The 71,613-nt window shown below is 46.5% G+C and overlaps 1 protein-coding gene and 1 long non-coding RNA gene across 2 annotated transcripts; one reads left to right on the plus strand and one right to left on the minus strand.

Moving 5' to 3' along the window:
• The first annotated feature begins 11,328 nt into the window (after positions 1-11,328).
• Positions 11,329-12,688, plus strand: LOC141975151 (uncharacterized). The gene is made up of 3 exons (XR_012635875.1): positions 11,329-11,417; positions 11,930-11,987; positions 12,623-12,688. It is a non-coding gene; the product is annotated as an uncharacterized LOC141975151 (long non-coding RNA).
• Positions 12,689-22,011: 9,323 nt separating this feature from the next.
• On the minus strand, positions 22,012-49,793 carry LOC141975064 (maestro heat-like repeat-containing protein family member 2B). The gene is made up of 20 exons (XM_074935231.1): positions 49,706-49,793; positions 48,581-48,732; positions 47,896-48,039; positions 45,077-45,169; positions 44,533-44,602; positions 44,302-44,415; positions 43,482-43,555; positions 40,558-40,681; positions 38,996-39,105; positions 38,018-38,170; positions 36,691-36,845; positions 29,753-29,890; positions 29,421-29,532; positions 27,563-27,709; positions 26,199-26,381; positions 25,161-25,316; positions 24,529-24,663; positions 24,145-24,247; positions 22,972-23,037; positions 22,012-22,138 (listed from the first exon to the last, which is right to left on the minus strand). Exons 1-20 carry the CDS (start codon positions 49,761-49,763, stop codon positions 22,041-22,043), a joined length of 2,385 nt encoding a protein of 794 aa, XP_074791332.1. The 5' UTR covers positions 49,764-49,793; the 3' UTR covers positions 22,012-22,040.
• Positions 49,794-71,613: the final 21,820 nt, after the last annotated feature.

Below are 71,613 nucleotides of genomic sequence, written 5' to 3' on the forward strand. Positions count from 1 at the left end.
AATCATGAGATTTGCTTAAAAAATCACAAGATTTTAATATTTGTTTGCATTCTGGCATGGCTGTGTTTGGGAGGTGCGAGGTCTGGGGCTTCTCCTCCACGCCGAGGGTGGGCACTTTATCTAACGAAAGCGAAGATTCTTCGTTACTGATCCCATTCCAACTCACCCCCCCACCCACTGCTGGGCTCACCATGCAATGATGGGCGTTGGCAACGCTGGCCGTTTAAGGGTGAAAGTGTGACAAGGTGTTGGTCTACCCTGGCACTAGAAGGGCAGCAGGAAGAGCAGCAGCCCCACAATTGAGCTGCCTTGGAAATTTGGGGGTGTGTGTGGAACCCTTATGTTTTCACCCCTTGCAAAAAATTTTCAAAAGCCTAAAATGTACGTGTGTGTGTGTGTGTGTGTGTGGTTTTTTTCATCCCCTCCCACCCACTTTCCAGTGGCAAATGAGAAAAGGACAAAGGGCAGAGAAATGGGGGAGGGAGGGGTAATTTTTCGAAGGCTGTTTTTAAATTGCTCATCAAAAACGTGAAATGTTTAGAAAGAAGCCAATTTTTTCTACAACACTGTCAAGAAAAAGGCCAATTTACCAACAAAAAAGCTCAGGCTGTTGTTTAAAGAGGAGCAAAAGAAGCAGGGTTGAAATAGGTACAGAATATAATGAAAGGAGGGGGGTGCTCCTATTTGCCCCCCCTTCACCTGCCCCAGTGTTGCAAGAGCAATGGGACGCTCTGTGAAAGCAAATGTCAAGGGAAGTTACATAATTAGCCAGGGGAACTCACTGCAACTAGATGTCACTGACATTGCGAGCCTGGCTGGATTCAGACAAGGATGGTGGGGGGTCGGGGAACAAGGGTGTCAGGACAGAATTTAGAAAAGAGGGCACAAGGCCACTGCTGACTGTCAGGATGAGGGGGATATGCCCCCCTTCCCCCCCTCCCCCGACTGGTTATATCATCATTAGCCACTAGGAGGGGGTTCTTGCACCTTCCTCTGAAGTAGCTGGTGCTGGGGTGGCTGGCCCCATTGATCTGATTTGGGGAAGGAGGCAGCAGGGAGAGGGCGGGGTACTGGGCTAGATGGGTCCTGTGACGCTAGCAGACCAGGTGCCAGCTCATGCCCAGGCCCTTAGGCCTCACTGAACACTGACAAATGCAGAGCTTGACCCAGCCTGTGTGTTAGCCGTGTGAAAACAGCTGCTGATCAGCGTGTGTGGAGTGTTTCGACTTGTGGAATTGCTTGCAGGATTGATCTCTCCCATAACCTCTGTAGCCCGTGGTATAAAGTTAGAATGAATGTTTGCATCGTAAACCTCTGTAACTGCTCTACACCACTGAGTTTGCAAGGCAGCTTACGTCCACCTAACACTGCGTCTACACTAAAATTTGGCTCCCGCTGATGTAACTCACCTGCTTTGCCGACTTAATCATGCCACTTCCCCCAGTCAGCGTAGTTAGGTCAATGCAGTGTCAGTGTACGTACTGCGTTGCTTACATCGACTGTCCCACAATGCCCCACACTGACAGTACAATCGATACCACACACCACAGACACAAGGAGCCAGGTGTACGCACACACAAGCGCTGTAACTTGTGTTAACTTGTGTTAACTTGTGCACTCAGGGCGATTTGATTTTGTAGTGTAGCCATGGCCTGTGTAACTCCCCCAACAGGGGAGAAGCATGAATTAGTGTAAAGTGCTGGGCCTGCCCATTGAAACCAAACGAGCCATTGCAAAACATCCTTACTGATTGCCTCTGTTGTTAGATATTTCACTGCGTGTGTGTGTTCTCCCGGTGTGCTGCCCCAGCTCTGTGCAGACAGCCAGCACAGCAGACCTTGAGTGAACCGCCCAATGACCACAAGATCTGTTAAGGGACGAAGGCACCCGGCCAGGTTTATTGTTGACAAGGCATGGTAATAGCACCTGGCAGACTCTACGAGGATACTAAGACATGTATGCCTGTGACAATGGACGCAGCTCAGTGAATGGCAGGACTTTCCATTTCCCCTTTGGCTGGACCAACACATTCTCTCAGAGATACCCTGATACAAACAAGCTGCCCCTCTGACTTAGATACTGCCCTCTGACCTGGCTAGTTATTGTCCACTTTTTTGTACATGTTGGTTTGATTAAAACATTTGTATTTATTACGTTGCTATTTGACCTTATCTTTTAGGAGGGCTCAGTGTGTTCCTGTTATCCTTGGGGAATGTTTTTGTGCCATTCTTGACATTGTGGTTTTTGTACCACGCTTCTGGACTGTGTTTGTGTGAGTCCTTTGTGCCGAGCACTGTCCAGGACTGCGCGTTTCTGCACGATCAGCGCTGGGCTGGCCAGGTTCTGGGAACGTGCAAGTGGGCAGGGCCTGACGTTTGCTCACAGCAGGGAGAGGGGATACTGGGCTGGATGGGCCCTGTAGGAACCAGCCAGGCTGAGTTTCCTGCAGGGCAGAGGGAGGTGAGTGGGCCTCGTTAGATGCAGCCTGGGGGGCTGGCTGTGGTGAGGGGGGTCTCGGGCTTTGGGGGGGTTCTCTCCAACAGGCTGTCTCTGTGACTGATGCTGATCACACTACGCTGCCCCCTTCTTAAAGCCCAGCCCAGCCCAGCCCAGCCCAGCAGCTGGAGCCCACCCAGTAATTAGGAAATGAGATTTAATTTCAGGCAACGAAATGCCACGAAAGAGGCGGGTGAGCGGCTTTGGGCTGTGTGGTAAGATGATAAGCAGCATCACAAGGGCTGGTTGCATAATTGTGAACTTGGCTCAGGCCGGTCGCCTTCCCCACCCCCCACCCAGCCCTGGAGGTTGGGGGCCGACTCTGGGGAGGGCTGGGGGACGAGATGCTGGGTCTCTGCCCGGGAGAAGGGGTGTGCGCTGGGCATCATTCTGGGATCGCTCAGCCCCCAGCATGGCCAGGCCCAGGGCAGGGGGCACCGGGCTGCAGTCCATACCCACAAGGGATGGGCAGGTTGGGGACAGGGCTAGCTCAGCCTGGGTTTGGTGAACTCCGATCTTTAGACAATATTTCCTCTAGGGCCCATTGGATGCACCCGTGCTGCCTACAGGGGGCACTGCTGCTGCATGGGGGTATCACCCACCCGCACCTCCTGCCTCCCACTTCCCCACCCCAAATCACCCCCTGGCCCCTCAACCCATGCACTGTATACAGCTTGCAGTTACTGTAAACCTCTCCCCCTCCCTGCTACTCCCACTGCCTCCCCCCAGCCCTGCTGTAAGCCCCCCAAGTCACCCCGCTCTGCCCCAAACAATCTCCCCAAACAAGCAGGGTCTGCATGCAGGTCTCTGCAGGATGAGCTCTTCTGCAAGCCTGGTGCAGCTTCACCTGTCCCTGGGTCCCAGCTCCACCCTAGTCATGATCCCCCCAATCCAGGCCCAAAGGTCTTGGGGGCCCTGGCACAGCTGACACTGGGAGCTTATGCTCAAATAAATTGGTTAGTCTCTAAGGTGCCACAAGTACTTCTTTTCTTTTTCCTAACCCAAATGTATCCCATTGGCTACAGGGAGTTCCAAGCTGGGACAAGTTCATCTTGAAGTCTTTCTCCAGCAGGCGGATGGTTGCAGAATCTCTCCTGGGTTGCAGAATCGCTCCTAGCCAGGGCTGGCTTTGATGCAGCAGCCTGGGGACGGTGCCCCTTCCTAGCTGGGCAGGGCTCATGCCCTCCTTGCCTGGCCAGTCCCATCGGGCTCCCCTTGAATATGTCCAGGACGCGATGGCTGCAGCCCTGCAGCCGCTGTACAGCCATGGGCACAGTAGGCCTGTGTGTGGGTGTTCGTCTGGCTCCAGGGCTGGGGAGGGAGGAGGAGACCCGGGAAAGAGCAGCAGCAAGCCGTTCGCTGAGTAGACAGGACTGGGCTGGCAGCTTCAGGCGTGTTCCCAGCTCCGCGGAGAGGGACGTCAAGGCTGGCTGGACTGGGTCTGCGCTTCCCTCCGAGCCAGGCTCCGGGCAAAGCGTTGGTGACTGGGAGACCCAGCGTGTGTGTGATTACCCCAAACCTTCCTGCAGGCGCCGGGGGACTGGGTGGCACCTGGAAAGACCGTGGAGGTGTTTCCTTTGGGCCAGCTCCAGCCGGGCCAGGCTCCAAGCTCAGCGCTCCCCTGCCAGCCTCGTGAAGGGTCCTGGAGGAGCCAGAACACAGGGCAGGGGAGGAGAACGTAACCCTGCCGTGGGGCTGGAGCTGCTTGGCAGCCGAGGGCGGTGGGGGGCTGCATGGGGGCTCCCGCATGGGCACTGCTGCCCGCCAGGGGACGGACGGCTGGGCCTGCACAAGGGGGCCTGTGTTTATACCTGGCACAGACACAAGCGCTAGCGCCGCACAGCAGCTCGTGAGGATCTGACGGGCTCCATCCCCAGCCGCGCCCTGACGTGGCCCAGCTCTGTGCCTCAGTTTCCCCCTCTGTAGAACGGGAGGATAGCGACACCAACCCTCCAGCTGTCCCGCTGCAGGACTGGGCCCTTGGTGGCATGGTTCTGGAGGATAGATCCATGCAGCCAGGGAAGGCTGGCATCAAGCTGTCTGTGTTTTTCAAAGGCCCTCCAGCTCCCTCCCCTCCCCCTGCACTCTGGTGCGGATTACAGGGATCCCGGGGCGGTTGTTGATTGGGAACGCTTCCCAGCCGCTGCTCCAGGCCCAGAACACGGTGTGTTCGCTTTCAAACCTCGCACTACGTCTGTTAGCGTTAGCCTTTCACAAGGCCAAGACAAGAGCTGGGGACGCAGCCAGGGCTGGAGCTCTTCTCCATGTTCCCTTCCCGGGGTGCCAACCAGCCGGCTGCACCGTGCCACAGCCAGCAAGTTCCTTTCCCTTAACGCTCAGTGGAAACCCTTCCTGCTGCCCCTTGCCAGCCACGCCAGCGTCACACCCACAGACCCTGGTCGTCGGCGGGTGGGGATCAAACCTGGGGCCTCTGGAGCTTAGTGCATGAGCCTCTATTGCATGAGCTAAAAGCCCCCTGGCTGTTAGCGACGGCTGCAGAGCAGACTCATCTTCTCTCTCTCTCGAATGGTCTTGGTGCCACTCGATGGGACACAACACCACACCCAGAAGGCGCGTGGGTTACATCAGCTGGCGGAGGATTAACTTTATATCGAGCTTCAGATCCCCGTCTTGGGCTTTGATTGATTGGGGAGGGGAGTCCCCAGGCATGCTGGGGTGGCTGGGAGGAAATCGAAAGGAGCTGTTTGTGCTGAATTTCCCCCCGCCCCCCTCACCCCACATTCTCCATCACAAACTCCGGGGCAGCAGCAGCTTCCAGTACACTGGGCTCCCCACAGCTCCCATCAGGGCAGACCTCAGCTGGGGCAGTTTGTCCCAGCCCTGTCCAGGGGCACAGCACATTCTCCAGCCCCGTTCCTGGAGCTGTGGTCACTGACACGAGCAGCGGATCTGCCCCAGTGACTTCAGTGCAGCTGTGGGACTCAGTGCTGCAGAACAGGAGGCCCTAGGTCACTAGCAGCTGAAGCGCCAGGATGAGAACCTGGGCCCCAAAGCCGCCCTGTATGACGTCCCCAACCGCCGTCCAGAGGAGAGCGCTTGCCCTGGCTCTGGGACTAGGGTTTTTAATCCGCTCCGGGTGGCTCCGTTCCCCAGCGGCGCAGGCTCGTTCCTACCAGAGGGGTTTATTGCAATCTCTGTTTGCCTCCCGTTAACAGCAGGCGGGAGGGAGGGAGAAGCTAGGAATTGCACACCCGCCCCGCAAGGCAGGTCAGTCTTTCCCGGAGGCCTGGGGAGAGGCTCTGCTTTCACTTTGGCCTGTTCGCTCCATCTGACGCTGTTGTGGGCCGGATGTAAACCAAGCTGGCTGGGTTTCAGCCCAAAACTCATTGCAGGGCCTCTTGATGAGACACCAAGTCCCAGGGTTAAACAGGGCGCCCTGGGGCTCCCAGCTCCCTGCACAAACAGCAAAATCTCATACCCAGTGTGATAAAGTGGGACTATTCTTAATGTTTCCTCTGAATAGTGTGGGGGTGCCTCAGTTTCCCCTAGGCAGTTCTTAAGGATCTAGGTGGTGGGGTAAGGGTGTATGATCGTTGCAGAGCCCTAGAGGGCAGGTGTGTGCAGGGGTCTGGACACAGAGAATGGCCAACACCCTGTTTCCTGGCACCTGATGGCCTGGGCCCTTCCCCCCTGCGAGGTGAGAGCTAAAGGGTTGGAGATCAAAGGAATCAGGTGGCCTCCTGACCTGGGAAAGGGACAAAGCCCAGAGGAGGAGGGGCTGGAGGGAGTTTCAGTTTGGGGCTGGCTGGAGACATGGAGTGAAGGGCAGATGTGGTTGTCTGGCTCACTGCCCCCCAAAATGGACCCAGCTGAGGGGTCCGGTTCTCTGCACCTACAAGCTCTGTTTTAGACCATGTTCCTGTCGTCTAATAAACCTTCTGTTTTACTGCGGGAAGCAGCGCGGGGCGAGGGATGTGCTGGCCACGGCTTCCTGCAGCCCCCGTTGGCCTGCAGTGGGGAACCATGGCCAGTGGGATCCGCGATCGGCCAAACCTGCGGATGCGGCAGGTAAAAAAACTGGCCCGGCCCGCCAGGGGGCTTACCCTGGGGGGCTGCGTGCCAAACGTTGCCGACCCCGGTGCTGCAGCAATCTCCCGTACAGCAATGGCTGTTACAAGACAGCGTAATTTAGAACAACCCAGAGTCTAAAGCTCGGGTGTATTTGAGGATCTGGGCCAGTACTTGGCTGTTTCTATAGTAATGACCCCTGAGCAAGCAGTGTAATGTACATGCTTATCACTGAGCGTGTCCAGAGGCTGCACGTCCATCAGAATGACTAGATGTCCTGATGTGTAATAAAAACACCTGGAGTCATAAAAAATCAACCCAGCCTACTTTACAGGGCCTGATCCTTCTCTCCCTTACAGCATCTGAGCAGTAGGAGAATGGCTAATACGGGCCAGCGTTATGGTTGTTGTATTCTATTTATAAAAGTATAATACTGGCCAGTATTCTAGTTGCTGTATTGTGTTATAAAACAACAACAAAAATAGAAAAATAAAAAATACAAATTAATGTTTTGAATTAATTTGGGGAAAAGAACAATTTAAACAATTTAAAACATTTACACAATTTAAAAAATTTACAACAATTTAAAACATTTAAAACATTCCTTTCTTTCTCTCCAGTATTATAGTCTCTCTTGTTCCAATTTTAGGTAGCGGGAGCGAGTAGTATAAGAGCCCGACCATCAATCAAACGTTAACCCCACCCCTTGACCCCGTAAGCCCTGCACACAGGTCACTGGAAGTCCCACCTCATGGGAGTATTACTTCCGGGGTCAAGGCGGACACATGTCCGGAAGCAAGGTGTGTCATGTGACCCCTGTAAGAACTCCTCCCACTGTCCTCTGCTGATCAGGATGGATTTTGCCCCGACAGGAACGCCTCGAGAGAAGATTTGACCAATCAGGGGGAGTTCCGGGGTTTGTGTGACCCCTCTAAGAACTCCTCCCGCTGCCCTCTACCAATCAGGAGGGTTTTCAGCCGCTGGGGACCACCCCGAGAGGAGATTTGTCCAATTGGGGGGAATTCTGGGGCGGGGTGACCCGTCAGGAAGTGGCTCGTGTGACCCCTCTAAGAACTCCTCCCACCACCCCTACCAATCGCGATGGGTTTTGGCCACAGAGGACAGCCCCGAAAGGAGATTCGACCAAAATAGGGTGGGTTCTGGGACGGGGTCAACCGCCCAGAAGAGGGTCGTGTGACCCCTCTAAGGACTCCTTCCAACACCCTCTGCCAATCAGAGTGCAGCACCATCACCTCATAAGTCCCAGCGCTGGGAAGAGGAGGCCATCTCTTACCAAGAAGACGTGGTTTAGAAATTGTGGAAAGGCTGAGAGGAAACGTGGACTCCTTTACCACCCCTGTGAGAACTTCAGACTTTGTTTTAGCCCCGAGGACCTTTGGAGTTGTGTGGAGAAAGCGCTACAGCAGCGACAGTTCTGAAGAGGATGAGAGAGAAGCCAAGGGGATTCCTTTGGCCCAGCCATTGATGGACATGCCAGAATCCGAACCTGAAGCCCAGCTCTTCATGAGACACCCCGATGAGCATGGTGGCCTCTCGTCATCCGCCACCCTGGAGGAGGAAGGAGATCATGGCTTGGGGGAGGCACTGGCAGACAATGTGAATGGAAAAGACGTAGCTCAGGTAAATGAATGATTAAGAAGCGACGGTCGATGATTGGGTGTAATGGGGTTAGGAACCAGGGGTTGTGTAAATCTAAAAACAAACAGTGGGAACTTACGCTTGTTTCTTGTCTGAAAATCTCTCGACAGCTTGACGATGCCTTTCTAGAGGACCCGGAGGCCCTGGACGGCGTTGCATCAAGCAGCGAAGGTGAACCAGGCCCGCCTTGTTTTTGCTCAACGCCGCTAGAAATTGTTGAAGATGACTCCGAGGAGGACGGCTAGGAGGAGTTTAGGAGGAGGCCTGGCATGGAACTCGCTGAGCCAGTGCCACGTCACGAGCGTAAAAATGGTATGCGGACTATTGTACGCGTTGCCGTTTATGCTGTTCTTCATCACTGTCTTAGGGAAAAGCTTTTTGAAAATTGTGAGGGCTGTGTCATAGATGCCCCAGCCCAATGGCACCATGACTGTGACTTGGACTTCAATGGCTAGAAACTGCAAGTTCTGGGGCCTGTGTGCTGAGCTGTGTTTGGAAAGCTTATTGAACACTATTATTGCCATAGGTTATGTTATGCAACGTCTGTGCCTAACCCAAGAACATTTAGCGCAAGGGGTGACCTTGAGAAATGCTGTGCAATTCAGTGGAGACCCTGACCGTGTTTTAAAGAAAATGTCCAAACCGGAAGATGCCTGCTTACAGCGTTACATTGACCGCCTGGTCCACACAAAAAGGGACAGAACCCTGCTTAAGAAAAAGACTATTTGTAAGAAATCTAAAAGGATTAATTGAGAGAATGATGAGGGGACAAACATGCAATATAAAACTTGGTCGCTGTACATTTAAAAAAATCGAATGAAAAGGGCTTTGTGATTATCTGTGTTTCTGTTAGAAGGTCTCTGGCCCTTAAGTGAGCTAAAAGTTTTAATGGAGCATCTGGGTTTGTTTTCAAGAAGCTGTATGACTTTTAAATTTAAAAAAATGGTTTGTGAGAACCTAGGTCTTGTGTCTTTGTGTAAAAGAGACCCATTTACAGCAAAAAGCTGTGAAGTGGGAGGGGAACAAATCCTAAAAATGTGTTTACAGTGTAACCCTTCTGCCCATCAGAGTTGGCCACAACAGGGGCTGGATTCAGTATCGAGGAGTTCCATTCCAGTAACACGACGCAAAACCGGGTCAAGCCCCCACCAGTGGGGCACTGAAGCTCCCCTACAACAAGCTGAAATCACTGAATACTGTGTTAAGTAGTAGGGGGGCCTCAGAGCTGGGGCACCATGAACCCAAAGTGAATTCAGCTCTGCAGTCTGTAACCAAACTCCTAATAGAATCAAAATTACCTCTGACATTACACAATGGCGAGAAAGTGCAATTGGTGTTTGGGGCCCTCAGAAGGGGGCTCACACCACTAGGCACAAACCTCCAAACTCTCTCAATTCACTGGCTTTTGGAATCCTTGTCCCTTGCCTAGCGAGTGCTACTTAGTTGATGGCGAGTCCCTCCGTCATAAAAGGCCAAGGACAGTTCCACTGTCCTTGATTCACATCATCAGGATAACAACACTTTATTCTTCCTGCCCCGATAACAGAGAAACTGGGGATCCCACAGCAGCCAAAGTGACTATTTGGGCTCCTGTGGGCTCATGCTAGGTGGGGTGAGTGTCCTGTGCAAACGAGATCAGCTCCTGAAGTCCTTTTCCACAACTCACCACCAGATGTCAGGGTAGAGCTCATCCTGCCTCTGCTTACAACACGAAAACAAAACAGGGATGGTTCAGACATGTGTTTGAGTACAACAGAGTTGACTCATCCTGTTGAACTCAATGGTTTTAACCACACCCCCCACTGAATAGCGAAGGTAACTGTGATTCCTTACCCTTGTTGCTATAGGGATAAATTTGATGGGTGTGCACCCATAGTAAGGGAGGTGGGTGGGTGAGTTCGGATTAATATGAAATGAAATAAAACCGCAGGAATTCGCAGATGCTATTGGGCAGTTTAAATATAATCCCTGGAGTTGGTAGAGCACTATTGGACAGTGAAAATGACCCAGGAACTGGCAGAACTCTACTGGACAGTTTAAATATGAGCCAGGAGTTGTTTGAATGCTATGGGTCACTCTTTCTAGCAATTCAAAGCCATTAAAAGTTTGAAAAACTTTGAAAAACCCAAAACAACCAACCAAAAAATCCCACCACACACACACACACACACACACACACGGGTCTAACCCAAAACTGAAATGTTTGAAGGCTTCACAAATCTTCACCATGCTTTAGAACAATCATTTGCTCGAAAGACAAATTTTTAAAAGCTGTGGGTGCTTAGTATGGTTGTGATACAACCATTTTATTTCAAGCCCCCACCCCAAACTTTAAGCATGAAAGAAACATGTTTAAAAAACAAGCCCCAAAGACATTTACTGAGATCTGCAAAGGGTCCCCACTTGGAAATGGGTACAGTTACATTACGGATTGGTGATTTACTGTTGAATACTGTAAGAAGGCCCTACAGAAAAATGTATTTTAACTAAAAGGAAAAAAATGGGCCAAAAGCAGCTCGGTTGTGCAGACAGCTTCATTTGTTGGATCATACTAAAGAAGTTCTGTATTAAAATCACAAATGAGTTTGATTCCCCATAGTTTAAATGCCAGGGTATTACTAATTAAGAGGTCTCTTGGGTTTTGGTACTGTTTCTCTCCCTCGCCGTGTGAAAGTTGCAAGCTGCTAATTGTGTTAGTAAATCCTAGACAGAGTCTGTTCTCAAAGCAATACTTTGTAACAACAGAAACAGCACACAGAGACTCCCCGCCCTTTTGTTGTATTTATCTGGCTTTGTTAACGATTGTGCTTTAAAATAGAGATAGAGGATGTATGTGGATGGATGCTTGGTGTGGATAATAACTGAATGATCAGGGAGGTGCCAGCCTAAGAATCCAGTGTCCGTCGGCCAAAGAAGGCGTCAACCAGAGGACCCCCGGAGGGCAGACTGGAATCCACCCAACAGCTTCAAGGATGGGAGAACCGAAGAACAAGACGGAGCCGTCAGGAATGTGCCATCTGCTGATTGATTCAGCAACAGCATGATGAAGCAATTCCCATAGGCTGGCATAGGAATAAATTCCTATAAAAATGGACTCTAGAAACGGAAAACTTTGGGGTCTGATTCTGCAAACCAACTTCCAGGAGCGTCAGATGTGCATCTGACAAGGCCCTGCTCCCTCCTCGTGTCCAGGCCACCTGGCCAGTGGCTTGGCATGAGCAACTCTAAGGCTGGTAACTATGATAACAACCTTGCAGAACCTCTGTGTGTGTGTGTATGAATGAATGTGTGAATAAATATGAAATTGAATGGAATGTTATACCTATAACTAACTGCTTACTATGATTCTTTCTGTATTCACAATAAATGTGGCATTTTGCCTTTTCCCTTTTAATAAGATCCTGCTGGTTTTTATTTTATTGGTATAACAAATTCCCCCACCCCAGATCACAAAAGGGAATGTTAGGGAGGGGTGCCTAACGTCCTTAAGTAGCTATTATTTGAGAGCTGTAGCGATCAAATCAACCTGCTAGCTCCTATTTTGAAGTCTGTTTGAAACAAAGGCTTAGGATGGTGTAAAAACCTCAGGTATTTTGGAGACTCTTTCAACAGAAACTCTCTTGAATGGCTGCTGGACTGCAAAAGGAGCCATGCTCCCTGTTTTTAACTCTGAAAATATATATTCTATTATACCACTCATTGGCCATGCTGTCTTAGTAAATAATGGTGCCTATGTTTCTTGCAGTGTGATCTGTTTAGCATGGAACCAGTCACTTTAAACTGCATTTCATCACCGGGCCAAGGTAAAAACCATTTTAACTGGAGTTTTGCTTAATAACTTCAGGTATTACACAGGTTGGATAGGGATTTGGGGGTAATACTAACTAACATTTTTGCTTGTTCTTTAATTCAAAGGCCCAAACACACATGGGGGGGGGGGGCGTAACTTTCTGCAATTGGCTTTTAAATGCATGTGGGTTTATTGAAAAGTATTTTGTTGCAAACTGTGTTTTAAACTCTCTCTCTCTCTCTCTCTCTGTAAAAAAAATGATTGTTTTTTTTTTTAACGTATATGGCTGCAAACTGATGGTAATGGTGTGTTTCAAACTAACAGGGTGTTTTTTTACTGTGCAAAATGTGTTTTAAACTGGATTTTAAAAGTTGATTTTAAAAGCAATTTGGTTTTTATTTTGCAAAATGAGGTGTATTTAAAAAAATGTTTGCGGGTTTGTTGTTTTTTGTTTTAAAGTGGTAGAAATAAACTCAAAACTCCTCTTTGTTATACAGCCTGAAATGGATTATTTTGTTTTAAAACTCTGACTTTTTAAATAGAAAAACACCCTAATGAATATTTTATTTTTAAGTTTACAAGACAGTTTCATGTAATTTATAATAATAATAATAATAATAGTAATAATAATAATATTGTCTGCTCCAGAGTAGGGTCAAAACATGAGAGACCCTTAGACCAGAGGGTAAACAAGCTTAAAAGAAAAAGAAAAGAGACAGCTGAAAAGAAAATTTCGCCAGATGGATGGATGAAGCCCAGTAAATATACTGTGTTTGTGAGGTTATGAGGTTTTGTATTTTAAGTAAATACATCGGTGTGGGTGAGAAAGATGGTAAAGTTAAGTTTTGTTATATGTTCCTTCCCCCCTAATCGGGTATGTGCAGTTCTCCTGACAATGCTGTAGTCAGAGCTACAGGGACACGTCCACCAGACCAGCCAAAGAACCAGAAATCTGCTTTGAGACCTTTAACAACTCAAAACAGCACAAGAGTGCAGATGTAGCATCAGGGCAGTCCAAATCTCAAATACGTCAAACCCAAGGACAAAACAAAAGACTCTGGTAAAAACCAACCACGCAAACACAACTCCAGTTCCTCAGCGGCCACCTCCACACCAAGCCCTGAGAAAACCGTGAGTGAAAACGCCCACCTATGATGCTTCGTTCAGAAGACTGAGGGACGCTGTATCCTCGGGGGTTCTAAAAGAACGGTATTCTAAAAAGGTTTGGGGAAAATATGATGCTTCGTTCAGAATACCGGTAAACGGTGTATCTTCAGGGGGTCTAAAAGAAAGGAGGGCTGGAAAGCACATCAACAAAGCAAAAGCTTTGGTGGGTGACTTTTTGAAAAATACTTCAATTTTTGGCTCTGCGCAGGCGTGACTAGTTGTGGAAAGGGGCCTGGGTAAAAGGGGCACCCTCAAGGATACACATCAGCTCAGGTGTAAACAAAAGGGGGGACAGCGCTTGGTGGACAAACAAATGGCTGCCAAAAAGTTCCAGGCCAGGGTCGCTGGAAAAATTTTAAAAAGGGCTAAAGAGGTAATGGGGAGGGGGGACAAAAAGAGATGCCCTCGACTGGAGGCTCTCAAACTGGCATGTCTGAAAATGGGGAGGTGGAATCAGACTCTCACACAGAATCTGGTTTAGAAAATTCCCCAGAGGGCTCTCTAGAATGATGGGTCCCCATCTCCTCCCGATGACCCTCACGGAGGCGCCTCAGAGTCTGACTCTCAAATAGCATCTGATGTAGAAGATGCCACTGATGGTCCCATAGAGGAACCCCCCAAGTAACCCTGAAAATGCAGAGGTGTGTATGGAGAGAGTGAGAAGTTGGCAACGTGAATTACCTAGATTTGGGGGGTCAGTGTATTGTGAGGAATTTCATTTTGTCAATCTTGAGTGAATAAATTCAGCTCAGCAGGCTGTTGAAGCCATAGACAGGGGGATACAGTTAGTTCTCGATGACGTTAATGGTAGGGTAGGCCCTGATAATTATGTTCAGTTACATTTAGAGAGCCGTAATTTAACTAACCTGTTGTTTTCGGTCTGAAGAACTAGGGATGAGCTGTCTGCTGAGGATTTCTTCAATCAGACCTCAAAGCTGCCACAGAGCAATAGAGTTGCATGTCAATGGGACATTGCACCTCGTTGTGACAGCTGTAAAAAAACAGGGGTGGGGGCCGCTCGTAGAGTTTTAAATTCTATCCTCAGTAGTCAAATCATCCATAAAAAAGAGACAATGTTTAGTAGACCTGACTTACACGGCTACCAATCTGTGTTTTGCGCGTGGGCTCTTGGCCGTCATGTCCGACCATAAACCTACGGACGCGGAATCGTTAGCGGGGGGCGAGAAAGTTGCATGAGAAACTGGGCTGGTCAGATCAAAAAAAGATTATGCTCAGTGACGTAGCAATGTCTGAACAGCATTTAGGAGTCAACATACAGGTGGTGCTGTATGTGGCGAAAGGGGCTTTTTTTAAACGGGGCGGGGGCAGTTTACCCCAAGACTTATTTCATCCTGTTGCACGATGAGCATTACTATGGGGTTCTGGTTGTGAAAAAGTTGTTCGGAGCAAAAAATGATGGTGAGTTTTGCCCCACGGTGCACAGTCACGGCCACTCTCGCAGGTACAGCTGCTGCCTCTGCTTGAGCGTAACATGCTCAGACAGCGTGGACGTGCAGCTGAGGTGTCCTCGCCGTAGACTGTATTGTTAGTCCAGAGAGCGTTTAGACAGACACATTGACTGGGCATCGACAGAACAAGCTGAATGCCTGTCTAAAACGTTGTGCGATAAGGGTCAGTCTTACGTGGACAAGCGGCACAGGTGTAAAGGGAGGCGCTGTAAGCAGGGTCAGGGTTTGATCGCTGGTGATGTAGACGGTCACCTCAGTTTTATGGACAGCCTTAGAAAGTCCGAATCCTCAGAAAAGTGTATTTGTTATGATTCCGAATACACACAGGAGACTGGGTTGCACACTCCCAATTACATTTTTGCTATGTCCCTCAAGCCGGAAAAGTCCTGGGAATTTAAGGGTGATGAGTGTCTTTCTATGTTTGTTCAGACCTTTATTGGCAAAGAGTTCCGGGTCTACACGTTCCAGGCGCACAATTCCAAAGGTTATGATGCATACTTCATCATTAGACAGTTACTGAAGGAAAAGATGTGCCTAGAACTGATCACTCAGGGTAGTAAACTAATGTGTGTGGAAGTTAAGGCCCTGGGCATTCGTTGTATAGACTCTTTAAACTTCTTGCCCATGAAGCTTGGTAAGCTCCCGCAGGTGATGGGGTTTGAAGGGTGCAAAGGGTATTTTCCACATTTTTTGAACACTTTAGAAAATCAAAATGACGTGGAGCCTATGCCCGGTGTGGAGCACTATGGTGTAGAAAGCATGATGCCCAGGGAAAAAGCAGAGTTTCTCGACCGGTAGCAGGCCCACAGGGAGGAGACGTTTGACTTGCAGAAAGAGCTCGCGTATTACTGTCAGCAGGATGTCAAAATGTTGAGACAGCCTTGTATCCTATACAGAAAAGAGATTATGAAAATGATGGAGAAGGGAGATCTAGTAGAGAGAGAACCTGGTAAATTCACCGAGATAAAACTGGGTATAGATCCATTCTGGTACATAACACTGGCATCTGTCTGCATGGCTGTGTACAGGTTTATGTTTTTGGAGCCTAACACGGTAGCTCTTCTCCCTCCAGACAATGATGACAGGCAGAAAAAGATATTCGACCCCATCTATTCAGTGGCTGTTGTATACCTCTCACAAAGAAACTATACAAATACGGCATGCTTTACAGGGTGGGGAACTAGAGGTAGGCTCCTACTCTTTAGAGGGTTATGCCAGTGTTGATAGGGTACACACAGCCTTAGAGTTTAACGGGTGTTCTTTTCCACGCTTGTGCCACCTGTCATTGTGAAAAAGCACAAAACCCTAGGACGGGGACAACCCTTGGGTTTCTTTATTACAAGACGCAGCTCAAGACCGACTATCTGAAACCACTTGGTTTTGTAGTGAGGACTCTTTGGGAGCAAGAGTGGGAAGTGATGAAAGAAACAGACAGGGAGCTTGCAGGTATTTAAAATGAGCCCAGTTGCCCTAGCCTCTCGTGCCTAGGGATGCTCTTTTTGGGGGGAGGACAAACGCTATCCGCCTATATTACAAACTTAACTCCGGGGAAGAAATCCACTATTCTGATTTTACCAGCTTCTACCCTTTTGTAAAGAAAACCAAAGAATACCCTATCGGACACCCCGATATAGTTTAGGACAAATTTGGACCCCTTGCAAATTATTTTGGAATTGCAAAAGTTAAAGTGTACCCCACACAAGGCTTCTTTTTCCCATTGTTACCTGTCAGAGTGGGTGGCAAACTTATGTTCCCGCTATGCCGAACCTGTGCGGAAACGGAGCAGCGGGAGATGTGCATCCATACTGACGAGGAGAGGGCCATCCTGGGGACTTGGTGCACGGTGGAATTGAACGCGGCCATAGCGAAGGGGTACGCGGTGGCAAAAATATATGAAATCTGGCTTTTTAATGAAAAATCTGATGAACTCTTTCCAGAGTACATCAAATGACACCTCCGCCAGAAACAAGAGGCTTCAGGGTATCCCAGCTGGTGCACAGACGAAGAAAAACAAAATAAGTACATGAACTATTTCTACCAGAAAGAAGGCATGCGTTTGTGCCAACACGAGATCAGGTTTAACCCCGCTAAACGCCAAATCGCTAAACTCTTTCTAAATTCCCTCACGAGCGAGATCCCGCCAGATCAACACATCACCGAGTTTGTGTTGGCAGGCCCAAAAACATACGGGTATAAGCTGTCGGGAGGAAAGGCCTGTATGAAAGTCAAAGGTATTACCCTGAACTTGGCAAACTGTCAAAAGATCAACTTTGACAGTTTGAAAGATCTAGTCCTGGACTATTGCACGGGCCTGCGAGAAAACACCTCAAAAAAGAGAGAGGTGCAGCAGCCCTCTATCGTAAGGAACAAAAATCAGTGGTAAATAGAGACCAAAACCCTTAAGAAAACACAGAAAGTCATTTACAACAAGAGGGTCCTAGGAGAAGGGTTTAAAACCCTGCCCTACGGATTTTAAAATGGATACGAGGTGGAAACACCCCTTTTCTGCAATTCTCGCGGGGCCTAGCAACTGTGGGAAAAGTTACTTTATAAAAAATGTGTTGGATAATGCCAAACAAAACATTGTCTGTTATGCCTGAGAATATTGGATAACATGGCTATAAAAAGCATTGCAAGATACACGTCTGGGCTTGTTGAAACACATTTTGAGCAAGGCTAGGCATGCCCAAGAATTTAAATGTATTTTTTACAAAATTCATCACCATCCGGTCCTTTTGCACTAAGTCGTTAGAATACAATTTTAAAATCCGGTCAAGAGATAAACCCTTGCTCCGATGACGTAAGAAAAACACTCAGTGATAGCCGCAGGCGACAGAGCGGGGGTCTTGTAATTGTCTATTGTGAAACACAATGCCTGTGGCATTTTTGTTTCAACATTTCATAATGCTTTTAGGAAACAACATGCTCTTCGGGGGGTGCCCGTATGAGTCTAAAAACTCTCCACGGTTACGCTCCGCCAGACACAAGGCAAGCCAGTGTTCACCAGGTTGGTTGTGTGGATGCGCGATACAAACCTAGGGGTCTCTGAGACAGCTTGTCGCCAGGGAGCCAAATCCAAGGGAACACATCTAAGAAATTCTTTTTTGTGTAAGGCACCTTGATAAGACACACGAGAGCTGCACGGTGTCCATGTTCACATATAGTCAAGCAGAACGTCTCTCTTCTGATTTCTCTCTATGATGTTGTCAAAAACCCCATGCACGATCAGATTGATGGTGATGGTTAAAGCCTTCCCAAAACGTATTTCTGCTCTCAGGTTCCCGGTTTTAATCAGGGAATAGTCATCGGAGCATTCCTGGTCGGGAGACAGGTCAAAGGCAAACAAGGTGTAACCCTGTGGAAACTCCTCACGGTCGATTAACAGAGAACAATCTGTCATGTGTTTACCAGTGTCTGTACCAGATTCATGTATTCTCTCATGCAGCATCCTGCCTCGAAGTCTGGTTGCAGAGGCTTGGTTGGTATCTGTTCACCATCCACATACAAGGCCACAAAATTAATATCATAATGTTTAAAATGAAAGGGATTTTTAGTGTAACTTCCACTCAAGGCATAAGACAAACCCTAGGACAAGCATTTTGGGTAACTGTCCCAAAAAACAGGTTCTCCTGGTTATTGACCCTGCTGCCCACGGGGATGCTAAACACTTTCATTCCCACACGGTCCACGGGATATTTAGCATTTGTGGTAAGCAGGGACTCCGCGTGCCCCAGACGAACGCTCAGGGCCACCCGTACTTTCTTCACAAAAAGGGATGCTGATACAATGCGCAATTTAAAGCCTTCGGCTGCACTGCCCATTAAACAGAAAGCGTCTTATCTGCGCGTCAGTTTAAATTTTCACATCCACTCCGTTCAACAAATGAGACGTATCTGTTCTGATCTGTCTTTATTTCAATGGTAATGGTATCGATGTGGTGTTTTCTGACAGGAACGTGATGAGGTTTATCGTAGGTGATGGTGACAAACTCATTGTTCCTTCCTCAGACAGGGAGACAGTGTAACAGGGGAACAGAAAAGTCCCTCACAAACGGGTGTTCTACAATATCTGTGTGCAGATACAAGGAATTAACCCCCCTGTGATGTCTGCCCAGAAGGGGAATTTTTGGACGCTGCGCTTGGGGCCCAAACCTAGAATGTTAGCTAGCTCCCTGCTGGTAGAAAACATAAAAGTAAAATCAGCGGATTTAAGGCTAACTTTTCTACCCACAGGGTCATCGTTCATGACCACCTCAGGCGGTGGGGGATGACGAGCCACGGTACTGTTCATATGATCCAATCATTCAGGTATGGACGAGTAATAACCTCGTCGTAGGATAAAACTCTATGCCATATCTTCAAAGGTGATTTCAAAAGGGGTGTCCTCGTTGATAGTGTTCCAGCTGTGCGGGTGTTGTATTTCCACTAACCCCACCTCCCAGGCACCCGGGAGGTCCAAGGGCTTAATTAGCTGTATTGTAAAGTTCGAGCTGGTGTTCTGAGGAAAAACTGCAGAGCTGGCATTGCTGGGCAAAGTCATGTAAAACCCGCTGTCGCTCATTTTTCGCTCCCTCAGTCTTTGCAGGAGGAATCTTTTTGTTTGTTTGTGTCTAAACGTCAGAATTGAGAAGCTTCCACCCAGCTGGTAAACTTATCGCCCCCCCCCCCCCCCCCGCAAACCATTTCACCAGTAGCTGCTTTTTTCTCCCTTTTCCTTTCTCCGCTAGAACTTTTTCGATCCTGCAAATCTTGTCTTGTTTGGGGTTTACTTTTTGTAAATCTTCAGGGTAAAAAGATCCAGTAACTGTCTCACCCTCGTAATCTTTTAATCGGTATACAGGTCTCGGGCTCCTGGTTAAGGCTTCATCCACTATAAATATCTCATTGGGAAACGTCTGTTCACAACCTTTTTCAAAAGCTCCTTTGGTTTTAGATAGTCTCACGTGGTCGCCTTTTCTAAAAGGGGCAACAACCGGTTTTATTTTAAAACCGTCTCTATCAACCGGTTTCCATATCTTCAGAGAATTGGAAGGGTTAACATCAGCGGGTCTGGTAGGTAGAGTTCTGTAAAAGCTCTGGTTGTAACTCTTCATAAAGTCAGGTAACAGGTCAATGTGGCGAAAGGCGTTATGGGCTGTAAAATATCGCCACATCCTCCACATCTTTTTCAAGTTCTCTTAAAATCGCTCCACAACCCCTGCTTTGACTTCATTATCAGTAACAAAAAGCGTTAACGCTTTGCCGTTTCAACAATCTGCTAAAAGGTTTGTTTCAAAATTCTTTCCACCGATTAGTTTGTCATTTTTGAGGCACGCGACCTTGGCTAAAAATAGCTTTAAAGGCCTTGGATTCCTCACCGCTCATCTTGTCTTTTAGGCCTAAGGCCCAGGCATATTTGGATAGAATGTCTATCACTGTTAAGATGTACTTAAAACCGCTGTTGTGTTTGGAGAAGCGGTGCATACGGACCAAATCTGCCTGCCATTGCGCGTCCACATCTGAAACAACAGTCCTGGTTCTTTTAAAACGTATTTGAGCTGGTTTGTGTAAAGTGTAAGCATCCTGGTGTGAAAGCCAAGCTCTTACCTGTCTTCTATTTAAAGTTTTATGATGCTTTTTGGCCACTTGAAAAAGAAGACTGACCCCGTCAAAGCCCCCAACTTTCCTGGGGGTTTAACAGATTTTCTTTAACAGAGCCATCTGTGGAGACATGACTGTTCCTGGGACCGTCTTTTACGAACACAAGTATGGAGGGGGACACGTTCATTCTGACACATTTAAATAAGTTTTATTAATCACCTGGTTTAACACAATCTTTTACAGCCGCCTGAAACAAAGGACGCCATGATCCCTACCATGAGGGAGTCTGAGCTGGTTCATTCTTCCATTTTTGTCCTTTTCTGGATTTTCCTCGTGAGATCTGGGTCTCAGACAGGAGCAAAAACAGCTGATGTGCGATGGATTTACTCCCACAGGGCTACCGATGTGTAACTTCTCAAAGGCCTCTAGAAAGGCATCGCCGAGCTGTTGAGAGATTTTCAGACAAAAAACAGTGTAAGCACCCCACTGCCTGTTTTTAGATGTATGCAATGCCAGGTCGATTCCTAACCCCATTACACCCCCATGATCAACCGTCGCTTCTTAATCATTCATTTACCTGAGAGCTGTCTTTCCCGTTCACCTTGTGACTCCCCCAAGCCACAATCGCCTTCCAACTTTAGGGCATGGACAATGAGAGGCTGTCACACTCATCGGGGTGCCTCACAAAGGTTTGGATTTTGGGGTCGGGTTCCGACGTATCCATCAACGGTTGAGTCAAAGGGCCCTCCTCGGAACTGTCACTGCCGTAGCGCTTTCTCCACACAACTCCAAAGGTCTTCGGAGCTAAAACAAAATCTGAAGGTCTCACGGGGGTGGTAAAGGAGTCCATGTTTCCTCTCAGCCTTTCCACAATTTCTAAAACATGTCTTCTTGGTAAGAGATGGCGTCCTCTGCCCAGTGCTGGGACTTATGGGGTGATGGTGCTGCACTCTGATTGGCAGAGGGCGTTGGGAGGAGTTCTTAGAGGGCTCACATGACCCTCTTCTGGACGGTTCACCCAATCCGAGAACCTGCCCCATTTTGGTCAAATCTCTTCTCGGGCCTGTCCTCTGTGGCCAAAACCCATCGCGATTGGTAGAAGGTGGTGGGAGGAGTTCTTAGAGGGATCACACGAAGCACTTCCTGACGGGTCACCCCACCCTGGAACTCCCCCCAGTCGGTCAAATCTCCTCTCGGGGTGGTCCCCAGTGGCTCAAACCCCTCCTGATTGGTAGAGGGCGGTGGGAGGAATTCTTAGAGGGGTCACACAAACCACTTCCAGACAGATCACCCCACCCCGGAACTCCCCATGATTGGTCAAACCTCCTCTCGGGGTGGTCCCCAGTGGCTCAAACCCCTCCTGATTGGTAGACCGTGGTGGGAGGAATTCTTAGAGGGGTCACACAAACCACTTCCAGACAGATCACCCCACCCCGGAACTCCCCATGATTGGTCAAACCTCCTCTCGGGGTGGTCCCCAGTGTCTCAAACCCCTACTGATTGGTAGACCGTGGTGGGAGGTATTCTTAGAGGGGTCACACGAACCACTTCCAGACAGGTCATCCTGCCCCGGAACTCCCCCTGATTGGTCAAATCTTCTCTTGGGGCATTCCTATCAGGGCAAAACCCATCCCGATTGGTAGAGGACAATGGGAGGAGTTCTTAGAGGGGTCACATGACACACGTTGCTTCCGGTCATTTGTCTGCCTTGACCCTGGAAGTAATACCTCATGGCTTGGGACTTCCAGTGACCGGTGGGCAAGGCTTACGAGGGCCAAGGGTGGGGTTAACGTTTGATTGACGGTAGGGCCCTTCTACTACTGGAGCGCCTTGTTCTCTTTGTCTCCCGCTTCATTCCCCAAGCACTCGGCCAGGACAGATGTCATTTAGGACCTCAGTTGCCACCAGCTGGACAGAGGGACTTGGGTCTTTCTTGAGGACCTGGAGAGCTGAAATGACAGAGGACAACATGTTAGTGTACAGACTGTCAAATCACAGCTAAGCGTGACCACAGAATCTTGAAGTACCAGAGCAGAATGATCACATGGTAAAATGTGAAACTGGGCTCAGTCCTTCTATTGGGATGGAAAATACATGAGAGATGAATATGCCTCACTTTTCATATTGTCACCTGTGCCTGAAATAGCTGGAGACTTACTACCTCTGAATACCACGCTACAGAAGCTCTCCAATTTTAAGAAAGCTTTAGGTTCCTCCATTGGCTCCCTTCCATGCTCCCAACAAGCGGGGAGGCCCTGACTCGACCAGAAAGTCATCCACTCTGCTGTAAATGGAAGAAGGTCCATTGTTTCAATAGCTTCCACTTTTAAGTTTATTTTCCTTCTCTATTCAGGAGCCACTGTCTGAGCTCCAATAACCCTGGAATTGAACAGAGGCCAGGTCCAAGCTGGTTTGTGCAGGATGCAGGGCACCTACTGGAAGAAAAATTGCTGGTGGGAAATTGGGAGTAGCAGAAAGTGGCTACAATTTCTCCTCACCTGGGGAGTCCACAGAGAGCCAATAAAGCCCAAAGAGTGGATAGCACTGGCTGCGGAGGGGGCCTTGCCAGAACAACCAGGAGATGCACGGACTCACATCACACCCTCTGCAGCTGCCTCCTTCAGGGGAAATTAAAGCTGACTTTCTACTGGGCAAGAGTGAATTTGTCCTTTGGTGTGTGGCTGATGCACTTTGCACCAGTGGTATCGGTTACTGCTGCTTGTCAGCTAAATTCCTTTAGAACTCACGGATGAGCAGAACTTCAGCTGTATTTATTACTTACACATCAGCAGATGTTCCAGGTCTTGCCATTTCATACGCTGCCTGTCTATGTGTTCCAGGATGATGCCTAAATACACAATGGAAAACAAACAACAACCATAAAACCTTCCCTTGTTGAGTGCAAAGTGATATTAGCAGCCCCTAGACAGGTCTTTGGCCTCTCCTACTGTGGGCCTAAGGGTGAGCTGTGGGCAAGAGGATGCTAGTGCAGTTTAGAGTCCACACTGAAGAGAATGAGAAAGACTTTTTTTTTAAGAATGTTTACACAAAACCCATTTGCTTTAAAGAGTCTGTGTTCCTCTTGCCACTGCTGTCAGTTATTGGAGACATACTAAGCTAGTGTCTTGGTCTAGTGGTCTGAGCAAAGGACTGGGGCCAGGAATAAGTGAGTTCTAAGCAGGGATCCCACAAGGTGACTGATAGGTGAGACTTAGGCCACAATGCCTGCCTGTCTCACCTGGGTATGCTTGGGAGAAGAGGGCACAGGGCCAAAGCGGAGGAACCTTTTGCCTCCTTGACAAGGTGGTGTGGCCAGGAACCTGAAACAGCAGGCGCTGAGGGCAGGTGGGCTGCATGCCTCCCAATGATGAAGTAGTAGTGAAGAGCACTGAGCAACACTGTGGGTGGGTCTGCACTTTGAGCGAGGGGGATCACTCCCAGTTCAATGGGACAGGCCCACTCTAGCTCGGACAGCGCTCGCATGCTAAAATTAGAATGTAGCTAAAGCAGCACGAGCAGTGGGAGGAGCTAGCCACCTTGAGAATCGACTTTGGGGTTTGGATGGGATCATACTTGGGGCGGTTAAACCTCCTGCTGCTCCTGCCATCGCAGCTACTCTCTATTTTTAGCACTCAGGGCTAGTGCGGGTATGTCTCATCAAGCTGGGAATTAGACCCCCAGCTCCAAGTGTAAACATGCCCTATGAGACAGTGTCCCAGCCTCTACGACTAAATGACTGCACCGTGCTCTCCCTGCAACAATCCCAAAGCACTTTATAGCAAGTCATGATTTCCTCCGACCACCACACTGGAGAGATAGGGATATTAACATCCCCATTTATGTATGGGAAGCTGAGGCACAGAGAGATTAATGGCAGCTCAGTGCTGCACAGTGGGATTTTTTTCTCTCTCCCTCAATGGGAATACCAAAAGGGACACTGGGCATCATCTCTCACCAGCTAAGTTGGCTGCAACTGCCCGGATCTCTTCCCAGCTGCTACAGAAGTATGTGATGGTGCTTTTGTACAAGTTCTCCAGCAGCTCGGCATTCTCTTTGGCCTAGAGGAAATCAGGGACACATGAGCTCTCTCTGGCTAGAAGAGCCCTTTGACTGCCAGCACATGCTTTTACGAGCCACAGGTAAATCAGAGAAAGAACAGGTGACTGGGTGGACGTGGGGAAAATGGGGATCTGTGGCAGATTTACATTTCCCGTCACCCTCAGTCATATATCCCACTCTGACCGTTATTTCCATTACCCATCACACATCCTCCCCACACCTCTACACCACCACATGCCACTCCAGTCAAGAATCTCAGACACTTCAACAGCTCACTCACAAGGTGTCTGCAAATGTCCACCTGGAGCTCTTCAGGCTTCAGCTCGGCTGTACCATCAAGGTGTTGATTCACGGCAGCTTGGAGCCTCTTCAGTCCCAAAAACGGGACACAGAGGTGAAACGTAGCTCTGCATTCCTGAAAAAAAGAAAGCGTGTCACACCATTTCATTGTTCCCTACTGAGTGCTATGGTCATTCAAAGGGAACTCATCTGCTTGACTGCTCATCTATTCCAGGATAAAAAGGGATTCATCTGGATGTAATTGGCAGAAAACATGCAGGAATGACTAATAGAGGGGAGAGCTTCCACTGCAACCTGGAGGTAGCATCAATGTCTTTTTGGAACAGATCTACCTAGGAAAGCTGCTTCACCAGGTCTCTCTTCTGTTCTGGGGAGGCAGGGGCCTGGGATGCAGAGACAGACAGGAATAGAGAGCTGTCGGGCTCAGACCCATGACCTATCCTGGATTCTGGTGAGGCAGCCATGGACCAACCTGGCGGGAACTGACTCAGCAGGAGGGCAATGAACTGAGGGGAGAATTTGGGCCTCCAGAGCAGGCAGGAATAGCAGAGCTCCCCTGGCATTGGGAGGAAAATTCCTTTGGCTTAGTAAATAAGTCACTCTCGGTCTTACCACTGAAACCCTGGGGTTCGGGTCTTGCAGGTGCAGCAGAAGTGTGACCCAGCTCTGTCTAACCTGCTCGGCGAAATAGCCCTTCCATTTTCTTTTGGTCAGGCGGGCCAGGATGCCAAATAGGACAAAGGACAATAAACGAAGAGCATCGTCCTCCTACAGCCAAGAAAGCCCCACAAGTTAGTAACTAAGGGACAATCACATCATGTACCTCGCACAGCCATCTCTTCTACGCTAAAGTCGAGGGATTCCAACTACAGCTAGTCGGAAACACTTTCATGAACTAATTTTTGATTCGAATTTGCTGATTCATCAAACTATTTTAGCGACAGTTCCATTTGGATGAAATTCCTCCAGAAGCCAGGCAGGGTCCTTAGAAACCTGCCTGCTGTCTTGCCAGTGCACCCATTCAGCTCCTTGGAAGCCCATCTAGCAGGCTGACTGGGATCGTGGGCTTCCAAACCCCCAGCGTCTGGGACCCTGGCTCTCAAATTTGCAACTCCCTGGCACTTCTAGCTCCCACAGTTTCCTGGGTTCCCAGCACCGGGATAGTCTGAGAGCAGACTGCCCGGACCCAAGGCTTTCAACAGAGCTCGGCTGAGAATAGTCATTGTGTTTCACAAAGAGTTTTGAAGTTTGGGGAGAGGGATTCCCACAAATAGGAACAAAACCAAAATTTGAAATCTCAAAATTCTCTGCAAAACGGAATCATTCCAACCCTCTCACGTAAAAATGGTATAGAGCAGGCCCAACACTCTCTATTGTACCTTGGAACCCACTTTTCATGGTTATCTAGCTACCTAATCTAGTATTCAGACTTTCTTTGAGGTTCTCAGTGGCAAGAAAGAAGAACAGAAGGGGGAGACTGTGGGAGCAGGGATGTCATCCCCATCCTCCTAATGTTCTCCTCCTCCGTAAAACACCTCTCTTCCCTGGGGCCGAAACATCTCTTCACTCTGACATGAGCAATGCCCAGGGAGTAAATGGAGTCTAAATCAAGATCGGTTGAACTGGGGCTGGAGAGTTCTGGTCACATACATTGTCAAAGTAGGTCCGGATCCGCTGGGTGAGGTCTCTGAAGGAAGAACCTATGTCCTTCTCTTTCAGCTCCTTCAGGACTTTGGCCACTGCTTTCATGCTCTCGCCAATGACTTCAGAACTGAAAGGGTCACTTAAGGCCCTGATCAGTATGACCATAAGAAACTTCTTGTGCTTTTTCACCTGGACAAACATACGACATTAAAGAACACTTATCACTGATCACACTTCTAATACGTTTTCTTTAGCAGTTATGAAACTGTGGGGATTTCATCTCCCCCTCCCACCCCCCGGAGACCTATAGCTATATTTCAGACCAGCTTCGAGCTACAATGAGCCAAACTTGGTGCCATAATACACCTGTGTCATCCTATTATTAGATTCCTAGTTACTTAGATTCCAAGGCCAAAAGGAACCCTTGTGATTATCCGGTCTGACCTCCTGCATAACATTGAACTTCCCCGAAATAGTCTCTGTTGGAACTAGAGTGTATCTTTTAGAAAAACGTTCAATCTTGATTTTAAAATTGCTAGTGACGGAGAATCCACTACAACCCTTGGTAAATTGTTCCAATGGTTAATTAAAATTACCATTAAAAATCAATGCCTTATTACCAGTCTGAATTAGTCTAGCTTCATTTTCCCCCATTGAATCTTCTTATCCCTTTGTTGGCTAATGGGAAGAACCCATTCTCAAAATGTGTTCCCCATGTGAGTAGTTCTAGACTGTCCTCAAGTCACTCCTTAACCTTCTCTTTGTAAAGCTAAATAGATTGAGCTCCGTGAGTCTATCACTAGAGGTATCTTTTCCAGTCCTTTGAGAATTCTTGGGACTCTTCTCTGAATCCTCTCTAATTTATCAGCATCCTTCTTGAATTGTGGACACCTGATCTGGGCACAGCATTCCAGCCGTGCTCACATGAGTGTCATATTCAGAGGGAAAAGAACTTCTTTACTCTTAGTCAAGATTCCTCTCTTTCTGCCTCTAAGGATCATTTCAGCCCTTTTGGCCACAACTTCGCATTGGGACACCTTATGTTCAACTGATTCTCTGCCATGACTCAAGTGGTTTTCAGCATCATTGCTTCTTGGGATAGAGTCTCTCATCCTGTAAGTATGGCCTGCATTTTTTGTTCCTAGATGGAGACATTTACACATGGTCATATTAAAGTGCACAGATTGTTTGCTTATGCCCAGCTTAGCAAAGGATCTAGCTTGCTCTGTATTGACTGCAAAGAGGTTACTCGGGTATGTGAGAGAGCAGAATTTGGCCTAGTGCATTGTGTGCAGCCTCTGTAAACTCCGAACAACTATTTCCCTTGGTTTCTCTAGTTATGCTGCATTCTAGTCAGTATTCTCTCTTACCTTCTCAGGCGCCCCATAGACTAAATTTCCCAGGCCTCTTACAGCCATCTGCCGGACAATGCTGTTCCTATCATGGGACTTTTCTTCCAAGATGTGTAAGACTGGCTTAAGGAACTTCTTCTCCCTGAGCATGGGATCACTCATTAGCTGAAAGAAAATCAACCTGTCCATTAGCCCCAATAGAATCATTAAGATTGGGAATAGAATTTGAGCAGACATGTCATACACTAAAAACAACAAGGAGTCCTCCTACAGCCCCACTCTTGAGGATACAGACAAATATGGCTACCCCTCTGATACTTGGCACATAATACACTCTAACTTTAGTATTCCACACAAATGAGAAAGGTCTACAAAACATGGAGCTTTCCTTTTGGGCACTAGAATAGGGATCCACTCACCTCTTGAGAGCCTCTTAGTGGCTGGGTATGGTATCACAGTCCTTTTCTCACCCCTGGTGCACCCTGCCAGCCGTCCTCAGTGAGTCTTCCGGGGCTCAGGCCTCTGGCTGAGTCCCAAAGTCCAAATGAACCCCTTCTGGGGTAGTCAAGAACAGTCCCATTGCCCTCACTAGGGTCTCCAGCCCCAACTCTGGGTCCTTTACATTCTGCCCTTTGTTCAAGCTCTCCATTAGCATTGTCCCCTCCATGGGGCTTAGGCCACTGTTGGTGGTAGGGGAACCTGGGCCTGCTCCTAACTCTGGGTTCCAAACCATGGATCCTATAAACAGGAGCTAGGCACTGCTTGATTTCAGTTCATTGTCGCTTCTTCCTACCGGCCACTTTTAGCTTCACCCTCACCTCAGGGTTAAAGTTCTTTGGGACTCTCTTCCTGAAAACCCAGCTTAAGTAAAGGCTGCCAGAATCAAACTCTGGCTGTCCCCTGAATTTCTGTGGCCAGAGAGCAGCGCCCTTTCTTGCCCCTCCAGTTCCTGCCAGGAACTGACCTGCTAAAGCCCTTCAGCGCCTTTTAGCCGAGCCTGAGGGGCTCGGATTGGCTGCTTTCATGAGGCCTCTCTAGACAGACCCAGATTGGGGGCTCTTTTCCTGGGGCAGGGTGTAGTAGGACCACGGGGCCTCCTGTAAGGAGCCTTAAAGCCCAGGTACAGCTCATCACAGGCACAGAGAGGTTGTTTTTCTTAGAACCAGATAAGCCCCAAAGATAGTTGCTTAGCATAAGTGGGAAATATGATGCAGATGTTGGAGGAAGACTGTGGAAAGGGAGGATGCTCCAGCAGGTATCCCCACACTAGTCTAGGACTTAGGAGACCCAGGTTCCATTTCCTGCTCCCTCAAAGACTTCCTGTGTGACCTTGGGCAAGTCACTTAGCCCTTCTGTGCATCAGTTCCCTGCCTGTAAAATAGGAAACATAGTGCTTCCCTACCTCGCAGGAGTGTGGTGGGGATACAGACATTAAAGAGTTTGGAGGTCCTCAGATACTAGAGTAATGAGAACCTAAGATAGACATTAATGTAGTTGTAGGTTGCTTGGTTGGTAGTATTAGGACGCTCGGTTCATTCAGAAGATGTGCTGAGCTAAACCAAAATCAGGAGCTGTTGGTTAGGATCAGCACTAGGACTTGGCAGAAGAGGTCCACTCATCCAAACTCTGTCCGTATCTCTCTCAGCCAGCACCTGTGGTTGTGTAGCTAGTATAGGCAATGACGGCAATAAAAACCACAGAGAGAGAAGGACTCAGAAAGGTATCGTGAAGTTCCTGGTGAGGTTTCCATATAAAGGAGGACCTCTTCTACTGTCTAAAATGACAATTCCTCCTATGAACTGAACTGTACAACTCCCGAAAGAAAGGCAGACAAGAGTCTAATGGTGAAACTGCTCTTCAGAGCCCTGTGTCTTACCTGGGCAAGGAAAGCTGTGCTGGTGACTCGGTGGTTTTCTGAGGGGGAATTCACCCAGGGGAGGAGGCTCTGTATGATCTCAGGTGTTATGAGTCCAGATCTTAGCAGAATACTGGAAGACAAAAGAAACTGCTCATGGGCTAGATTGCACACTTCAAAAACTCAGCTGCTCTGAGCATACAGCTCTGATAGCTAGGAGTGGGAGCTGTGTGTTTCCACCCAGGACACCCCCGCACTCCCCGCCCACAAAGCTATAAATGGGAGGTTCCCTCTCAGCCACTCTATTGGCTACTCATTCCCAAGGATAAAATGATGCCTCCTAGATCTCTTACCTCACCAGCAGACACACTCCCTCATGGTGAGTCTTGGGGTTTTCCACAAGAGTCCAAGTCCTCTGCTTCCTGAGCGCTCTCACCAGTCTCTCATTCCCACCCTTGAAAAGCACAACTTCTAATGCTTTGATAGGAAGCCTGGGGAAAGAGAGGCACAGAACTGCAGCAATCAGGAGGAAGGTGCAGCTTGAACAGAGAGTCAGGAAGCCCCGGTTACTTCTCAGGTCTGCGGTTCAATCGGCAGTTCATCCATTGGCAATGTCCTGGACACCAGTGTCCCTGGAAGGACTTGATGCTGGGAGGTAAGTTTCAGTCTCATACATCTCATAGGACTAGTTTTGCTAGGGACAAAATTTTGCAGTCCTTTTTCTCTTTCTGCAAGGAGTATGGGCACTAGCAGAGTACAGTGATATGGAAAAGATACATGATCAGGACCCAGAAACAGGGGGCATAGAGTGTGGTGATCACTAATGGACATTTTGGGGTCATATCTCCAGATATGAGGTGACAGAGTGCTGAGGGTTTGCACTTGAGTCAGCACTCTGGTCACTATTCGTACTACTTCGGTTCCTCACAGAAGGCCTAATTGGATAGAGGTGTACCCGATTACGAGGTCAGATTGGGGCTAGTGAGTCAAGGAACCAATCATTCCATTAACAGGGAAACTGTATAAAAGGACATGGGCAGGAGCCCTTTGAGGGGAACAGACAGAGAAAGAAACTTGGGTGACCAGATGTCCCAATATTTGGGGCTTTATCTTATACAGGTGCCTATTCCCTCCCCCCCCCCACCCCCATCCTGATTTTTCACACTTGCTGTCTGGTCACCCTAAGAGAAACAGAAAGACAAAAAGCTAGGAGAGCCTGACAAAGTGAGGTCTCTGAGTGGAAACACCTTACCCCCCACCTGACTTTTGGAGAAGAGTTTAGAAAGTTGAGATACAATATAAAGGTGCTATGTATTGGTAGGGGGATTAAATAGACTATACGTTGGTGTTTACAAGCAAAAAAGTCTCAACGCGGTCTGTGTTTGTGGAAGACGTGGGGGTGTAACACCCCTCTCTGTCACAGCTGGGGGCTCATCAGGGATTTCCCTGTTATCTATGCAAATGGAGAGCCTGTTGGAGAAGCCGGTGTAGAGGTTTGGCAGTCCAGGTGATGGAGGGAACACTGAAATGGGTGATGAAGCAGCAAAGAGAAGTGTAGAACAGGGGTTCTCAACCTTTCCGTTTCTGAGCCTCCCCCCACCCTCAACATGCTAGAAATACTCCGTGGCCCAGTTCCAGGCCTCTGCCCCGCCAGGCATCAGAGTTTGGGGCTCCTGGCTCCAGATTTTAACCCCACAGGGTGCAGGGGCTTGGGGCTTTAGTGCAGGTGCTGGGCTCAAGGCTTCAGCTTTCTGCCCTGAGCCCCAGCTAGTCTAAAGCCAACCCTGCTTGGCAGACCCCCTAAAACCGGCCCGGTTGAGAACTGCTGGTGTAGAACAGTGGTCTCCAAACGTTTTGGCTCTCGCACCCCCAGGGTGACCTGCCGCAGACACGCCACCGATGGAAGACCCGCCGCAGGCGGGCCGCCAGAGGGGAGCACCAGCCGTGGACGTGCAGAGCTGCTGCCAAAGGAAAAAAATGGCGGAATGCAGTCCGGCGGCGCTACTGCTCCCACGCACCCCCCGGGATCATCCCGCACACCCTAGTTTGGAGATCACTGGTGTAGAGGACCCGACAGACCTTCCAACAATCCCAGCAGGCAGAAAAACAGCCTTTCCTTGCCTGGGAGGTTTAACAGCAAAAGAGTCGGCAGGAATTTATACGGGAGCAAGCCCAGGTCTGGCAACAACTCCTCCAAAGTTTGGTGAGTCCCGTGACAGGAAATGGAAACCAGGCACAGGAGATCAGACTGTAAAATGGGACCTGCGAACAACCCCGATGTGTTTTTGGTTACTCTTCAAGGAGGAGCAGTGAGACCTCCTAGGGACAGAACAATGTGGGCCCTTCAGCTGACACCCTATTTAACCGGGGAAGCACATATAGGGCTTTTAGTGATGAGCAGGCAAGAGATTATGACATGATTAAGGCAGCCATGCTGGACGAGGTGGGGCCTGTCCACAGAAAAGTACTGCCAGAAATGTAGAGTTGAAAGATGGATTGAGGGATTATGCCTCTGTGCATTTGGACAGAAATTAAAAGATTGGGCCACTCATTGGTAAGGCCAGATACTCAGACTGTGGGGGAGATCATGGACTCCATGGTTCTGGAAGTTTCTTCAGAGTCTCCCTGAGCATACCCGAGTATGGGTTCTGTGGCGCCAGCCAGTTCATCTGGACCCCACAGTTAAAGTGAGAGGAATTTGCAGAGGCGGACATTCCCAGAGTGAATCAGTGGTTTAAGGGACTAGATCTGAGAAGGACCAGAGTGCCTACTGCTGGGAAGGGCAGCAAGAAGAAGAGGGAGGAGCCTCAAGGAACTGTAGTGGGAGCTTGGCCTACGGTGTGCTTCCGACATGGACCTGAAGGACATCTAAAAAGAGACTGTCCGAAAATGGACTGTGGGTTTGCCCAGTTTTGTGGTTGGGACAAGACTCCTAGGCAGGGAAGAAAAAAGAAAGTACCTACCGTATCGGTCTGGGTAGGGAGGAGCCACCAAAGGGACTAATGGACACAGCTTCATCCTGTTTGCTAATCAGGCAGGAGTTAGTGAAACCCCACTGGATACTTCCCAGAGGTAGGATCAAAACTGAATACCAGGTCCATGGGGACAATAAATTCTGCCCAATGGCAGAGGTGACTCTGAAAATTAAGGGGAAGTTTAGGCAGAAACATGTAGGGGTAGTGGATGGATTGCCCCACTGCCTTCGACTGGGCATAGGCTGGAATCCCTTTCTAACAGGGACACCAAGGCAGGTATGGAGGCCCAGGAGGGTGGAAATAAAACCTGAAGGGCCAGGTAAAGAGGAAATATACGTAAAGGGGCTGGAGGAACCTAGACACGAAAGTATAGACAAGAGGGAGGAGAAAGAAAACAAAGGTCAAGCGTAAAGGTGACTTAAGATCATCCATTGGGGTCAAACAGTCATCAAAGCCCTTACCACCAGCATCTCAGGAGCAGGCATCCCTAGAACACTTTGGAGGGACTCAGAGCAGTCTGTGTCCATGGAAGAGGCCGGGGCACAGCCTACCACCCCGTCACATATAGGTACCTAAAATGGGCCTGCACATGGGCCAACAGCATGAGCAGAATATATACTCGTGTCTGCAGCACCAGCTGGGTACCCATCCATCTGAACAAATTCAAGTTTTGTGGACAAAACTGAGGCACCCATCTTGAAAACCTGACCCACTGTGGCCACTACATAAGATCAGCCTTACTGGGTCAGTCCAATGGTCCATCTAGTCCAGTACACTGTCTTCCAACAGTGGTCAATGCCAGCTTCTTCAGCAGGAATGAACAGAACAGGGCAATCATGAAATGATCCAATCCCTGTTGTCCAGTCTCAGTTTCTGGCGGTCAGAGGCCTAGGGACACCCAGAGCTTGGGGTTGCATCCCTGACCATCTTGTCTAATAGCCATTGATGGACCTGTTCTCCATGAACTTATCTCATTCTTTTTTTTTTTTAAACCCAGTTATACTTTTGGCCTTCACAACACCCCTTGGCAATGAGTTCCACAGGTTGACTGTGTGTTGTGTGAAGTAGTACTTCCTTATGTTTATTTGATACCTGCTGCCCATCCGTGAACAGAGCTGAGATCCTGGTTTCCTAGGAAAATTCAGAGACATTATAAAACCATGAAGTCTGTAATTTGAGCACCTTGTTGGCATGGAATAAAGAAACACAACAAGAAGAGAAACTAATAATGTTGTCAGATTGGTGGGAAATGTACATGAATGTGCTACCAGAGCTGAAGTCAACTGAGGACTCAGGAATCTTAGTGTTAACTGGCGAGAGCACAGAGTGGGTGCCGAGGGGCCTGGTACGTACATTCTAGCTCACTAAAAGATTGCCCCATGAGTCTCAAATAAAAGCCCATGTCACCAATATCATTGTGAAACGCATGTACAGATGCTGTGTCAAGAGTCATGGATATGCATTGAAAATTACATTCTTAGGATCTGTGTCTTGGGACTAGTCACCAGGAAAGGTGACAAAATGGTTTTCTTTCAGGCAAGAAATGTTTATCCATCTCTTTGTTTACATGTACATTAAGCATGTAGGGTTCACATTCAGTTGAGAAGGACTGTGAGAACTTCAAAGAAAGAAAAGTAGCAGGAAGTAGACAGGGGGTGGGGACCCAATTTTGGGGTATACATCAAAGGTTTGCTCTAGTCTATTTGGGGGACATCTTTCACTTAGGAAGTAGATGGACCGCGAATTTGCTTCATGAAAGAGGGGTTGCGATCAGGCTTGGTTGAGAACTTTGGGTGAGAAACATCTTTAGACAGGAGGTTAACCTGTTGGTTAAGTTTAGTTTCTAGGAGCAGGATATGATTTCATTTGAAATGTAACCATTTTTGGCTTGCATTCTTACTCACGGTCACTGGAATCTCTGTTCTTTGAGAATCTCGGTTCTTGTTTTCACTAGAAATATATCTAGGTGCTGTGAGTTTTGCAGTACAGAGTATAAGTATCTAGTGTAGAGTCTAAAGTAGAAGTAATAAACTGGTGTGTCCTGTTCCATTGGGAACAGCAGGCCTGATCATTCTGTGGGAGTTCAGTGGATAAAGGTCTGGACACTCTACGGAATGGTCAGAAGACTCGGGGGTTGGTGTGTGCCTGTCATTAACCTGTACAAAGAGACTGAGGTCTGAGGAGGCCTGGGTGGCAGCGTTTGTTTTGCCGGAGCCTGGTAGTTTCAGGGAACTGACCCACAGCAGGCACAGACAAGACTTCCTCACTCGAAGGGCATGTGATGGTAAGGTGCCTCGTAACCCTGGGAACTCCTGGGGAGCGTCACACAACTCTACTGGAATTCTCTTTGTTTCTCTCCCTTCCTTCTAATTACCGGCAAGGGTTGCCCTCCGTAAGTTGTGGCCCTTCTCGGATTTTGCTCGGGCTGCTTCTCGTTGGCAAAGGCAGCTTTTGTCCAAGGGTTTGGCTGACCTGCTGCAGGAGAACAGGAAACAACTCTGGGAGCAGTTCCTGCACAGCTTTGCTCGACTGCAGGGCTGACACCACCTCAAAGATGGCACATGTTGCCTGAAAGGAGAGCATGGTAAAAAAGGAGATCTCTTCCCAACACCATCGCACCCTCTCTCCCAGTCTGATATCTGCTGTACTAAATTCTCCCTTCTGCCAGTAACTTGAATGACAGCGAGCAACTTGCTTAACTCGTGGCTCACTTTCCCACATCTGTACAAATGTGTATGACCTCCCAAGGCATGCTGTGAGTCCAAAGGAAGATTTGCAAAGCACTGTGAGAAACCTGCTCCAAAGACTTTCTAATGGCCAGATAGTATTAAGGAAATGAGTAACGTAGCTAAAACTGCCGTATTTGGTCCACAGACAGCAGAGCCGGACTCAGGGAAACAGTCCATCAGAGGAGAAGTGCCCACACACCAATATTATACCACACTTCCTGCTTTCCATCAGCAGGATTATCACAGGGCACAGGAAAGCCTGAAAGACGTGTCTGTCATCTAACTTACTGAGAGAGGTTCAGCAGCTGCCAAATGCCTGTCAATTTCTGTCTCTGAGGTGATGCTGCCTTCTGTTCTTGTTGGAGTCTTTATCTTCTCTATTAGGGCTCGTAGGACTTGAGTGGCAAGCAAGGGGTCTCCCCCCAGAGATCTCCACAGCTCAGCGGTGTCACTGTAGTTTAACAGAAGTTACAGGTGAGCCCTGGACACTTTTGTGGCTCACACTGAATGCGTCATATTTTAGTAAAGACCAAATGTTCTCCTTGCCTATGATGAGAGAGTTAGGAGTCCTGTCCTCCTTTAACTCTCCTTGTGTTTCAATATTGAGTTTCCAGTTACAGAACTAAGTTAAGTGACCTAGTCTTCCTGCAGCCTAACCATTAATACTAGACTTTAGAAGGACAGGACGCAGAACGCCAACCTCACTTCCTGTTTTCTCCACTTCCCAGTCAATATGGAATCATGAGCATGTGGCTCCCAAAGATCTAGGGTTTGGAAGGCAAGTGGATGAAAAAAAAGCCAGATTCCTACTCGATGGACATACAACTATGAGAACGAATATTCATGGCCATCCTATGTCCCCTTCACAAATGGTGTCCCTACCCTCTGTTTGCCAGAAGCTGGGACTGGGCAACAGGGGATGGATCACTTGACAATGACCTGTTGTGTTCATTTCCTCTGGGGCATGTGGCACTGCTCACGGTCGCAAGACAGACTACTGGGCTAGATGGCCTTTTGGTCTGACCCAGTATGGCTGTTCTTATGGTCTTAGATTCCAGCACTGATAACTGATAACTCAGTTAGGGATCTTTAAACGAAATGATGGATCTGCTTCCAGTCCACTTTTAAGTACCAAGGATGGCAACTCTGCTCTAGCAGCCACACCCTCACTGATGCCAAGCAGAGGTCTGATGATAATATTGACCCTAGTCTTTGCAATCGGCCAGGGATTTGCACTTGAAGCTGTCATGCTACCAGGAAACCAACAGCCACTGCTCATTTCCAGAGTGAGCTCAATTCAGGCGTCTAGAGAGGTAGATGTTTCCAACAATACACTCCAGTTATGCCAGTAAAGATAGGTCTTTAGGATGTCAAAGCAGCTATTAATGAATGGAAACAGAATGACACTTAATTTCTCTCCGCACCCCACCTTAACATGTTCTTGGACCTTCCTGCAGAAAGAGCCAGGCTATTAACCCTTAGGAATGATCCCAAACTGTCTGCTGCTTAAATGAAGCCCTACATCTCCTAGTAAAGCTGTGGAATCCATGTTTTACCAAGATGAATGCAATAGGTAGCGGTATATACCTGTCCATCGGCAGACCTTTGCTGAGGAGGCTGGAGATCATTGCCTCTTGGTGATGGTGAGCTAGAATGGACACTGCCTCCACGAGGAACTGCCTCAACCTGCCCTCCTGGATAGTAGGCATGTGGCGATATAGTATAGCCAGGATATCGGGCACCTGGAAGGAACAAAACCAGAAAGAAATGTCCCTTTTTCTTTCTCTCCATTCAGTCTACAGAATCAAAACCTTTCTTTAGCCATTTGCTGCTTTTTTAGAAATGCCTCACTTCAAGAAGCAAATGTTCAAATACGTCTGCGTAACTTGAACCCACACAAATTGCCCACTCACGGCTGTAAAAATTAACACTGACACACACATAGACATACCAGGTAATTTAATGTGGTGGTGCCCAGCTATGCATTACATAAACCAGTTCACATGCACAAAAGGCGGCTTTGCTTGCCCAGATTTTGCAGGTGTGATTTAAGCAGCCAAATCTGACCATTTGCCTCGAAGAATGCAGAGCTCATCAACAACCACAAGCACAAACTATGCAAGTGCTTTAAAGACAGTGTGTAAATGCCTGGGATTATGAACAGGGGACTACCTCTCATATTCATTCCTAGCCCTTCACATCTTCAAAACACTGTGCAAACATGGCAGTTCTGCTGCGAGGGTTCCCTGTCCTGAGGCCTTTCACCAGCCTTGTTAGAAGATTTGTGGAGTGCTCCTTTCATCTAGCCCTAATGCACTGGGCTCCAGAATAAGGCATATAAATAGTGGATCCCAAAGACACTAGAGTTTTCTCCCTCCCTCCTTCTCTTCTTAAAGGGTAGGTCTACACTGCAAAAAAAATCCCACAGCACTGAGTTTCAGAGCTCAGGTCAACCTGGGACTGTGGGGCTTGCACGATGGGGCTAAAAGTGGAGCTGTTCCTGCTCGGGCAGGAGCCCAGGCTCAGAAACCTGGCAAGAGGCTGGCAATAGCCCAGTGCTCTTTTTAATCCATGTAGCCCTTAACCATAGGCCTCCTAATACCTGGAGGCCTCCAAGTGCCAGTCATTCTGTCTTCTTGTATTTTCCCCAGAGTCTGTTTTCTCAAGTCTTTCTTGGCTGAATACTGTGGCAACAAGCTAGACCAATAAACAACCAACCATCTTCCTTTTCCCTTGGATTATCTCGGTCTACTGCTATTGATTCTGCCATTGCCTATCTTAGGGTAGAAACAGAGATGGAATCGACTCTATGTCCGAGGGGGAGAAACAGCAAGATTTTTCTTCCTTACACATGAGGGCAAAGATCAAAAAGCCTAGAGTTCAGGCAGAAAAGCTCTCCAGTTCCCAGTTTTACCTTGTCCAGCATGGCATCTCCACGCTCCATCAGGATGATCTTCATCCACAGTCCAGCTGCCGCGGCACAGGTGGGGCTAGCAGACAGCAGACCACCCAATGTGGCCTCAATAAAGTCTGTGGCCTGTTCCGAGGGAAAGTACTCACTAACAATCTGGGAACAAATCAAAAACAGGAGAGACCGCAATGATGTTTGGCTCCAGCACTTTTAAAAATGGAAAAAAAGATACATGCATCAGCAGATGGTGAATTAGCCTCCTGTCTAGCTCGCCATTTGGGATTACAATTCTCTCTCTAGTCTATAGACTACATTTTTGTCTTCTACACTAATGATATCAGGTTAGAGGCAAAGACTCTGTTGCACAGTGAGCACAACATTGTACTGGATATGCAGGAGGTAAGATTCCCCTTTGTAGTCTCTTACATACACTGCATCTTTTTACAGCACATAGAATTCACTCAAGAGAGGCGTGCACACAAATATCGGCGAAGGCAAACCCACAAGGTGACAGAATGAATCCTGGGTGGTTTCTCAGCTTGATGTTCCACTAACACAGTTTTTCTCCTGGATGGCTGGATGGCAGGGCTGGCTCCAGGCTCCCGCCGAGGAAGCTCGTGCTTGGTGCGGCAGATTGCAAGGGGCGGTGTTCCAGCCAAGCTTAGGGCGGCATGGGGGCTCTTTTATTTCATTATTTTTTGTGCTTCACCGCTCCGGATCAGTGAAAAAGCAAGAGCTGGCCCTGCTGGATAGGTACATGTGTGCGTGTGCATTTTCATGGGCGTGCAACATTCTGTGGAATCTGGTTTTTACGTGGCATTCAGAGCACACATCTATGAAAAGCATCTTGCTGGTTACTAGCAACCAATGCCCCACTCCAACAGCTCTCTCCAAGTATGGAAAGGCATCATGAAAGAGCAAATGTCAAATGAACGGTGGCCGGTCATTCGCACATCCGCACAAGCTTTTTGAGTCAGTTACCCTGGCCATTTTGGAAGATGCCTGAAACAGAGCCTCGGGGTCTGGAGCTGTTACTGCTTCACGGAGACATCTCAACTCCTCCTCTGCTGAGCCCAGGTTTATGGACTGGCCTGGAGTGGAGAAAAGGAGAAAAAGTACTGTAACGATTAAGGAAACTGAACCCCTACTGCATGGTTCTTCATACGGGAGGATCCATGTGCTATGTTGTCATCAGCATAGTGTAAAATCTTGGCCCCATTGAAGTCAATGGCAAAACTCCTGGTGACTGGAATGGAGTCGGGATTACACCCTGAAATGTCTGAACGTTGCCAGTCGTGGTATGTTATTGTGAATGATCCAGGATTGAACAAGCTCTGTGTTCAGCTTGGAGCAGCTTTCTGTGGGTGCCTGGTTTCAGTAGTCTCTCTGCTCTCACTATTTACATCTCAGCTCCTATTCAAGTGCAACTCATGCAGGTAGATCAGAGGTTCCAGTTTAGAGGTGAATCCCTCCCCCAAACTCTCCTTGTAAAAGAGACGGGGATAGACAAAAAACTTCGGCAAGAAACCCAGGCTCATCAGTCACTTCTAAACAATGCTGGGATTACTATGTTGTACATTCAAAGGTTGGAGTCCCTTATTCTGTTTCTGAATCACCAACACTGTTTTTAGGATTGATTAAGAATAATTGGAAATAGGGTGACCAGGGGTCCCGATTTTATAGGGACAGTCCCCATTTTGGGGTCTTTTTCTTATATAGACTCCCCTTCCCCCCCCACCCCCTGTCCCGAGGTTTCACATTTGCTGTCTGGTCACCCTCATTGGAAATGGCCTTAAACGATAACCAAGCTCTATCCTTTAACATCTAACCATTAGGTGAAAAGAATATCCTACTCTTTCACAAAGGGGAAAAATGGCCTCTACTTACTCCAATAGCTCTGAATGCTCATGACAGAGGGCTGCTGGAAGAACTTTTTGTTTACAGAATTATTCCAGGAAACTTCTCCAATACAGTCAGTGGCAGGGGAAAGAGAATGAAAATGTTTAGTACCAAGGGCTTGTCTCCATGGAGATATTCAAGAAAGCTAATCCACATTCATTTTCAAAATGCATTAGTTAAACTTCATTCAACACCTATGGGGACACACTTATTTAGAATTAAAGTGGCCTTCATTCAGGTTAGTTTCATTCATGGAATTCACTACAATTAATAAGGCCCATTTTAATTCAGAATCCGAGCACCCACACATGTGTTTAATGCCATTTACCTCATGCACTTTAAATGGACACCTTTAGTTCATTTGGATTAACTTTCCTTAGTGTCCCTGTGTAGACAAGCCCTAAGGAATTTAGCGCTTATCTACCTGTATGCAGACCATTGATTAGTTGTACAGTTCCCAAAAGTGTGCTAGGCTCTTTACACATCAGAATCTTCTCTTCTAATGAGGTATTTACAAGATGCCCACCATTCTGTTATCTAAGCAACAACAGACAGGACAGAAAGAACTAGATAGGCAGAGAAATGGACATTACAACAGTGAAAGAAGGTGAAGAATTCCTTATACCTGCTAACGGTCTCCTCACCTTGTATACAGAGAAGGCAGCTGATACAGTCAACCACCCACTGACGGGACGTGGCCAGCGAATCACAGCTGAATGGTGCTATTTTTCCAATCAGAGATCCAAACCGATCAAAAGTTCCCTGAGTCTAATGAAAAAAGAATGAAGAACGAAGAATGAATGGCCTCCAGTTGGACTAGACTTCACTTGCCATCCTTATTGTTCAGACCAGTCAGCTCTGTGTTTTTGGGGAACCAGGGCGCAGTATCTAGCCTGTCTGACTCATGAAAGACACCCCCCGCCCCCACCAGTCTCTGTTTGAACCAAAACCCATCAGAGAAAAGGCTTGCAGAGAACAATGAAGGGTGTTGGGAGTCACACCTAGACCCCTCCGGAGAAGGGTGACAAGATTAAGACATCTCCATTTGCATACAGAATGAAGAACAGAGACAACTCCCCTAGCCTCATCTGCATGAAAGATGGGATAGGAATTAGCATGAAGAATGAGGAACAGAGAACCGCACTCAACTCTGGGACCAGAAAAGCAGGGACGCACTGCATCATGGGAATCCCTGCTCCAGATGCTAATGAACCTACGCCTGCACACACCTAGCTCAGCAATTATCAGACCAATTCTAGTAATAAATCTTTGTTATCCTAAAATACTGAAGCAGCCTAGTTGCCTTGTGAGCTCCCTGGAAAAAACCACCACCCATAGCCAAGAGCGATCAGCTCCTATTGTCTAGCCTAAAGAAAACCCTTGAAAACCCATCAGTTTACCCATAAACAAATCTAGTGTTCTCCCTTGAACCGTTGTATTTTCTCTACAAAACCCCCTACCTATGCCCAAGTAACGGTTCTGATGTATAGACCCAAACTCTGCTTCAGTTCCACTGGGATTCCATCTCCTGACTGATTGTGCGGGGGGCTCTGCCTGTCTCCAGCACTCAGGACCCTGAGCTACCACCATCACCTGGGAACCCCAACCAGTTCAAGCCTCGTGGAGTGGGTGAGATTCCCCCCCCCCCGTCCCTCCGTTTTTTTTTTCTTCCTCAGATATTAACCTTTCAAATGTAACCATTATGATTGTTTAGCCCTCCTTGTGTAGTTATCACTATTATTCAACAAATAACTTTTATGGTTCAGCTGGTTGCTTCTCTCTCTCTCTCTCTCTCTCTCTCTCTCTCTCCAAATTTTACTCTGTATTTTCCGCTTCCCCCATTTACTCTGCAGCAACCCTTCTTTTACCTAAGCTAAAGATCCCGGTAGTGCCCAAAAATACTGTGGGGTTTGCTCATGAAGTGGGTCACTACCAGTACAATTGTAACGTGAAAGTGGGATAGGGATGTGTTAAACTTGGGGCACATAAGAGGGGAGCAGCTGGAAGTGCTGCGTAACCCAGCCCAGTGAGCACAGGGACATACGAGAGGATCAGCTGGAGAGGGCTGATGGACCTGGTCCGCTCAGACTTGCTCTGCTAGTGTGTGCGTGCGTGCGCGCGTGCTCATCTAGTTCTAGGGCGGGAGGGACCCAGCCCTGGGGAACCGAGGTCCTGCAGGGTAGCTCCATTGGGAGGGCACTTGCAGAAGGAAGGAGTAGAGCTCCATAGGAACACACAAGTGACATAAGCAGACAGTAATAGAATTACAGACCCTCCCCCTCTCCCCAAGAAGAGTAACCCTAACCAATGAGCCTACCACAAAAGTAACAGGCACATCTGGTAACACTGTGCCCCTGATTCCTGTACTGTACTGGGTAATGCACATTGGAAAACATAATCCCAATTGTACATACAAATGGATGGGGTCTAAATGAGCTGTTATCACTCAAGAAAGAGACCTCAGAGTCATCGTGTGCAGTTCTCTGAAAGCATCCGCTCAACATGCAGTCAAAAAAGCTAACAACATGTTAGGAACCCTTAGGAAAGGGATCGATAAGAAGACAGCAAATATCATTATGCCACGATATGAATCTACAGGACCCCCACACCTTGAATACTGCGTGCAGTTTTGGTCATCTCATCTCAAAAAAGATGCGTTAGAATGGGAAGAAATACGGAGAAGAGCAACCAAAATTAGGCCTATGGGATAACTTCTCACCCAAGGGAGATTAAAAAAAGAGCGACGTTTCAGCTTGGAAAAGAGACGACTAAGAGGGAATATGCTAGAGGTCTATAAAATCATGACTGGTGTAGAGAAAGTCAATAAGGAAGTGTTATTTAGCCCTTCACCTAACACAAGACCAAGGGGTCCCCCAATGAAATTAATAGGCAGCAGGTTTCAAACAAACCAAAGGAAGCATTTCTTCACACAATGCAGTTAGAAGACAGGATACTGGGCCAGATGAACCATTCTTTTGCGGGAGGCAGGTTAGCCATTCTTATGTTTTATGTTCTTAGCTAGTTAAATAGAAATTTTCCTTTACCATCCTGGGAGCCTAAGAACCAAGAATGCATTTGTGACACTGGCAGACCAGGCAACCTGTGTATGACCCATAATAACTTAACAAGAGGCACTTCCACTGTATCAAGACAAAAAGAAAAGGAGTACTTGTGGCACCTTAGAGACTAACCAATTTATTTGAGCATAAGCTTTCGTGAGCTACAGCTCACTTCATCAGATGCATACTGTGGAAACTGCAGAAGACATTATATACACAGAGACCATGAAACAATACCTCCTCCCATCCCACTCTCCTGCTGGTAATAGCTTATCTAAAGAGATCACTCTCCTTATAATGTGTATGATAATCAAGTTGGGCCATTATGCTTTTGATTTTGTCTCCTTGGATTAGAAACATGGATACATTTAACACCGGCAGGAGAATGACATGCCTTCTCTATTCTGCAGTCTCTCATCTGGATCGGAATGAAAGCTCCACCCAGATATCCATTCATCCCATAACACTGAAAAAATTGAAATAGTTCACTGTTCCACACACAATCTTACCGTAGCATTCTGATCACTGAGAGTGGATTTCACTGCCTTCACAATCAGAAGCTTTTTACCTCTTGTCTCAGGCACTGAAAGATAAGGAGAGGTGTACAGTACTTCTTTGTTCCACACACACTCACTTTCCACACTGGAATTAATCCTGGATTTCAAAGGGCCCTACTTAAGAATAGTACCAAGCTTCTCTCCTCTACAGAATCAGTGGGGAAAACGTAGGACCAGATTCTGGTCTCAGTTGCACCAGTGTAAATCTAAAGTCATTCCATTTCTCTAAATAGTGCCATCCTACTACCATGATGGAAATATTATAAAGGGGTTTGATAGACTGAGGTGACTGAAGTTAATCTGTGTTTACACCGGCATAACAGGACTCAGAATCTAGTCTAGAGTGTATAATACTTAGGATTCTCGAGTCAGGAGTATTATTCTATTTTTATCTGATTATTATTAACATGCATTAGCCCCAAGTTAACTTCTGTATTTGAAGTTGAAAAAGACCTTGACAAATATCTTGGGCTACATTCAGCACTTAGTTGAACCTGTTGATTTCCATATGGGGCCATATGGGAGTAACTTAGGGCAGCATTTGGTCCCTTAGTGGATCTCCAAACCACTGGTGACTGTGTGTTCTAGAGCCTTTGTGCCCCAGGTGCAGAGGTGATGAGTCTGTTGCAGCCCTGCCGTGCCGTGCCTACAGAGCCTTGGTTCTTTAGCTCAATCTCTAGTAGCTCAAGCTTTTAGCTCTGGATGTCCTCAACTCAACCCTCAGCATGTCGGCCAAGAGGGCAGCTGGCACAGTTGCTCCTGTGTTACTTACAGTGAGCCCCAACAATAGCTCTCAGGAGCTCTAAAGACGCCACACGAACGGCCTCATGCTCAATCTCCTGCTGCTTGTGTAGAAATGCCAGCAGATCATCAGGAGAAGAACGGGCTACAAGGGAAGAAATCACATCCTCACTGTCTGCAGAACTCTTCTTCTTACCGTGCCTCACAAAGGTAAGGAAGTAACAAAGAAACCACTGTGTAACTCAGAGTCTCTTCCCCTTACCTAGCAGAAGTACACAATGGAACAGCTCTTTGTGGTTTTCTATGCTGAGCTGCTTAGCTGGAGAAGAGATCTGGGGGAAGAAGGGAAATGGTCAAAGAAAAACTAATCAGAAGCAATGGAAAAGAAAAATGTTCAATTAATTTCTAAGCTTCCACTTCCTGCTGGTCCAACTAGAGGTCTGAACCCCAGGGAGATGGTCCTGCATGCACAGCAAGACTCAAAGACAATGACCACTACATTAGATAAGAGAAGCTAAAGTGTTTTGAGCAGCAGAGCTGACCTAATCAAGACCCAGCCACAGTTTTTACTTTACAACTCTGACTCCCCCTGGTAATCGGCTTATGGTGAAATTGCTTTACAAACTGAGCTGGATAGTAGCTAAGAAAATGAGAGCGCTCCCTGCTTACTCTTGAGCCTGCAGAAATCAGTAAGGCATGAGGAGGTCCCCAGGCTCTGCACGATCATTCCATCAATTTTTCAGTGTTAATATGCTTCAGATCTGCTGTGCCTAAGCTCAAGGGATCCAAGCAAAACCACTCCTCACCTGGTTGTGCAGAGCACTGCAGATGGCTTGAAACTTCCCTTTAGGTAGAGGGATCTTATATTCACCAGAGACCTCCAAGAGCTGGCTCAGACTCTGCAACAGAGGGCGAAAGTCAGATGGTGGGCACACAAAGGAGCCATATGTAGTGACTGAAGCAGATTCAGGGGATTCCTAGATTCCAAGGCCAGACCGGATTCTTGCCATCATCTAGTCTGACCTCCGGTCGGTATGACACATGCCATAGACCTTGCCCAGAATAATTCCCAGAGCAGAGCTTTTAGAAAAACATACCAATCCTGACTGAAAAATCGTCAGAATCCGCCTCGGCCCTTGATAAATGGCTCTAATGGTTAATTATCTCACCATTAAAAATGTACGCCGTATTTCCAGTCTGAAAGTGTCTAGCTTCAGTTTCTAGCCATTGGATCAAGTGACATCTTTCTCTGCTAGACGGAAGAGCCCATTAGATAATAGGAGTCCCTCATGTAAGATATTATATAGACTGTAATTAAGTCACCCTGTCACAGGATAGGTCCACCCCATCAGGGTGGTATCAGGTTGAGGAGGAATTGAAGTAGATCTGGAGTGGCCCAACTGGCCTAGTCTCCCTAGCTACCACAGCAGTCCGGGCTCCTAGGGCAGCATCGCCTAATGGTCAGGATCAGTGCAGCAGCCCTTGGGTGAGGGTCCGCAGCCCAACAGCCTGAGTCACTCGGGCTGCCCTTCTAGGGATGGCAGTGCGGCCTAGTGGCTAAAGTCAATAGACCCACCCTTGGCTGCAGGGCAATGCGGCCTAGTGGCCAGAGTCGATAGAACCACCTTTTGTGGCAGGGAAGTGTTGCCTAGTGGTGAGCCCTTCTCAACTGGGTCCTACCTATTCCACAGGGCCCCAGCCCAGGGCGCAGGGGTATCTGCCACCAACTCAGCGGGGATCCTTCCAAAGCATGCTGAGTCAAGCCCGCTACCTCAACTGGATCAATGCTTCGTCCACCTAGGCTGCTTCCCACCCGTTCTTCCGCAGCTGGGAGTCTCAGGGATTCTGGGGTCTCTCCTCCATCTCTGGCATTGGGTGCCTGGGGGTCAGCTGCAGCCACAGTCCGGCTGGCCTCTGAATCCTGGAGCACTGGCAGTCTCTCTGCAGGAGCCTGCAATGCGCCTCCGCTCCCTTCGGCAGCCATCCCAGCCTGAGCTGAGCGGCTCTCTTTTGTATCCTGGGTCCAGCTGAAGCATGCCCAGCAGAGATGAGGGGGCATGGCCTCCTCCGCACACAAAGCATGATTAACCCCTGCTGAACCAATGCGGGGTAGGTAAACCCCATCACACACCCTTTTACTTTCTGTGTATTAAACTAAATAGATTGACTTCCTTGATTCTCCCTCTGTAAGGCATGTTTTCTAATCCTTTCGTCACTGTGGCTCTTCTGTCAATTTATCAACACCCTTTTTGAATTGCGGGCACTAGAACTGGACACAGGATTCCAACAGTCGTCAGACAAGTGCCACATTTAGAGGTAAAATAACCACTGTGCTCCTCCTTGAGATTCCCCTTTTTATGCATCCCAGCTTTCGCTTTTTTGGCCACAGCATGAGTTCATGTTCAGCTGATTATGGCCCATGACCCCCAAAATCTTCTTCAGAGTCACTGCTTCCCAGGACAGCATCCCCCATCATGTATGTGTAGCCTAAATCCCTTGTGCCTAGACGCATACATTTACATTCAGCCGTATTTAAAGGCATATTCTTTCTTTGCGCCCAGTTTGCTAAGTGATCTAGATCACTCTGAATCCATGAGCTGTCCTCTCCATTATTTACCATTCCCCATTTTTATCTCATCTGCCAACTTTATCAGTGATGATCTTATGTCCTCTGCCAGGTTATTGATTAAAAAAAAGGTGAAAATCAAATTCCTTCCTGCAGCTAACACACTTTTCTCCTTTGCTGCTTGAAGCTTCCAGGATGTCTCGGATGCCATCTACATATTTTACTATGTTTATACAGTTGTGTAGTGCCCTGATGCTATCAAACAAGTCCATGATGCATTGGTTCCCTCCAAATCATGGGTATTTCAACCCCCAAAGTGACCACATACTCTGTACTAGAAAGCTTCAACCAACATAGACGGTGAGTAAATATCACTACCAAGAAGTTAGAGCTGTCTCTTGACTTCATTTACAACTGTGTAGCCCCACTGAAGACAGAATATGGCCCCTTACTTCTCGCTCATGTGGTACTGAGGGGGGATGAAATAGAGAGACAAGGTGAGTGAGACAATATCTTCAATTAGATTATCACACCCACCTTGTCGCTCCAATATGTTGGACCAACATGGCTACAACAGCACTGCATAGAACGGTAGATGAAACAGACGGGCAATGATTTTATATCTATCGAGTTATGCAATGCAAAGCAATGACCCTCAAGCCTCCTTATTATTAATTTTCAACCGTTGACAGTTGGCTTGGTACCGACAAGAGACAACATATGGTAGCCCCTGCTCTGAGGAGCTTATGATCTAAAAGAGAGACACAGAGTTGACAGGATGTTTTGGGAAATCACAAGGAGGGAGTATCTTGTTGTGCAGGTGTTTTGTTTTTTATCTCCTTCTCCTCCTCCCCAGGAAACAGAGGATGCTTTTCATCAGAGGCAGTTACCTACAAATCTTGTTGCCTGGGTCACCATGTGTATAAACCCAGAACTTGTGTGCCTATTTATTATCTAACAAGTCACTATCTAGACCAGGAAACCCCACTGGCAGCAAATTCCTCCTGCAGTTCATACATGCACACACAGAGACAGTTACCTTAATGAGTGGTACCTCACCTTGGTGACGTGCAAAACATCAATTTCCTCCTTATATTGCTCAAGGAGCCATGAGATCTCTTTAAATATCGGATTTTGCGGCCCCTTTTTGTGTAGCAGGATGCCCATCATGGGACCAAGGGCTTTGATGATGGCCTGCTTGAGCTGCATAGATGAGACACAGAATTTATGTTCCTACGAATTCATTTAATATCTTCCAATAGGCACACCTTTTCTACTTCTAATGAGTGCAGTTTCCCTTGTTCCACTGTCGGAACGGTCCTATCCCAATATTTCCTGGTAAAGAACCAGGACTCGTAGGGTTGGTGTCAGGATTATATTCTAGTGCACCTCACAACTAGACCAGGTAAAATATTTCCCCAGATTAGTATGCATTCTAGGCCAACTCATCCCTGCTGTAACTCCACTGGGGCTGAATGGACTTAGACCAGGAATTAATTTAGCCCACTATCCCGGGTTCATCTGCACATTAGGTGCACAAAACTAGACTCCATGTACACTGGGTACAGACCGAATTTCCATGATGTGGTGACATTATAAACGTATGGGTTTTCGATGTTTTACTTGACAATCTGTTCCATCCAAAAGGACCTACCCTTAAATGCCATCATCACAAAGAGTGCCAGACACACAGAATGTAACATCACAATTTCCGCTAAAGGTTTAGAAAGCCAGCAATTCTCACCTCCAGCTCCTCACAGGTCAGCCAGTTGCTGGTCACATGACAATATAAGGGAAGAATTTGATTGCAGAATTGTGATTCACCCATTCTGGGGAATGGGCACTTTTCCCAGTTCATAAAATATACATTCACTGCCCTTGACCATTTTTCCAGAACTGCACGGAAGGAGAGAAGACAGGCAATGTGAAAAGGACATAGTAGTAATGAGGAGAAGTTGCTTTCTCAGAGAAGACACCCAGGCCTATCGTTTACTCCAATTCCATGGCAGCTACTGCTCAGTTCAGGACTAGATGCTGAAATCCCATATCAATTTGGAGCTATTTCTCTTTCCCCCATTCCATTTCTTGTTTCTTAAAAGGCTTTTTTCTTTGTACATCTCTCCATCTTTTTTCAATTACCATCATTTGAAGACTCTCGTCCCCTGCAGTTATTGTTTATTCAACCCGAACACTGTATGATTTCATCCTGAGTTACAGTTTGTCTGAAAGATGTTCAGTGCCCCTAACTGCCATTGGCTTTCCTGGGATTTGAAGGTAGTGGGGAGCACTTTGCCCTAAAAGTAGGTGTGTCTAGTGTCCTTGCTAAGACAAATTAGGGCCCAATCCTGTTCTCTATGAAGTGGATGGCAAAATTCCCATTTCCCTCAAGGGCACAGGATTAACCCCTTAGTGAGCATCACCTGAAAAGCAAAGGAAGAGAGAAGTGGAGAAGACAGAGAAAGAGGGTGAAAGGAGATGATGATGATGAAGAAACTGAGGAGAGAGAATGGGTGGAGGAGTGGGAAACAGGGGATTTTTAAATGTACAGTAATGAAATCTGCTCCCTTCACCTCCTCCCCCAGGAGCCTCCTGGCAGAGGGGCAGCTTCAGCCTTTGTGTCTGTTTATTTTAAACGATATGTGTGAGTCATAAAGGGCCTGAACTTACAAATGCTCAGCACCTCCTGCAAAGTAAGGAGCACTCTCAACTTCACTGAGTGCCATGGGAGCCAAGGAACGCAGCACCTGGTGCAATCCAGGGAAGGGAGCACAGTTCAGGGCCTGTTTGCAAACTTGGTCAGTCACTTAAATCTGTACCAAGACCCCCTAAATATCCATTTGGGGCACCTACAGGAAGTGCTGGCACTTACCACCACAAAATGCTTGTCTCATCCTGCTGTCCTTGACTAACTCCAACATGGAGATCATGTCGTTCAGGATCACTCCCACAAAAGGGATACACTTAAGTGCTGCAGAGAAAGGCCAGAAGAGAAGGAAGACAGACAATCAGCTGCTCTCTGCCTTCTGACAACACACTTAGAAACACTGTGGGGCAGGATGCTATGGGTTCCGAGGCCATTGGCGCTGCGTAAGCAGAGCAGAATGGCTTTAAAGCACCCATTGAAAGCCAGTGGGGGATTCACCCTGAAGAGGGGAATCCTCCACAAGTGTACAGCTGTGCCCAATGCCCAACTCACTCCCAGAGTAAAGGGAGAGGGCACTGGGGCGGGATGGGAAGTGGGGTGGAGAAGAGCTCCACTAGACCTGATCTTCCACTCATTCCCATCCTTAAGGTACTTCACTCAGGGGCATAAGTTAGAGCTTGCACCTCCATCTGGATCGCTCATGATCTGGAGGCCAGAACTAGCAACAGCAGTTAATCTTGTGTTTCTACACACACACACACACACACTCACACTCAAACAGAGCTCTGTTTAGCGGTAACATTTTTAGGTAGAGAGATAATCCCCTGTCCTTAAATGAAAAACAATCACTTTGAAAGAAAAGAGGGAAGTGACCATACCATAGGCGGATGACAGGTTGCCCAATGTAATGAAAATAAACTCTTCAGGCAGCTCCAGATGATACACCAGCTTGAACATGACATCATTGAAATAGCAGCGTGCCAGAGTCACTAAAGTGTTGCTAGCTGCCACTTTTAGTTCATTTCTTGCTTCCTAAAAACAAAAACCAAAAGAGAGAGACTGAGGTGACTGAAGCCAGTTGCGCTAGCCAGAGTTGTTTACATGAGTCAAGTCCTTATTTCTGTGCACAAGTTGTGAATGAACCAACCCAACTTTCTGAGGGTAGAGTCATTCATCATAAATATTCCTTGAGTCACTTGGCTAAACAGTTTTCAGCCTTTGAGTTGCTTGCAAGCTGCTTCGTTAGCCTATTCGCTGTTAGCTACTTGTGGTGGGTGACTGGTCACCATAGTCACATGATATTTTCCCTGCCCTTCCCTGAGGCGGTAAGTGAGACACAGACTGGGCAGCTTCAAGATATTCCGAGAGCTTTCCTGGAATAAACTGTCCCCCAAAAGCAGGCTGACTTCCTTTGGAACAAGAGAGGGATTTTTCCATGGGTTTTCCTGCTGGCAAACTATAGTCTAAATCCAATGCTGCTTCTTTTGGAGATAGCTCAGATTCTGTCTGTCTTGGGGCTTTATACTGCCACTTATCGCTACAGTATCAGAGCGCCTTCCACATAAAATCAGTATCAATAATGAAATCCCGAGTAGACTTCGGGAAAGACTTGCTCCTTAAGACACCATAGGCCTGTCTCTGGGTCTCAGTTCATGTGTCTCAGGTCTTGATCCTGCAAAGCACTTAAGCACATGTGTAACTTTCAGCATGTGAGTTGTCCCATCTTATGCATGTGCACAAGTGCTGTCTAGGACCTGGGCTTTGGTCTGGAGGAAGGTGTGGACCTCTAACAGAAGAATACATTTTCATTTCAGTATATAGTTTATCCCCCAAAAAGAGAGTTTGAATGAGTTAAAGCTTTGGATCCTTTGATTGGTATCTCGGGAGAACTAACTTACCTGAGTCTCTGTCATGTGGTTTGAGGCTAGTGTTATTATTTTCTGCAGAAGCCGTCTCTCTAGGCCCTGGATGTCCTGCTGTAAAACTTTCTCCAGGACACAGTAAATGTCTACTCTGTTTTGCTGGGGACAAAACATAAAGGAGAAGAATTGGGAAAAGTTTTTCTTGACGACCATACAGTAATTTGGCTAATAAGCCCCTGCCCTAATTGGAGGCTTAATTGGTGTAAAACATGCCCTGCCCTCCACAAGCACCGCATTTAGCAGCGCTTCAGAAGCAGCCGAGCAACTGACATCGTTTAATCTTCCTGGAGAGAAAAGAGCCAGAAGAAGCGCCCTTCACTGCCCCCTTCTCTAGTTTCATTTATTCAGAACAAACAATAAAAATGAGCACCTTGCCCTTGCTCTAGCCACTCCAGGCAGAATTTGTAAATGTGGAATATAAAATACCCAACTCCTGCAGTAAGTCCTCAACAGCTCCCAGGGGCAATGAGCTCAGCTGTTAGATCTACACTGACAGTAGCACGCTCGAAGGTGTCTTTTATGCGGCCCATCAGTGTAGAACTTCACAGATGAGACTCACTATGGAGGAGTTGTGGGATCAGTTGGGACCGAGAAAAAATAAAGCGGGACACAGAGAAATTAAAAGCCTGAGGAGAGAACAAGATTCATTTCAGAAAACTGCAAACTAGGACCTCTGGAAAGGAGGTAGATGTAACTGACAGAATGGGAGGGAGACAAGTGGGAAGCAACAAGTGCCCTGGGGGTGACAGTGGAAAACAAAGTCAACAGGTATATTGCAAGGTGTGATGGCTACCACAAAGAGCCATGTGGGTTGGGTCTTTTACACACAGGGATCATGGCACAAAGCAGGAAGACAACAGTTCCTCTCTGTTCAGCTGAGCTGTGACTGCATCTGGATGAGTGCCTTTTCTAGCCCCACATTCCCAGAGAGATCAACAAATGGGAAGTCATTCCTGGGAGAGCAAAAAAGAATGCAGGGGGCTGGCAGAAGTGACTTCTGGATAGAGCCCTGCAACCTGACCCAAATCCTAGGGGACCTGACCACAGGCGTCCGGGTCAGGTTGGGTGAGAAAACAACTGGACCCTCTTGGGCTCGGGTCAGGTCGGCTCTCCTCCTTTAGCCCCTGGGATCGGCACAACCGTGACTGCGTGTTCCTGCCAGCCACCACCTCCTTCCTGCGCTGCACGCGCTGTGGAGCGAGGATGCCGAGGAGTCACAGCGTCTCCCTCTCTCTCTGCAGCGCAGACCCAGCGCAGCAGGGGCCGTGTCAGAGGATGGAGCCATCGCTGCACACAGTGGCCGCTGCACCAGCCCCATGAGCAGGATGCAGCGGCAGGATCCGGTTTGGGGGGAAGGGTTGGGACCAGGATGGAAAATGATTCAGCCCTCTCAGGGTGAGGTGAGTGGGCCGGGGGCCAGTTCAGGTTGGGCTTAAAAATTGGGCCCGAGCAGACCCCTACTTCTGCAGACAGACGGAAAGAGCTGTCTGTGTCCGATGCGGCCAAGGGATGACTCTGAGGGAGAGAGGATAATACCATACAACTACCTGGAGGGTGTGAACACCAAGGAGGGAGAGGAATTTTTTAGGATAATACATTTCGGTAAAAGTAGCAGTAATGGGATTAAGCTAAAAAAGGACATTCAATTTAGACTTTGATAACAGGAAAAATGCCCCAACTGTGAGACAGGGCTATTAGGTTATGACATAGTCTTCCTAGGAAAGAGGCGGAAGTTCAGTCCTTAGGAGCTTTTCAAATTAGTTTGGCCAAAACAGTGGAAAATGGCTGCTGGGAATGCTCCTGCATTAGCAGGGAAATGGACTGGATGATCCAATAGGTCTTTTCCATCTCTGTCTCCTGTGAGTCTAGACATCTGTGTGACCTGCATGCCAAGGTCATAACCCACTTTGCAATGTTCAAAGCCAATCAGATCTCTGACTGGGAGAGGTGAGGGGTCAGACAGGGTCTGCATCAGATCTCTTGATTGGCTATACGTTCCAGTGGTTCTGCTTTAAAAGGCATGCTTCTGCAAACTGCAATCATAACAGACAGCTCCACTGGGGAGAAGCCCCTTCCATTCATTTTTAAATGTAAGGAGGATTTTTTTAATTGAAAATTGTCACTGACAACTTATCAATACATAAGCACTACATAATTCAAGTAATTCAAGTAATTAATCACATGAATTAACATCATTAATCACTCTCCTTACAGTGAGTATAACACCCATTTTTTCATGTTCTGTGTGTATATAAATCTCCTCACTGTATTTTCCACTGAATGCATCCGATGAAGTGAGCTGTAGCTCACAAAAGCTTATGCTCAAATAAATTGGTTAGTCTCTAAGGTGCCACAAGTCCTCCTTTTCTTTTTATAATTAATCAAGTAATTCAAATAATTAAAGGAGTCGGAGGCCAAGACAAGCAGTTCAGTTGGCCTCCTAGTACTTTAATGGAAACTAAAATGCCTTCTGTGTTGGCTCTTAATAGAGAAATGGACTTTGTCGGATGCAAGTATTAATCAATGGAAAAAAGGGGTCTGAATATTCCTTCTGGGGCAATTCTGCACTACTGCACAGGTGCATAATTAATGAGCCCCGCCTATTTTTATTTTTTTGCACAGTAAAAAGCTTCTGCTGAAATGCTGCTGCCGTTCCATCTCTTGCCCACCAAAGGGTGCTGGGCAATAGAACAAAGCAACAACTCCCTATCAGCGAAGGAAGAGAGAGAGAGCCTGTCTTCTTCACAGCAAGCCAGTCAGGAGACAGGGGCTCTGGGGAGACAGACAGTGTGGGATGCTGGGGTGGGGTCAGTCAGGGGCTCATAAGGGCTAGTGGGGGAGGACAGACTGGGGCAGGGGCTGAATGGGAGTGGAGGCACAGAGTTAGAGGAGGAGGGAGGTTCAGGGCCCCATAGTGATGGGGGAGGAGGTGCAGAGTTACATAAGGACAGGGGCTGGTTGGCTGGGGGCACAGAGACACATGGGGACTGGGGGAGGGGGTACAGGGACACATTGTTAGGATATAGATGTTCAGGCCTGTCTGTAAAGGCCTATCATCTAAGAATTTAGGTGTATTCTTATCACTTGGCTAGTTCTAGAGGTATAAAAGAAAGAATCAAAATCACTGTGTGCCAGTGTAAGGTCCTTCTCTTACTGTGACAGTCTGAGGCCCTGTTCTTAGGCTAAGGCCTTTGACTAAGCAGCAGAGGCAGCCATAAGCTGGGAAGCGACCGGTCACCTCTTCACATTCCCAACTAGTCACATTGAAATAAGGTGCTATTGGGCTGTTAGGAACACAATCCTGTCCTGATAATGCCTATTGACTCCAGAGAAAGGGAAGGGCCTAGAAGATGTAAAAGGAAACTTAGTTTGATAGCATCCTGTCTGGCAAGAACTCACTTATCACTAGCTGGGATGTGAAATCCTCATTTCTGGGTTTGTTCTATCACTGTAGTCCCCATTTCCCCATTGTTTTGTCTGTATAATCTCTGTCTGGTTCTGTGATTGTTTCTCTCTGCTGTATAATTAATTTTGCTGGGTGTAAACTAATTAGGGTGGTGGGATATAATTGGTTACATAATCATGTTACAATATGTTAGGATTGGTTAGTTAAATTTCAGGAAAAGGATTGGTTAAGGTATAGCTAAGCAGAAGTCAAGTTTTACTAGATTATCTGCAGTCAATCAGGAAGTGAGGGGGTGGGTGTGTGGGTGGGGGAAATGGGAACAGGGAATGGGGGTGGGGAAATTGGAATCATGTTTGCTAAAGGGGGAAATGGGAACAGGGAATGGGGCTGGGGAAATTGGAATCATGTTTGGCTAAGGGCAGGAATGGGAATAGGGACACAGCTGTAAGGCTCTGTGGTGTCAGAGCTGGGAAGGGGGACACTAAGGAAGGAAACTGAAATCATGCTTGCTGGAAGTTCACCCAATAAACATCGAATTGTTTGCACCTTTGGACTTCGGGTATTGTTGCTCTCTGTTCATGCGAGAAGGACCAGGGAAGTAAGTGGGTGAAGGAATAAGCCCCCTAACACACATGGGGATGGGGGGAGTGGGTTTCTGAGTGGGGGTGGAGGGACACATGTGGACGGGGGTGCAAGGACCCATGGGTGTGCAGGAACACATGGAGACAGGGGCAGATGTGCCTTACTGAATGGGAGAGGTTAGGGGTCAGACAGGGTCTGCATAGGGGGAGCTGCCTAACAATTCCTCCCTGCCCCTCCCAAAAAACCTGTTCCAGACTTTTCCCACCCATACCCAGCAACGCTCCAAGTTCACACCCAGGCTCCTTCCCAGCAATTTACTTCCCTCCATTACCCCTGACTCTACCAAGCCTTTGCACTGCGCCTAAGGGGTGCAAAAAATATGGTTCTGTATTGAGTTTAAATGAATTATTACTCAGAGTTCTCTATTAACATGCATAGTAAGGAATTGGTTTGTCAAAAAACATTTCCTGAATCCTTTTTGTTGTCTGTATTCATACAGACATACTTGCTGACAGGTATTTTGAAATAAATAATCAAAAATAATTTTAACGGGTGTAATTATATTGTATTATTTTGACAAACAAAATATGCAGAATTTTGCAGAACTTCTAAAATATTGTACGCATCATTTTTATTTTTTTCTTGCAGAATTCCCCCAGGAGAAAATATATAGATAAGGGTCCCTTCAATGCTATAATCTCAATAATATGTCATCACAATAAAGGAGTGTTGGCTAGGATTTAGAGCAGGGAGTCAGTTCACTTGGGTTTTATTCACATTCTTTGACTAACTTGCTAAGTGGTGTTGAGCAAGTTACTTAATTCCTTGTGACACAAGTCATCCGTAAATGGGGATAATGCTTCCCATTCTCACAAGGGTGCTGTGAGCCTTAATTCATTAGTATTAGGGAAGTGCTTTGAGATTTTTGGACGAAGATGCTAAAGAAGGGCAAAGTATTATTAGAAGAGATTACTGCTAGTCCGATCGTGTACTTTTACTGTCTACAGCCCATGTACTCCACTGTGTGTAAAAGGACAATGCTCTCTTTAGAGAGCATTATATCATCCTGATCTGTAAGAACAGCATTTTGCATGATGAGTTTACGCCTGAGGACAGAAGGGCGAATACTGATTCTACTGATGGTGCGCCAGGCCAAGTTCTACACTGAATTACCCCCGTGCAGTCCCCTGTACCCCCATGAAGTCAGGCAGAATTTGGTGTGGACACCTGGAAAGCGGATGTAATTTCATGAAACTGCCCTACCTCATCCTTTTGCAGTTTCTCGAGCAGAACTGTCAGAACGATAGCCAGCTTGATCTTGGCTATAAAGGCAATCCTGAGGGCAATTTTGCCCTTATTTTGGTCATCCATATGTGCCAGGAGGGAAACAACCTCATTATAAACACCTGAAATTAAATAAAAGGATTCGGCTGGTTACCACTGATAGCAGAAATTGGTGCTGGCCTCTTTAATTCACTCTCCAGTAAAGATTCTGCAGGAGCCCAAACACTGTGAGAAGTAGACCTGGGAATCCTGGAAATCCTCTTCCTTCCTCCTCATGACCAGGTTTGTTTGCTGAACTACCCAGTGTGCTTGGGGGGAAATCATAATGCAGCAAATTTGCTCCTTTCAAGTAGGTCCCCACGTAAAATAATCTTCCTTTCTCTCTTTACTGTCAATTGATGAGTTTTGATAGCATACAGAGTAATAATTTAACTCTAAGCCAAGAAATAGAGCTAAAGTTAAGCACATGCTTAAGAGTTTTGCTTAGTCAGGGCCTCATTTTCAAAAATCCTGAGCACCCAGATGTACCTATTAGCTATGCTGGGAACTTTTGGGGCTCGGTATCTCTTGAAAATCAGGCCACTGTTGTAGACCTCAGTATGAATTTAGAAGCCTAACTTTAGGCCCCTTGTTTTGAAGAAAGCCTTTAATCTTCTTTTATGGTCATTTAAATACTTGCAGAGAAGACTCATGGAACGGAGTTCATCCAGTTCATAGAATATCAAGGTTGGAAGGGACCTCAGGAGGTCATCTAGTCCAACCCCCTGCTCAAAGCAGGACCAATCCCCAACTTTTGCCCCAGATCCCTAAATGGCCCCTCAAGGATGGCCCCTCACAACCCTGAGTTTAGCAGGCCAATGCTCAAACCACTGAGCTATCCCTCCCCCCTCTACAGTTGCCTGTAGAGGTCATAAAGGAATTCCCCCACCCCCCCTTCCACCCCCATGCACAATTGGCGAGGTGTACGCTGTGAGTGGGGTGGGGTGGGGTGGGTCCCTCCAACCTTCATCTGAAGCGTCAGGGATTGACCATAGCAGGAGATGGGACACCTGCTAGGGTGGACCAGTGCTCTAAGATGGTTCAGAGAATCTGTTTCCTTAGCTGTCCTGCTCACATGCTCAGGGTCCAACTGATCTCCAGAGTTGTGGGTGGGAAGGAATTTCCCCCTGGTCGGATTGGCAGGGACCTTTGAGTGGCAGGATGGGGCACTGATCACCTGCTAGGATAATCTGAGTATATCTGACCTAATCAATTCTCGACCATTGCAAGGGCCTCAGGCATTGGTGGAACCTCAGTCTCTCCTGTCCTCTGCCGATGGCACACAACAGTTTTGTCTCCTAAAGACTGAAATGTTTTCGTCCAAGACAACTTTTGGGGTTCGGTGTAGGGTTGCTAGGTGAAATTTAGTGGCCTGTGAAATACAGGAAGTCAGACTAGATGATCTAATGGTCCCTTCTGGCCTTAAACTCGAGGAAACAATGAAATAGCTGGTGTATGAAAAAAATCAGGATTTGATCTCCCATGGATCTCTTCGCTCTGGGCAGAAATTCTCCAGGAGACTTAATATTTCACAAGAAATCTGAAATGCCGTATTTATCTGTCTCCATTGTAACAGCATTCCAAGCATGAAGGAGGAACTAACAAGATTTCCCCTTCCCAGGAAAGACTGCTTGAGGTTAGGTGATTGCCCATCCGTTATGCAAATTGCATCCTTCAGTTGTAACACCCAGATGCAAACGGAATCATAACTGTAACCTACTCTGCCCATCTGTGTGGGATGAGGAGCACTAGTGTTGCTAAGAAATGTGACCCCATGCTTTGTTCTCCCTCATTTAAGATATTAGCAGAGCTTCATTTAGACAGCTAGAGGAGAAGTCCTTCTGCCTTTTTTGTTCTCATTTCCCCTATCTCTGATGGAGTTGGCTCCATGGATGCGGAAGACACAAAATGAGGACCCATAACAAACATAAAACAACTGGGAGAAAAGAAGGAAGCCCTCCCCCATAACATTCCCTAGAAACTCAGATTCTCAGGAAAGTTTCCAGGTCCAGAGGCTGTAGGCCAACGCCTCAACTGGTGTAAATCAACACAGCTACAAGGAAGTCAACAGAGGGACACTGGTTTACAGCAGCTGAGGTTCTGCTCATACAAATGGAGAACATTACAGCTAATCTGTATGCCTATGCTTTCTAAATGTGTGTGTGAATACAGAATGGATATAGAGAATACAATGCTGACCCTTACCTCTGTCGGTTACCTCCTGCTCACTCACAAATTTATTCATGTTTTAATCTTTCCTCAACACTTCCTCCAGTCCTTTCTCCAAAGAGCTCCAGTACTGATAGGCAGCTGGCCTCTCAGGCTGTCCTGTCTAGGATAGCCAGTTCAAATTATGCAAGCACTATTATGACATCGCTGTGACTGTGACATAGCACATAAACTGCCGCTGACCAGGTAGGTTCTGTGATGACATGGACAAGAGCCTCAAAGGTATTTAGGCTCCTAACTCGCACTGAAATCAATAGATGTGAGGAACCTAAATACATTTCAATATCTGGGCCCATCCATGTACGCAGTCCAATAGGTGGCTAAATTTGCTCCAGTGTAGAATTTCTCATTCGCTCTAAATCTTTTTGAATTTTGGTTCCGTCCCTCTCTCAGTTTGCCACACTTTCCAATATTGGTTTTATTGGAAAATCTGCTCCTGGTTGAATTGATAGAAAATAAAAGCACCGAACAAAGAAAGAGAAGAAACTGCCTTGGAGAATGCACAGTGACACTTGAGTGTGGTTGGTTGGTTGGAATGCACAGTGACACTTGAGTGTGGGTGGTTGGTTTCCTTTGCTTTTTAATTCGGTTGATTAAAAAGCTTGATGAAATCTTATTGGACTGTACTACAAATATTGATTTTTATATTGTTTTACAATGAATTGAAATTGATTCTTCATTTCCATGTCCTGCCAAACAAATCAGCTAAATTATTTTTGGTTGTGTTTAATACAGTGTGGTGTCATATGTATGGCCATATGTAGAGCCCACACTTGATTTTGGAGATGATGTTGCCTTTAAAGCATTCAGAGTGATGACACTCTTTGCAGTAAACCATATGGAAAAAGAATTCCAATTACATGTGTCCTTTGCTATGTATAACTGATTTTGTGCCTTACCCTTTCTGATTTTGCCCTTACACGCACACACTATTCTTTTGTACTCCTCCTTAGTAATTCGTCCATGTTTCCCCATTTTGTAGGATTTCTTTTTGATTTTCAGGTCATTACAAAACTTCTGATGGAGCCATTGGCCTCTTACTATTCTTCCTCTCTTTCCTTTGCATTGGCAGTTGTGCCTTTAATATTGTCTCCTGGAGAAACTGCCAGCTTTCCTGAACTCCTTTATGCCTTAGACTTTTTCCCCGTGGGTCGCTACCTACCAATTCTCTCAGGATGTTAAAGTCTGCTTTTGGCAGTCCTTCTCCTGTCATTCTCACTCCTTCCTTTCCTTAGAATCATGAAATCTATCATTCATGACCCCTTGCACCCAAATCACCTTCCACCTTCACATTCACCACCAGCTCCTCCCTGCTGGTCAGAATCAAGTCTAAAATGGCTGTCCCCCCCCCCCCGCTTACTTCCTCCATTTTCTGAAACAAAGCATTGTCCCCAGTACATTCCAGGAACTTATCGGGTAATTTTGGGTTTTACCATATTCCTTTTTCAGCAGATGTCTGGGTAGGTAAAGTCCCCCATTACAATCAGGATTTGTGTTTTGCATATTTCTGTTCTTTGTTCTAGAAATGCCTCATCTCCCTCCTCTTCCTGATTTGGTGGTCTGAAAAAGACCCCTACCAGGACCTCACCCCTGTTTATTCCCTCTTTTATCTTTACTCAGAGACTTTCAACTGGTCTGCTTCTCACCTCCTTCTGGACCTCAGAACAGGTTTACAATGCAATACGTCCTCTCTTTTTTTTCCTGCCTGTCCTTCCTCAACAAGCTATAGTCCTCTATACCAATAGTCCAGTCATGAGATTTACCCCATCAAGTATCTGTGCTGCAGTTGAGCTCAGTTAAGATTTATGTACTAAAACTCCCAGTTCTTACTGTTTATTCCCCATTATTACCTTTGAGTGGCAGGATGGGGCACTGATCACCTGCTAGGATAATCTGAGTATATCTGACCTAATCAATTCTCGACCATTGCAAGGGCCTCAGGCATTGGTGGAACCTCAGTCTCTCCTGTCCTCTGCCGATGGCATACAACAGTTTTGTCTCCTAAAGACTGAAATGTTTTCGTCCAAGACAACTTTTGGGGTTCAGTGTAGGGTTGCTAGGTGAAATTTAGTGGCCTGTGAAATACAGGAAGTCAGACTAGATGATCTAATGGTCCCTTCTGGCCTTAAACTCGAGGAAACAATGAAATAGCTGGTGTATGAAAAAAATCAGAATTTGATCTCCCATGGATCTCTTCGCTCTGGGCAGAAATTCTCCAGGAGACTTAATATTTCACAAGAAATCTGAAGTGCCGTATTTATCTGTCTCCATTGTAACAGCATTCCAAGCATGAAGGAGGAACTAACAAGATTTCCCCTTCCCAGGAAAGACTGCTTGAGGTTAGGTGATTGCCCATCCGTTATGCAAATTGCATCCTTCAGTTGTAACACCCAGATGCAAACGGAATCATAACTGTAACCTACTCTGCCCATCTGTGTGGGATGAGGAGCACTAGTGTTGCTAAGAAATGTGACCCCATGCTTTGTTCTCCCTCATTTAAGATATTAGCAGAGCTTCATTTAGACAGCTAGAGGAGAAGTCCTTCTGCCTTTTTTGTTCTATTTCCCCTATCTCTGATGGAGTTGGCTCCATGGATGCGGAAGACACAAAATGAGGACCCATAACAAACATAAAACAACTGGGAGAAAAGAAGGAAGCCCTCCCCCATAACATTCCCTAGAAACTCAGATTCTCAGGAAAGTTTCCAGGTCCAGAGGCTGTAGGCCAACGCCTCAACTGGTGTAAATCAACACAGCTACAAGGAAGTCAACAGAGGGACACTGGTTTACAGCAGCTGAGGTTCTGCTCATACAAATGGAGAACATTACAGCTAATCTGTATGCCTATGCCTTCTAAATGTGTGTGTGAATACAGAATGGATATAGAGAATACAATGCTGACCCTTACCTCTGTCGGTTACCTCCTGCTCACTCACAAATTTATTCATGTTTTAATCTTTCCTCAACACTTCCTCCAGTCCTTTCTCCAAAGAGCTCCAGTACTGATAGGCAGCTGGCCTCTCAGGCTGTCCTGTCTAGGATAGCCAGTTCAAATTATGCAAGCACTATTATGACATCGCTGTGACTGTGACATAGCACATAAACTGCCGCTGACCAGGTAGGTTCTGTGATGACATGGACAAGAGCCTCAAAGGTATTTAGGCTCCTAACTCGCACTGAAATCAATAGATGTGAGGAACCTAAATACATTTCAATATCTGGGCCCATCCATGTACGCAGTCCAATAGGTGGCTAAATTTGCTCCGGTGTAGAATTTCTCATTCGCTCTAAATCCTTTTGAATTTTGGTTCCGTCCCTCTCTCAGTTTGCCACACTTCCCAATATTGGTTTTATTGGAAAATCTGCTCCTGGTTGAATTGATAGAAAATAAAAGCACCGAACAAAGAAAGAGAAGAAACTGCCTTGGAGAATGCACAGTGACACTTGAGTGTGGTTGGTTGGTTGGAATGCACAGTGACACTTGAGTGTGGGTGGTTGGTTTCCTTTGCTTTTTAATTCGGTTGATTAAAAAGCTTGATGAAATCTTATTGGACTGTATTACAAATATTGATTTTTATATTGTTTTACAGTGAATTGAAATTGATTCTTCATTTCCATATCCTGCCAAACAAATCAGCTAAATTATTTTTGGTTGTGTTTAATACAGCGTGGTGTCATATGTATGGCCATATGTAGAGCCCACACTTGATTTTGGAGATGATGTTGCCTTTAAAGCATTCAGAGTGATGACACTCTTTGCAGTAAACCATATGGAAAAAGAATTCCAATTACATGTGTCCTTTGCTATGTATAACTGATTTTGTGCCTTACCCTTTCTGATTTTGCCCTTACACGCACACACTATTCTTTTGTACTCCTCCTTAGTAATTCGTCCATGTTTCCCCATTTTGTAGGATTTCTTTTTGATTTTCAGGTCATTACAAAACTTCTGATGGAGCCATTGGCCTCTTACTATTCTTCCTCTCTTTCCTTTGCATTGGCAGTTGTGCCTTTAATATTGTCTCCTGGAGAAACTGCCAGCTTTCCTGAACTCCTTTATGCCTTAGACTTTTTCCCCGTGGGTCGCTACCTACCAATTCTCTCAGGATGTTAAAGTCTGCTTTTGGCAGTCCTTCTCCTGTCATTCTCACTCCTTCCTTTCCTTAGAATCATGAAATCTATCATTCATGACCCCTTGCACCCAAATCACCTTCCACCTTCACATTCACCACCAGCTCCTCCCCGCTGGTCAGAATCAAGTCTAAAATGGCTGTCCCCCCCGCTTACTTCCTCCATTTTCTGAAACAAAGCATTGTCCCCAGTACATTCCAGGAACTTATTGGGTAATTTTGGGTTTTACCATATTCCTTTTTCAGCAGATGTCTGGGTAGGTAAAGTCCCCCATTACAATCAGGATTTGTGTTTTGCATATTTCTGTTCTTTGTTCTAGAAATGCCTCATCTCCCTCCTCTTCCTGATTTGGTGGTCTGAAAAAGACCCCTACCAGGACCTCACCCCTGTTTATTCCCTCTTTTATCTTTACTCAGAGACTTTCAACTGGTCTGCTTCTCACCTCCTTCTGGACCTCAGAACAGGTTTACAATGCAATATGTCCTCTCTTTTTTTTCCTGCCTGTCCTTCCTCAACAAGCTATAGTCCTCTATACCAATAGTCCAGTCATGAGATTTACCCCATCAAGTATCTGTGCTGCAGTTAAGCTCAGTTAAGATTTATGTACTAAAACTCCCAGTTCTTACTGTTTATTCCCCATTATTACCTTTGAGTGGCAGGATGGGGCACTGATCACCTGCTAGGATAATCTGAGTATATCTGACCTAATCAATTCTCGACCATTGCAAGGGCCTCAGGCATTGGTGGAACCTCAGTCTCTCCTGTCCTCTGCCGATGGCACACAACAGTTTTGTCTCCTAAAGACTGAAATGGTTTCGTCCAAGACAAGTTTTGGGGTTCAGTGTAGGGTTGCTAGGTGAAATTTAGTGGCCTGTGAAATACAGGAAGTCAGACTAGATGATCTAATGGTCCCTTCTGGCCTTAAACTCGAGGAAACAATGAAATAGCTGGTGTATTAAAAAAATCAGGATTTGATCTCCCATGGATCTCTTCGCTCTGGGCAGAAATTCTCCGGGAGACTTAATATTTCACAAGAAATCTGAAATGCCGTATTTATCTGTCTCCATTGTAACAGCATTCCAAGCATGAAGGAGGAACTAACAAGATTTCCCCTTCCCAGGAAAGACTGCTTGAGGTTAGGTGATTGCCCATCCGTTATGCAAATTGCATCCTTCAGTTGCAACACCCAGATGCAAACGGAATCATAACTGTAACCTACTCTGCCCATCTGTGTGGCATGAGGAGCACTAGTGTTGCTAAGAAATGTGACTCCATGCTTTGTTCTCCCTCATTTAAGATATTAGCAGAGCTTCATTTAGACAGCTAGAGGAGAAGTCCTTCTGCCTTTTTTGTTCTCATTTCCCCTATCTCTGATGGAGTTGGCTCCATGGATGCGGAAGACACAAAATGAGGACCCATAACAAACATAAAACAACTGGGAGAAAAGAAGGAAGCCCTCCCCCATAACATTCCCTAGAAACTCAGATTCTCAGGAAAGTTTCCAGGTCCAGAGGCTGTAGGCCAACGCCTCAACTGGTGTAAATCAACACAGCTACAAGGAAGTCAACAGAGGGACACTGGTTTACAGCAGCTGAGGTTCTGCTCATACAAATGGAGAACATTACAGCTAATCTGTATGCCTATGCTTTCTAAATGTGTGTGTGAATACAGAATGGATATAGAGAATACAATGCTGACCCTTACCTCTGTCGGTTACCTCCTGCTCACTCACAAATTTATTCATGTTTTAATCTTTCCTCAACACTTCCTCCAGTCCTTTCTCCAAAGAGCTCCAGTACTGATAGGCAGCTGGCCTCTCAGGCTGTCCTGTCTAGGATAGCCAGTTCAAATTATGCAAGCACTATTATGACATCGCTGTGACTGTGACATAGCACATAAACTGCCGCTGACCAGGTAGGTTCTGTGATGACATGGACAAGAGCCTCAAAGGTATTTAGGCTCCTAACTCGCACTGAAATCAATAGATGTGAGGAACCTAAATACATTTCAATATCTGGGCCCATCCATGTACGCAGTCCAATAGGTGGCTAAATTTGCTCCAGTGTAGAATTTCTCATTCGCTCTAAATCCTTTTGAATTTTGGTTCCGTCCCTCTCTCAGTTTGCCACACTTTCCAATATTGGTTTTATTGGAAAATCTGCTCCTGGTTGAATTGATAGAAAATAAAAGCACCGAACAAAGAAAGAGAAGAAACTGCCTTGGAGAATGCACAGTGACACTTGAGTGTGGTTGGTTGGTTGGAATGCACAGTGACACTTGAGTGTGGGTGGTTGGTTTCCTTTGCTTTTTAATTCGGTTGATTAAAAAGCTTGATGAAATCTTATTGGACTGTACTACAAATATTGATTTTTATATTGTTTTACAATGAATTGAAATTGATTCTTCATTTCCATGTCCTGCCAAACAAATCAGCTAAATTATTTTTGGTTGTGTTTAATACAGTGTGGTGTCATATGTATGGCCATATGTAGAGCCCACACTTGATTTTGGAGATGATGTTGCCTTTAAAGCATTCAGAGTGATGACACTCTTTGCAGTAAACCATATGGAAAAAGAATTCCAATTACATGTGTCCTTTGCTATGTATAACTGATTTTGTGCCTTACCCTTTCTGATTTTGCCCTTACACGCACACACTATTCTTTTGTACTCCTCCTTAGTAATTCGTCCATGTTTCCCCATTTTGTAGGATTTCTTTTTGATTTTCAGGTCATTACAAAACTTCTGATGGAGCCATTGGCCTCTTACTATTCTTCCTCTCTTTCCTTTGCATTGGCAGTTGTGCCTTTAATATTGTCTCCTGGAGAAACTGCCAGCTTTCCTGAACTCCTTTATGCCTTAGACTTTTTCCCCGTGGGTCGCTACCTACCAATTCTCTCAGGATGTTAAAGTCTGCTTTTGGCAGTCCTTCTCCTGTCATTCTCACTCCTTCCTTTCCTTAGAATCATGAAATCTATCATTCATGACCCCTTGCACCCAAATCACCTTCCACCTTCACATTCACCACCAGCTCCTCCCTGCTGGTCAGAATCAAGTCTAAAATGGCTGTCCCCCCCCCCCCCCCGCTTACTTCCTCCATTTTCTGAAACAAAGCATTGTCCCCAGTACATTCCAGGAACTTATTGGGTAATTCTGGGTTTTTCCTTTCCTTTTTCAGCAGATGTCTGGGTAGGTAAAATCCCCCATTACAATCAGGATTTGTGTTTTGCATATTTCTGTTCTTTGTTCTAGAAATGCCTCATCTCCCTCCTCTTCCTGATTTGGTGGTCTGTAATAGACCCCTACCAGGACCTCACCCCTGTTTATTCCCTCTTTTATCTTTACTCAGAGACTTTCAACTGGTCTGCTTCTCACCTCCTTCTGGACCTCAGAACAGGTTTACAATGCAATACGTCCTCTCTTTTTTTTCCTGCCTGTCCTTCCTCAACAAGCTATAGTCCTCTATACCAATAGTCCAGTCATGAGATTTACCCCATCAAGTATCTGTGCTGCAGTTGAGCTCAGTTAAGATTTATGTACTAAAACTCCCAGTTCTTACTGTTTATTCCCCATTATTACCTTTGAGTGGCAGGATGGGGCACTGATCACCTGCTAGGATAATCTGAGTATATCAGACCTAATCAATTCTCGACCATTGCAAGGGCCTCAGGCATTGGTGGAACCTCAGTCTCTCCTGTCCTCTGCCGATGGCATACAACAGTTTTGTCTCCTAAAGACTGAAATGTTTTCGTCCAAGACAACTTTTGGGGTTCAGTGTAGGGTTGCTAGGTGAAATTTAGTGGCCTGTGAAATACAGGAAGTCAGACTAGATGATCTAATGGTCCCTTCTGGCCTTAAACTCGAGGAAACAATGAAATAGCTGGTGTATGAAAAAAATCAGAATTTGATCTCCCATGGATCTCTTCGCTCTGGGCAGAAATTCTCCAGGAGACTTAATATTTCACAAGAAATCTGAAGTGCCGTATTTATCTGTCTCCATTGTAACAGCATTCCAAGCATGAAGGAGGAACTAACAAGATTTCCCCTTCCCAGGAAAGACTGCTTGAGGTTAGGTGATTGCCCATCCGTTATGCAAATTGCATCCTTCAGTTGTAACACCCAGATGCAAACGGAATCATAACTGTAACCTACTCTGCCCATCTGTGTGGGATGAGGAGCACTAGTGTTGCTAAGAAATGTGACCCCATGCTTTGTTCTCCCTCATTTAAGATATTAGCAGAGCTTCATTTAGACAGCTAGAGGAGAAGTCCTTCTGCCTTTTTTGTTCTATTTCCCCTATCTCTGATGGAGTTGGCTCCATGGATGCGGAAGACACAAAATGAGGACCCATAACAAACATAAAACAACTGGGAGAAAAGAAGGAAGCCCTCCCCCATAACATTCCCTAGAAACTCAGATTCTCAGGAAAGTTTCCAGGTCCAGAGGCTGTAGGCCAACGCCTCAACTGGTGTAAATCAACACAGCTACAAGGAAGTCAACAGAGGGACACTGGTTTACAGCAGCTGAGGTTCTGCTCATACAAATGGAGAACATTACAGCTAATCTGTATGCCTATGCTTTCTAAATGTGTGTGTGAATATAGAATGGATATAGAGAATACAATGCTGACCCTTACCTCTGTCGGTTACCTCCTGCTCACTCACAAATTTATTCATGTTTTAATCTTTCCTCAACACTTCCTCCAGTCCTTTCTCCAAAGAGCTCCAGTACTGATAGGCAGCTGGCCTCTCAGGCTGTCCTGTCCAGGATAGCCAGTTCAAATTATGCAAGCACTATTATGACATCGCTGTGACTGTGACATAGCACATAAACTGCCGCTGACCAGGTAGGTTCTGTGATGGCATGGACAAGAGCCTCAAAGGTATTTAGGCTCCTAACTCGCACTGAAATCAATAGATGTGAGGAACCTAAATACATTTCAATATCTGGGCCCATCCATGTACGCAGTCCAATAGGTGGCTAAATTTGCTCCGGTGTAGAATTTCTCATTCGCTCTAAATCCTTTTGAATTTTGGTTCCGTCCCTCTCTCAGTTTGCCACACTTTCCAATATTGGTTTTATTGGAAAATCTGCTCCTGGTTGAATTGATAGAAAATAAAAGCACCGAACAAAGAAAGAGAAGAAACTGCCTTGGAGAATGCACAGTGACACTTGAGTGTGGTTGGTTGGTTGGAATGCACAGTGACACTTGAGTGTGGGTGGCTGGTTTCCTTTGCTTTTTAATTCGGTTGATTAAAAAGCTTGATGAAATCTTATTGGACTGTACTACAAATATTGATTTTTATATTGTTTTACAATGAATTGAAATTGATTCTTCATTTCCATGTCCTGCCAAACAAATCAGCTAAATTATTTTTGGTTGTGTTTAATACAGTGTGGTGTCATATGTATGGCCATATGTAGAGCCCACACTTGATTTTGGAGATGATGTTGCCTTTAAAGCATTCAGAGTGATGACACTCTTTGCAGTAAACCATATGGAAAAAGAATTCCAATTACATGTGTCCTTTGCTATGTATAACTGATTTTGTGCCTTACCCTTTCTGATTTTGCCCTTACACGCACACACTATTCTTTTGTACTCCTCCTTAGTAATTCGTCCATGTTTCCCCATTTTGTAGGATTTCTTTTTGATTTTCAGGTCATTACAAAACTTCTGATGGAGCCATTGGCCTCTTACTATTCTTCCTCTCTTTCCTTTGCATTGGCAGTTGTGCCTTTAATATTGTCTCCTGGAGAAACTGCCAGCTTTCCTGAACTCCTTTATGCCTTAGACTTTTTCCCCGTGGGTCGCTACCTACCAATTCTCTCAGGATGTTAAAGTCTGCTTTTGGCAGTCCTTCTCCTGTCATTCTCACTCCTTCCTTTCCTTAGAATCATGAAATCTATCATTCATGACCCCTTGCACCCAAATCACCTTCCACCTTCACATTCACCACCAGCTCCTCCCTGCTGGTCAGAATCAAGTCTAAAATGGCTGTCCCCCCCCCCCCCCCCCGCTTACTTCCTCCATTTTCTGAAACAAAGCATTGTCCCCAGTACATTCCAGGAACTTATTGGGTAATTCTGGGTTTTTCCTTTCCTTTTTCAGCAGATGTCTGGGTAGGTAAAATCCCCCATTACAATCAGGATTTGTGTTTTGCATATTTCTGTTCTTTGTTCTAGAAATGCCTCATCTCCCTCCTCTTCCTGATTTGGTGGTCTGTAATAGACCCCTACCAGGACCTCACCCCTGTTTATTCCCTCTTTTATCTTTACTCAGAGACTTTCAACTGGTCTGCTTCTCACCTCCTTCTGGACCTCAGAACAGGTTTACAATGCAATACGTCCTCTCTTTTTTTTCCTGCCTGTCCTTCCTCAACAAGCTATAGTCCTCTATACCAATAGTCCAGTCATGAGATTTACCCCATCAAGTATCTGTGATGCAGTTAAGCTCAGTTAAGATTTATGTACTAAAACTCCCAGTTCTTACTGTTTATTCCCCATTATGATTCCTCCTTGCTTGTGTGTACAGACATCTAAGATGTTAAGCAGATGCCCCCATGGATTTCCCTCTTGTTTCTCCGATAATTCTACTGCAATTTTCCACATCTACCCCATCAAGTATCTGTGATGCAGATTCCCTTGTAAAATGTGTGGGGCTGGGGTAGTTGTCTGTCTCAGCTGGATTCTTAATCCAGAGGAAAGACGCTCTCCCCTGTTCAATCAAGATCAGGAATGGCACATAGATTTGGGAGAAAAAGTACATTTTACTTTTACTCTATTTTCTTATTTCTCAAAAGGAACAGTACAACCAAGATAAAAACATTGTGAATAATCAATATAGGTATTGATGTATCTTGTCTGAAATGGGACAGCTGCTCTTCTACTCTCGGGATGGATGCTATATCAATAGATAAGATAAAAAGACAGGCCTAACTGAGAGACTGAACCCATATGAGGGCCAAATTCTGCTCCTCGGTTACATGAGTACGTCGCTCCCCAACTAGGGCCCAAATCTGTGTAAAGAAGAGTAAATCTGGTCCCGAGGGAGTATCGAACAACTTCCAAACTGTATAAGGAGGGTGGTTGAGTCTAAACTATAAAGACAGTTCCAAATATGGACCGCAGTTCAGGAAAGCAGCCTTATTCATCCAAGCATATGAATGATGTAAGAAAATTCTGAAAATGTGGATCTTAGATCATGGTCATAATTTAAAAAAATTAATTGACACAGCGGACACCATTCACATTTGAAACATAAAGTAGCTTCAAACTGTTCTAGCTTGAAGTGGTTTGAAACTGCTTCAGGAAATGTGGTCCTCTTACAAGTGTAGATGTGAGGTTGCATATATGGTAAAGCCATGTATACAGAATACATGCTGATTTTAATCCTACAAATTTCCTAAACACTATACAGAATATCGAATTGCTTATTTTTAAATCCTAATCAGAGAAAAATTAAAATGATTTGTGCAAATAATTGAATTCTAAGGATTGTGTAACAACAAACACTCTTATTTTCTAGATCTACTGAGAGCTAGCTCTGAGAGAACAAAACAGTATTTTCAGTGTTTATGGTTCTTTACTGAAGCAGGTCTATTCTTTATCTAAGAACAGGAAAACAAAAGAATTCACAATATTGTTATCCCTTTTGACCTGAGCAATTAGTGAATATTTTGGGTCTTGTGAGTTGTTTCCATTAGGGGGAGAAATGGATGATGGAGTCAGGTATTTTTTTGACACAATCCTGCTTATTTACAAAGAATGTACACAAAGTTCTATTTCCCTAACGACAGCAGGAATAGTTTCTTGGCTCACAATTCCAAGCCTCTTTCTATCCAGCAGTCTACCATAAAGCGCGCACGCTCTCTCTCTCTCTCTCTCTCAACTTTTTCTGAGATCACACTACAAATACTTCTCTGGGGCTCCTTTGTGCTTCTGCGGTGTCACACTCCCTCTCTTCCTTCCCCCCCCCCGCCCCGAACCCCATCCCCCTGCATTTGCATTCAGACCCCAGTGAAAGCCCCTTCCACTGTATGGCTCAACTCCTAGTCCAGCTTTACTCGATGGTGACTTCTATTAAGTCAGCCATCTATTCCACAAAAGAGCTTGATTGTTTTTACATTGATCCTGAATAAAGGACAACTGGTATGCCCACCAGCTTCAATAAGGCTTACCCTTTCCCCAGCATAACTACCTGTTTTCATGTTGTTTTTATAAATCTGTATCTTGTACATGTCCGCAAAACCCACAGCATTCTTTTATTTTTACTAACCTGAAACAGGATATTGAATGCATAATTTCAGTTACACCAATGTAAATCTGTGGTAATTCATTAGAATTATTCCATATTTATCCTGGTGGCAAAATATGTTAGCAGGTCACTAGAGAAAACATGACACTTTTTGATAATTGTTATTGTTGCCGGCACCCAGTGCCGAGAGGCTAAACAACAGCTGAGGTTGGTTCGCTACCCGGTGTGCTACACCCAATAATCACAACGGGGTGGAGAAGCAGAAAAGTTTATTTGCTGCTGCA

This window comes from Natator depressus, chromosome 20, assembly GCF_965152275.1.
Source record: "Natator depressus isolate rNatDep1 chromosome 20, rNatDep2.hap1, whole genome shotgun sequence".
Lineage (NCBI taxonomy): Eukaryota > Metazoa > Chordata > Testudines > Cheloniidae > Natator > Natator depressus.

Coding starts and splice junctions, on each gene's coding strand:
- LOC141975064 (XM_074935231.1), bottom strand. CDS start 49,763: ATGATCTCCATGTTGGAGTTAGTCAAGGACAGCAGGATGAGACAAGCA. Junction 38,171..38,995: donor CATCTTCCAAAATGGCCAGG/GTAACTGACTCA, acceptor ATTTGTTCCCAG/ATTGTTAGTGAGTACTTTCC. Junction 29,891..36,690: donor AAAGGTCTGCCGATGGACAG/GTATATACCGCT, acceptor CTCTTTCCCCAG/GCTTCCTATCAAAGCATTAG.